Genomic DNA, 72,089 nt, shown 5'->3' with positions numbered 1-72,089 from the left:
CACAGAAGTAAGGGAGGGGAGAACAACACACACAAGACTCAAATCACAGCACAATCACGCGCACAAGTCACAACTTGAGCTCAAAACACAACCCACAGAGTTCACAACTCAAATGGAGCTCAAGTCACTATCTCAAAGAATCAAATGCGCAAAGTTGGAGTCTTGGAGTCTTAGAATGTTTCTTGTAAGCTTGGGTGACTCCTCCATGCACCTAGGGGTCCCTTTTATAGCCCCAAGGCAGCTAGGAGCCGTTGGAGGCCAACAAGGAAGGCTATCCTTGCCTTCTGTCGGGTGGCGCACCGGACAGTCCGGTGCGCCACCGGACAGTCACTATATACGGTCCGGTGCCGATCTCCTTCCTATTCTGGCGCAGACGACTGTTGCATCTCCGGGTCAGATGGCGCACTGGACAGTCCGATGCCCCCTGCCGATCGTTGGCGCGGGCCACGCGTCGCCCGCGGATTGCGCGGCCAACCGTTGCACTGGCGACGTTGGCTCACCGGATAGTCCGGTGCACCACCGGACATTCCGGTGAATTATAGTCGTACGCCGCCAAACTTTCCCGAGAGTGGCCTGTTCACCGGAGGCTGGCCTGGCGCACCGGACACTGTCCGGTGCACCACCGGACAGTCCGGTGTGCCAGACCGAGCTGGACTTAGGCTGCACCAAGCCAAGTCATTTGCAATTCTTTTCTTCTTTTCTTCTCACTGTTTCTAGCATTTAGATAAAACATATTAGTACTTAAAAACTATGTACTAAGTCTAGAAACATACCTTTTCTTTGATTTGCACTTCTCTCTTCATTTAGCACATAAGAACTTATTTAAATGTGTTGGGTACTTAATCACCAAAACATAATAGAAATTGCCCAAGGGCACATTTCCCTTTCAAGCATAAGCTAACCATGATTAACCCAAAAAGGTAAACAAGGATAAGGTAAATACAGACTAGTCAATCCTTAGGTTTCAATAGAGTAACCCGGGACAATGAATTATAAAGTAAAGTAGGACATGATAGGTCTGAGGACACTTGCCTTCACCAGGTTGTTGCTAAGAGGGATCTTCGGCAACACACTCAGAAACCACGAGTTGCTCATTGTCTAAATAAAGCGAGCATAAATTCAATACATTTGGAAGGTAAAAATGAACATCACATCACACATGTACAAACATTGGCACACAACTCAAAAATGTATAATATTAAGTACAAGGGAATGAGATCAAGTTATAAAATGGACTTATCCTAATTGTGGAATTGATTACTCTCTAAGTGTTTGGAACATAGCTCAAAAAGGTTATGTAGTAATTAAACAAGAAAAGATTAATTGTAAGATGAACTACTCTTATTTAGGAATTTGAGTATCCTTTAAGTGTTATCCATAATTACATACTTAATTCTATTTATGTCATTAAGACCTAAAGGTTAAACCAACAATGAATCCATGTAATGCATAACACTAATCTCACAAGCTTAAATATACTTTAACCCCTAGGATTCTCCTTTTACTTATTTCATTAAATAAATAAATTAACATATAAATTAATCCTATATTCTAAGTGTAAAAAATAAAGTATACAGATTACAGTTGGTCATATTTTATTTGAACAGAGAATAATTTTGTGAACATTTTGCAATTTGAATCACTAAATTTGGAGTTCACATGAAAAAGATATGAGATAAACAAGTTTTGAAGTTTGAAATATGAAATTAGGGCTAAATCTGTGATTAAATAAAAGTCCAGGGGGCTATTCTAAAGAAATCAGGGACCTATGCGCTAAAACAGAGGACGGCGGGTTGATTTCCTAAAACTAGGGGGCGCTTAAGCAAAACTCACACGCGAAGGGGTACGGGGTAATCTCAGCCATCGGATCAGAGATCAACGACCCAGATTAGATTGCATGGGCACGCGCGGGGGCACGACTGACAAGCGGGGCCAGGGCGTCAGCGGGTCAGGGCGAACTGACTAGCTGGGCCCAGAGGCAGAGACGCGGGTGAGGGGGAAGAGAGAGGGGCGGTCAGATCCCGATCGGATGGCTAGGATTATATCTACTTGGGTTAAGTCTAAACTATACGATCTCGGATGAACGACAGAGATTTAAAGGCCAGGGGCTGGCTTGGGCGCGGTGGCACCGCTCGGTCCCGCGGCAAGAGTTCGCCGGAGATGAGAAGGCTGGCCACGGTGGGCTCTGGTGGCTTAGGGAAAGGGTCAGACACGTTCAGCGCGACACGACGAACATGACCGTGGGCGCAGAACCAGCACGGGGGCGCCAGAGAACGCAGACCGCGATGGGAAAGGTTCCGCGGTGACGTAGCTAACTCCGGTGAGCAATTGCGCGGGCGCTGGGGCGATACTTGGTGAAATAAAGGCATGGGAAGGGTGCTCACCTCAAGTGCGAACTCCGGAGCGCGTGGAGGACGGCGACGGTGGAACCTCGGGACGACAGCGGCAGGGCTCTAGCTGCGCAAAAACTGCTCCGGTGAGCGTGGACCCGACACAGCAGGGAGGGAGAGGGCACACCGAAGGGTGTCCCGAGCAGCTGACAGTATGGCGAAGCTCACCGTGGCACTGGACGGGGCACGGGCGCGACGGCGGCCACGGAATAGGCATTGGTCGTCGGCGGGCGGTGGCGGAGCTCCCTGCTCGCGTGGGGCAGAGCGAGAGAGAGGGCGAGAGAGTTGGGCAGAGGGCACAAATGAGAGAGGAGAGGTGGGCGAGCAGGGCGCGGGGCTCAAAAGGGGAGTGGGCGCATGGACGTGGCCGGAGAACGCACGGTCGTGGGCGCGTCCACGGCGGGGAGATCGTGGGCGGGAGGTTGAGGATGGATGATAGGTGGGGATAGTGGGACAGAGAGAGGGAGAGTTGATATGACCACGCCATTAAGCAACATGTTACAACCCCCAAGTCATACTACATCAACTCAAGTACAACCAACATCATCACCAACCCAAGTCTTTGATGGACCAATTACACGTAGCCGAGCTAAGAAGCTACAGCAAGAGGTGCACGCGCTACTTTATGAATTTCATTTAAACACTAATGAGAAGTTTATGCTATCTAAGTCGTGTATGTTGATATTACTTAGGTTCACCAAAGAGGAAGGACAAAACATATCAAGGGCGAATCAGCAAGAAGAGCTATATCCGAGTCAGTCCAGCGCAACAGAACTGTCCAAAAGAAACAGTCATATCTTTTGATTCCCAAAAGCTATGAAGGCCCATAAGTACTTTTTGGAAAGCTCTTGAAGTCTAGTTTCCAATGCTTCTAAAGCCGACTTAACCACATCTACCAGAAAGGCAGCCGACCTACTTTAGTGCCGACTGGTCAGAAGGTCAACAGTCAGCTTGATGACCAAGTTTTCGTATTAAACTGCATCATTCTACGAAGTTTCATTAAGCATGCTATATATGGTGAGAAAGCTTATCAAGTTAGCTTTCCAATGCAACCAGTCCCACGTCATTTGAAGATTCCTAGAAGAAGTTATTGTCAAAATACTGAAGACTGCGCAGAAGTCAAACAGCCACACGGAAATCAACTCTGCAGATCTCCCGAAGAGGCTCCTTCACATTAGCTCGTGAAAATACTTTTGTTTTGTGTTTATACCTCGCTAAGGCTGGTTGTTACTAGTATAAATACCCCCCTATGTCTAAGATGTAAGGCAGCTTATGATAATCTAAAACAGAACCCTTTGTTCAGCTGTGTGCTAACAAATATTGAGAGTGATCTCTACCCCTTTGCTCTTGTGAATTCCTTCGCGGGATTGCAGAAGCGGCGGCTTCATCCGCTCCCAATTGGTGCTCCTACTCCCTTCGAGGTCTCCTCGATTGATTGTAGGCTGTGTTGGTTGGTTCTTTGAGAGTGTGGCTGCCGGTTAAAGACGGTGGTTGGCTTCGAGTTTTATTTGTCAGGTTGCACTAGTTATCGCTGCTTGCAGCAAGTTATCTTGGCTTCTTTGAAGCTAGTTATCTGAAGATTGATCCTACGTCGTGAAGATCGGGCATCGTGACGCATCATCTGGTATCAGAGCCTCAGTTGCCACGGTAGGATTCTTTACCCTTAGCTACATATATTTTGTGTTCGTCCTATCCACCAAAAAAAAGCCATAAAATATTTTTGCCATAGCCCTTTGTTTCAATCTGTTGTTCTAGTGAGTTTTGTTAAGTTTCAGTCCTTAGAATCTTTGTTTAGTTGATGGTCACTCTATCCTTTGTGTTTCCTTTGAGCCTCTTAAATATATCTAAAAATATCCACAAAAAGAAAAATCTGAAAACCCTCATCATTTCCTTCGCGTTAACTTTGATCCTATTTAAGTTATAGTTACTGGTTGAGTTCTTTGTTAAGTATTATAAAGTGTGCAATATCATATCAGATCTTTGTGTTTAGTTCTATAAAAAGTATCAAAAAAAGAGAAGAAAGAAAAGTACCAAAGAAAAGTGTTGAACAAGATTGTGAAAGAAAAGTAGAACAATCAGTTTGTTTATATGCACAAGTGCTGAAAATTTTATCAAGTTATTCAACCAGTTTGTTATTGTCATTTGGTGCAAAATTTTGGTTGGATCTGATTGCAACACTTGCATTCCAATCATACTCCTTGTCTGCATCAAATCTGAAATTTCTTACGCGTGTGTTTGATCTATTTACATCACTCGTATCTTGTGGTCAGCACTAGGCAGGGAACTTCTAGTCGGATGGTTATTTAACTTAACAACAACTAGAATTCAGATTGTATCCCTTGTTTATTAATCCCCACCAAGCTCCACATATAAGCCATCGTAATCGGTACTCTGGTCTTGTATTCGCTTAACCACCACTTTCTTGTTACCACCACACATTTTCTTGCAACCCGCAGGGAACTCATAAGAGCTTTGGTTGGTAAGAGTGGTGAGGTTGTGAGATTCTATATAGCTTCATATTCCACCTATATTTGTTGCCTTGTTGCCACTAACTTCGCAGGAAGATGCATCCCAACGTTGAGATTGAAGAATGTGTCACCCTGATACAATTCAATGAGCTCAAACAAAGCATAGAAGCCAAGCAAGATCTGTTGGCACAAGATCTTCAAACACTTATGGCTGAAATCAGAGGTCGTCGTCGACTCCCCGACGGTGTAAGAAACCATGATGAAGATGGGGAAGAAGATGAAGGAAATTATTCTAGAAGAGCAAGTGAACATGGGAGGAGAAATCAAGGTGCTGCATATGGTAGAGGAAGAGGCCGGAATCGAAGAAATAATGACAATGAAGAATCTGAATTTGGGGATGATCAGTCTCAACATCGCTATGGTCGTCGTCATCATAGAGGTGTCAACCAAGAAGAGAGATTTGGGAAACTTAAGTTTACCATGCCAAAATTTGATGGTAGATCTGATCCTGAAGATTATTTCACATGGGAATTGAAGGTGGAGAAAATCTTTCGCCTACATAATTATTCAGAGGAGAAGAAACTTGCAATGGCATCTCTTGAGTTTGAAGGATATGCCCTGATTTGGTGGGAGCAACTTCTTCGTGATCGTGAAGAAGATGGAGAGGACCCTATTATTACTTGGCAAGAGATGAAGCGAGAAATGAGAATTCGTTTTGTGCCGAAGCATTATCGGCGTGATCTTTTTGATAAATTGCAGAATTTGAGGCAAGAAAGTTTCTCTGTTGAGGAGTATTATAAGGAGATGATTAGAGCCAATGTGTATGAAGACGAAGAGCAAACCATTGCACGTTTCATGGCTGGGTTACACCGCAACATTCAGCGTATTGTTGAGTTTCAGCCGTACCAAAGTCTTATTGATTTGGTACATCAAGCCACCAAAGCTGAACGCCAGCTGCAACAAGATGCTAAGAGCAGCAAGCCCTTGTCATATGGTGCACGAACCATGGCTGGAGGAAGCAAATCGATCTCAAGGTTTACTGCTGCATCCTCAGCAACAAAAGGTTCAACTGGAGGCTTGCGATCCAATATTCAAGGCAATTCTAGTGGAAAGAACGGTGCTGCTCCAAACACGAGTTATAAACCAGCAGCCTCCACTTCAACGTCAGTGGGTTCAACAGCCAAGAGTAGTGGTATTCAGTGCTTCAAGTGTGGAGGTCGTGGTCATGTCATAAAGGAGTGTCCAAATAATCGTGTGATCCTTGTGACTGATGATGGAGAATATACATCAGCTAGTGAAGAGGAAGCTGAAGCAGGAAATGAAGATGACATTGATAAATCTGAAGAACATACAGGATGTGAATTTGAGCATGGTACTACTCTTGTGGTTACACAAATCTTGAGTGTTCAACTGAAAGAAGCTGAAATTGGACAGCGACATAATCTTTTTCAAACACGAGCAAAAGTGCAAGACAAAGTAGTAAAGGTGATCATTGATGGAGAGAGCTGTCATAATCTTGCAAGTCGTGAGATGGCTGAAAAGCTTGGTTTGAAGTTGCAGCGACACCCTCATCCATATCATGTCCAATGGCTGAATGATTCGGGAGATATCAAGATTGGTTATAAAGTGAAAGTTCCGCTCAAGATTGGAGAGTATGTTGACAAAGTGGAGTGTGATGTTGCGCCCATGTCTGTGTGTCACATGCTGCTAGGAAGACCTTGGCAATATGACCGATATTCTCAACATTGTGGAAGAACAAATCAATACACGCTAGATCTGAAAGGGAGAAAGTTTGTACTCAAGCCTATGACCCCTCAACAAATCATGGCTGAACACTTACAAAAGAAAACTGAAATTAGTACAACAAGTAGAGGAGAAGAGCAAAAGAAATTGAGTGCCATCCACAATTCGGTGAGTGAGTGCTACAAGCCAAATTCCAAAGATAAAAAGAAGGAAGAGGGAGAACACCTAGTTATGCTAGCCACAAAATCCGAGCCGAGAGAAGTGAGGAACAACCCATATCAAGTGCTCTTTGTACTTGTGAACAAAGATGTTTTGATTTCTCCTAACGACATAACATCTCTTCCTAGTGTTGTGGCTGATCTTTTGCAGGACTATGAAGACGTATTTCCACAAGAAACACCGGCTGGACTACCTCCAATTCGAGGGATTGAGCATCAAATCGATCTTATTCCAGGGGCTGCACTTCCTAACCGTCCACCATATCGAACCAATCCCGAAGAAACTAAGGAAATACAAAGGCAAGTACAAGAACTTCTTGATAAAGGATTTGTTCGTGAAAGCTTAAGCCCTTGTGCTGTTCCTGTGATTTTAGTACCTAAGAAAGATGGATCTTGGAGGATGTGTGTTGATTGTAGAGCTATAAATAATATTACCGTTCGCTATCGCCATCCTATTCCACGACTAGATGATATGCTTGATGAATTAAGTGGTTCCACAATTTTTACTAAAATTGATTTGAGAAGTGGATACCATCAAATAAGAATGAAAACTGGAGATGAATGGAAGACTGCATTTAAAACAAAATTTGGGTTGTATGAATGGTTAGTAATGCCCTTTGGGTTGACTAATGCTCCTAGTACTTTTATGAGATTAATGAACCATGTCTTAAGAACTTTCATTGGAAAATTTGTTGTTGTCTACTTCGATGATATTCTAATTTACAGCAAGTCTTTTGATGAACATGTGAAACACATTCGACAAGTTTTAGATGAGCTTAGAAAGGAGAAATTATTTGCTAATCTTGAGAAGTGCAGTTTTTGCACAGACCATGTTGTGTTTCTTGGCTTTGTTGTTTCAGCAAAAGGAATAGAGGTGGATGAATCCAAGGTGAAAGCCATCAAGGATTGGCCAGCTCCAACGAATGTAAGTCAAGTAAGAAGTTTTCATGGTCTTGCTGGTTTTTATAGAAGATTTGTGCGAGATTTCAGTACCATCGCTTCTCCTTTAAATGAATTGACAAAGAAAGGTGTTGAATTTAAATGGGGAAACTCACAAGAAGATGCTTTTCAAAAATTGAAGAAACGTTTGACTGAAGCACCTGTACTTATTCTTCCTGATTTCACTAAAACTTTTGAAGTAGAATGTGATGCTAGTGGGATTGGGATAGGAGGAGTTCTAATGCAACAAGGAAAACCTATAGCATATTTTAGTGAAAAATTGGGAGGTGCTCAATTAAATTATTCTGTGTATGACAAAGAATTGTATGCTTTGGTCCGAGCGCTTGAAACATGGCAGCACTACTTATGGCCAAAAGAGTTTGTTATTCATTCCGATCATGAAGCTTTGAAGTATTTGAAAGGGCAAGCCAAACTGAACCGTCGCCATGCCAAATGGGTTGAGTTTATCGAAACATTTCCATACATTGTGAAATATAAGAAAGGTAAGGACAATGTGGTCGCTGATGCCTTGTCTCGAAGGAATGTGTTGTTGAATCAACTAGAGGTAAAAGTTTTGGGTCTTGAAAATTTGAAAGAAATGTATAATGATGATCCTGAATTTTCAGAACCATACAATCATTGTAAAGATGGAAAAGGTTGGGAAAAATATCATATACATGATGGATTTTTGTTTAGAGCTAACAAACTTTGTGTACCAAATTCTTCGGTTAGATTGCTTTTATTGCAGGAGTCACATGGAGGCGGTCTAACAGGTCATTTTGGACAAAAGAAGACTTATGAAATGCTCAGTGATCATTTCTATTGGCCCAAGATGAGGAGAGACGTCATCAGATTTGTGGAGCGTTGTGTCACCTGTCACAAAGCTAAGTCAAAATTGAACCCTCATGGTTTATATACTCCTTTACCCGCTCCTAAAATTCCTTGGGAAGACATAAGCATGGATTTTGTTTTAGGACTGCCGATGACTCGAAAAAAGAGAGATTCTATTTTTGTTGTGGTTGATAGATTTTCAAAAATGGCTCATTTTATTCCATGCAACAAGAGCGACGATGCTTCACATGTTGCTAATTTGTTTTTCAGAGAAATCGTGAGACTACATGGAGTGCCCAAGACCATCGTATCTGACCGTGATGTGAAGTTTGTGAGCTATTTTTGGAAGATATTGTGGGCAAAGCTTGGGACTAAACTTTTGTTCTCCACCACATGCCACCCCCAAACTGATGGCCAAACTGAAGTGGTGAATCGTACATTGTCAATGCTGCTGCGAACAATGGTAAAGAAGAACTTGAAGGATTGGGAGGAATGTTTGCCACACGTGGAGTTTGCTTATAACAGGGCAGTACATTCTACAACTAATTTATGCCCCTTCGAAATTGTATATGGGTTCAAACCTATTGCTCCCATAGATTTATTGCCCCTTCCATTGCAGGAAAGAACCAATATGGAAGCTTCCAAGCGTGCTGCATATATAAAAAAGATACATGAGAAGACCAAGGAAGCAATTGAACTCAAAGCAGTGCGCAAGGCTGCAAGTATGAACAAGCATAGGAAGAAAGTGTTATTTGAGCCGGGGGACTTGGTTTGGATTCACTTGCGCAAGGAGCGTTTTCCTGATCAGCGCAAATCCAAATTGATGCCACGAGGGGATGGTCCATTTCGTGTTCTTGCCAAGATCAATGATAATGCATACAAGATAGATCTTCCACCAAGCTATAGCGTGAGCAACACGTTCAATGTTGCTGACCTCTTACCATATACAAGCGAAGACATTTCAGAGTCGAGGACGACTCCTTTTCAAGGGGAGGAGGATGATATGACCACGCCATTAAGCAACATGTTACAACCCCCAAGTCATACTACATCAACTCAAGTACAACCAACATCATCACCAACCCAAGTCTTTGATGGACCAATTACACGTAGCCGAGCTAAGAAGCTACAGCAAGAGGTGCACGCGCTACTTTATGAATTTCATTTAAACACTAATGAGAATTTTATGCTACCTAAGTCGTGTATGTTGATATTACTTAGGTTCACCAAAGAGGAAGGACAAAACATATTAAGGGCGAATCAGCAAGAAGAGCTATATCCGAGTCAGTCCAGCGCAACAGAACTGTCCAAAAGAAACAGTCATATCTTTTGATTCCCAAAAGCTATGAAGGCCCATAAGTACTTTTTGGAAAGCTCTTGAAGTCTAGTTTCCAATGCTTCTAAAGCCGACTTAACCACATCTACCAGAAAGGCAGCCGACCTACTTTAGTGCCGACTGGTCAGAAGGTCAACAGTCAGCTTGATGACCAAGTTTTCGTATTAAACTGCATCATTCTACGAAGTTTCATTAAGCATGCTATATATGGTGAGAAAGCTTATCAAGTTAGCTTTCCAATGCAACCAGTCCCACGTCATTTGAAGATTCCTAGAAGAAGTTATTGTCAAAATACTGAAGACTGCACAGAAGTCAAACAGCCACACGGAAATCAACTCTGCAGATCTCCCGAAGAGGCTCCTTCACATTAGCTCGTGAAAATACTTTTGTGTTGTGTTTATACCTCGCTAAGGCTGGTTACTAGTATAAATACCCCCCTATGTCTAAGATGTAAGGCAGCTTATGATAATCTAAAACAGAACCCTTTTGTTCAGCTGTGTGCTAACAAATATTGAGAGTGATCTCTACCCCTTTGCTCTTGTGAATTCCTTCGCGGGATTGCAGAAGCGGCGGCTTCATCCGCTCCCAATTGGTGCTCCTACTCCCTTCGAGGTCTCCTCGATTGATTGTAGGCTGTGTTGGTTGGTTCTTTGAGAGTGTGGTTGGGCGAATCCTCGATTCAGGCTGCCGGTTAAAGACGGTGGTTGGCTTTGAGTTTTATTTGTCAGGTTGCACTAGTTATCGCTGCTTGCAGCAAGTTATCTTTGCTTCTTTGAAGCTAGTTATCTGAAGATTGATCCTACGTCGTGAAGATCGGGCATCGTGACGCATCAAGAGTGGGCACACGTGAGGGAACCAGCACCAACAGGTCGGCCCCACGGTGCAGCGAGAGAGAGGGGGAGTGAGCGCGCTCGGGTCTGCGCCAACAGGCGGGGCCCGCCTGTCTGGCACAGAGGGCACGCGCGCGGACTGGGCTAAGTGGGCTGGTTTGGGCTGAAATTGGTTTTCCTTTTTCCAGGGATTTTCTAATTGCTTTTCTATTTATTTTCTCTAGGGTTTTCAATTCAAATTCAAATCAAGTTTCGAATTCAAACCAAATCAAATATATGCAATAATTCAAAGAATATTTAGGCTCAATATGATGCAACATTCCATGACTCATAAGTTTTGGGCAAAATAAAATAAATAATCCTTCACTAATACAACTAACTCTAATTAAAAGACAAAAAGAGGGGGAAAGCTACAGAGAGAGAATCTAGAGTAAGATAGAGAAGAGTAACACCTGAATTTGGATGATCATAAGAAAGAAATTTTATACCCCCAAACTCAGGGTGTTACACTTGTCTTCGATGAGAAAATGTTTCGAAGATGCTTTGTATCAAATGAAACTTCGTTGTATGCAAAGATGCTTCGTCTCAAATGATATCTGGTTGCATATGCAAATGCTTCGATGTGAACGAAAAGAAGGGAAGGTGTTTTTCGCCTTCGGCTCAAAAGGCTACCGACATTTGTTTCGTCCACAACAAAGCAGTTCACACATGGAGCAAAAGGTAAAATGGTATTACAAGATATTTACAAATGTTTACAATAATTTGTTCAGTGTCTATTGCAACCTTTTGTCATATGGTACAAAGGATTTCCAAGTGTTTCTACAAATGATTACAAAAGGAGATTCTAAGGTCTTCTTCAGCATTTCAGAACTAGCTTTGGCTCATCGACCCTCGATGCCATCATTCTGCAGAATAACAAAGTACAAGGTAATCAGAAATTTGATAAGAAAAAATCAAGGTAAAAGAACAAAAGGTAAAGTCCCTGTTGTGTTAAGCAGCTTTCGGGCTTTGTCTCCAGTCAATTCACGCCTGCCCTTAGCCCATATTTGGGTAATAAACCTGTCTCCTACGCTTCAGGCTTTGATTGGAACGTCAACTAGATCCGATGACGAAAGATTGAAGTTAGGCCTATTAACAGCTCTCGCGTGATTGCATCCGTCTTTTATGAAGGCGGCAGCTGTACCACGGGAAGCTACCAGCGCACAGAAGTCTCCATGGCCGGTTATGACTTCGTCAAGGACATCAACCTCCTTTTCAATGCATTCGAGTGCCCCAGGTATATCTTCAGCAGAGAGGCTGGTTTCCTCATATGCAGCTCCAACTGAATTGAAAATACTTCTCAACCGAGCGGTGCATTGGCCTGCAAACTCGAAGCATCTCTCCTTCAAAGCCCTTAGCGTCTCACTAAGCTTCGTATTTTTCTCAGTGTCAACCTTAAGTGTTGCTTTCAAAGCTTCGTTTTCCTGGTTGAATCGATTAGAGTTTTCCTTCAAAATTGCCTCAGCATCTACCAGTTCTTTACCCAACTTCTTATTTTGAGCTTGCGCTTCGGCAAGGGACCCTTTGGCTGAACATAGCATTTCGTCTTTTTCCTTCAAAGATTCTTCGAGTTCTTTGACCTTATCTTCTAAACCTTTGATAATAATTTCGTTCTTCCTGCCCTCGTCATCTTGTTGCATTTTAAAGCTTTGCTCATCAACATGCTCTGCAAAAACGAACTCAAAATTAAAATATTTAAGCTAATACGAACACATCAGTGGTAACTTGTAGAAGGGTTCTTACTTTAAAGTTGGAATAAAACAGGTTGTCTATGATGTGTTGTCGCCTATAGCAGCTGATATCCTTCTCAAGCTTCGGGAATTCGACACTCTTCGACAGGGTGCCTATAATTTTTGCACCAGCACGATCGCGGATGCATCCCATGATTTCTTCGTCAACCCCGCCAAAGAGTACCGATCCAGGCTGGTAGCCACACGAGATAGAAAATTCCTTCAACTCTGCCATATCCTCTTCGGAAAGTTGTTGGCCACCCAGGTGCTGAAGGTCGAAGTCTGCTTTTTCCGAAGAGATTTCTTCAACTTTTTCCCTTTGTTTGAAACTTCTGTGGCCACCTCCTTCTCCACAGCCACATCTGATATAATTTTGTCAATTACAGACATGGTGGCTGTGAGATCTTCGCCTTCAGTTACAACGACAGTTTTGGTATCAGTAGATTTGACAGTCTTGTCTGCTGAAGCTAGAGGCGGGGTTTGCTCAATCGCCTGCAGTATGTTCATCATACGTCGCTTTTTTTGCCCCCATCTCTTCCATCGTCAGCCGAAGGGATTTCCTTTTTCTGTAAAAGGTTTGTCAGTTCCAATCCTAGAGGACTTAGCAGCTTGAATGGTGGGGATTCAGTCATTACCTTCAAAATTTCGGACACTTCGGCATCAGAAGGTGAGGGAGGGCTCATAGTTTTCTCCAGCGCATCATGTACCTTCGGTTCGGCAGAAGGAATCCTGTCAAGCTTCCATTTCTTAGGAGCTAGTCCCTTCGGCTTCAACGTTGTTTTCATCTTCTTCAAAGCCTCTTCGTCTTTCTTCACAGATCGAGCAGCTTGCCTGCTCAAAATGCTAACAACTCTTTTTCTTTTTGCTCCCCCGACCCCTTCGTCAAGTTTGTCGTAATCCGGGTACTCGAAGTTCAGGGCATCCATTACCCGATTTAACCTTCGGTTCAGCTGGGTACTGAAGGCAGCAATGATTAACCGATCTTCTTTCTTTGTGTAATTTCCAAGAATTTCATTACACATAGTTTCTATCATTTCTACCCATTCAGTACATGGTTTTTTGAATTGCTTTTCAAACTTGAAGCGGGAGGGGAGTCGAACAAGTTCATATTTCTTTCCTCCCTCCTTCGGCATCCCCAACCGCTAGAGGTTGGAAAGGTTTTATTCGCCAGGTATTCCCGCACTAAGTCCCTAGTGCTAATTTCAGCAGCCACCACTCTGAATTCGACTTCGGCCAGCTAGCATGGGGAGCCGAGTTGCATATTGCACAATGACCTTGTCATCCCGAAGCTCAACCTCAGAGGACTCATAACCATAGTCATAAGTTTTTCCCTCTTCTTCTCATCAGCTTTCACGTAGAACCATTCGCTTGCCCACCCGGTCGACCACTTAGTGCGGTAGCCGATCACCGGGGCCTTGGTGTCCTTTCGGTATGCAAAATTATAACATCCAAAGTTTTTGTGAAAACCATCAGCTCTGGCCTTAGTTTGATAGCGCAACTCATGCACTCGGTAGAAACCTTCGGCATTGGCGCTTTTGCCCTGGCTTCGGAGAGCCCATATGTAGACACTCAGCTTGACAATGGCATTCGATGTCAGTTGCTGAAGGTATATTTCAAACCTTTTCAAAACTTCTCCTATTATATCATATGGAGGAAACCGAAGCCCTACCCTGAAGAAACTTTTAAATACAACAACTTCATCCTCCTTTGGCTCCGGAATCACTTCTTCGCCAGCAAAGCGAATAAGTTTACTCTCATCTTCCCCAAAATAGCCTAGCTTCTTCATCATAACCAGGTCCTCTTCTGATACAGTAGATTTTCCGAATTCAATATGGCTGGGTTTTGATGGGCTTAGAATACTTTTGTCTTCTTCGTTTTCATCATCACTCCTGTCCTCAACTACAGTCTGCTCAACTTCGACAGTTTCACCATCGGCAACAGCTCCTTCCGACACAACTAGACCTGATCGCCTCATCACTTCTGATATTAGCTCTGTTTCTGTCACTTCAGCCTCATCTCCCTCATGGGACACCCTAGCAGTGGATCTTACTCGAGCCATTTAAAGTGTTGTGGTTCCTTAAGACGAAGCTAACTTCGAATGATGAAGAGCGTGTTTGGAAAGCGCAATCCAAAAAGCTTCGGCTTTGGTTAAAATTTTTAACAGCACAACAGTGCGATGGCAATGAATGTTGTGGTAACTCCTCACCAACCTATCTGCTTATATAGTGCTGCAGGGGAAGAAGGCGGACCGCCAGACTGTCTACACTGACTGAGCGGTGGACCGCCCGATGCTCAGAATATTTTAATCTTTTTCGACAACAAGCTCAGAGAAGGTGTTTTTCGGACCTTCGACATTCTGAAGCCTTTGTGTTTTTCACGGATCGAGCTCGTCACAAAAAAACGATCTAGCACCATGAAGGGGCTACTGTTGGGGATCTTCTTCTCCACCGAAGGTCCTCAAGACAAAAACACCTTCTGCAAGATAATACAAAGGCTCGCCGAAGCTATCATCAACTTCGGCTTTGCTTCTCAAGACGAAGACTTTGTGTACAAGCAACGTTGCAAAATGTCGAAGCTCAATAGCTTCGGCTCGGACCAAGCAAATAAATAAAAGACTAAACAGACCTTATTAGCTTTAGTTGCATGTAAATAAGCGTATAAGGGTACAAATGTAATTTTACCCAAGTTGCGTCCCTGTGCCTATAAATAGATGAACAGTAACCCCGTACTGTGGAGGCTAGATTGTATTCACTTTTTGCATCCACACCTTCGAGCAAGCCGAAGGTATCAATGTAATATTAACATTGTCGATATTCATTTCTGTTTTATGGAATATTAGAATAAATCAATTAATGAGATGCAGTTATCATATTTATCCTTTCGCATTCCTACTCGCATATTAAATGATGAAGGTATGTCCTTCTTAACCTTCGTCTGGCGAAGCTTTATGCCCATGAGGAGATAATGCTTAGGATAGATGAAGGTCTGTAATGACTAATGACTGTGTTGTCCTATTCTTGATATATAACATTTGAGAACAAGTGAACAACAGAAAGGTCTCTTTGTCTATTTTCTAGTGGATCAAGAATCAATGAGAGATCACACACTAAGCATCCAGGAACTGCCGAGTGAACTCCTGCTCTACCCAAGTCAATTCCGTAACTACAACATGCACCAGATTAAATTGAGCATATCTTTCAACTCCCAAGGTTGTTTAATGCAAATAAGTAATTGTTCAAGAACCCTCTTCGTCTTTTGTCTGGTGGATCAAGAAATAATGCGATAAAACAACCGAGGCGTCCAGGAACCGCTAAGAGAGTTTCGTTACTCTACCAGAACTCCTTATTTCTATACCTCTATTTAAGCAACTAGCAGCCACCAAAGAACTTGGGTTTTGTTTGATGTAAGTTTAGCCTTTGCGACTTCCTTGTAAACACGTGTATCGGCTAGACCACCCGGTTACTTGAAACAGGACCCCAACTTCATTAGATCCGTTAGTGTCTGCTTGTTATCTTGTTCTCGATTGCTGGCAGGTTCAAGGCTGTTCTTGGCACAGCAGAGCAACAACAACATGAGTCGGTGTAACTATCGCTAAGGCGTAGCACCCTTGTGGTTGTTGTAGTTGGATATCACAACGTCGACCTCCACCCCAAATTGTAGTTATCAGGAGACAGTGTATCTATCGCTCAAGGCACCACACCATCTTGGGTGTGGTAGTCAGGTAACCAACATCATTCTCCAACCATTTTCCAACCATCATCAACTCTCATCAAAAGATCGAGCTCCCTTCTACCCGTTGGGTTTATCAAGTCCTCATATGATGAGCACGCTCCTGTGGCCCCTCACCACCCGTCCTCTCTCATGCTGATGCTGCTACTTTGCGTCCGATGAACCTTAGTAGATGAGGACACGACTGTGGTCGAGGGTTGGGCTCCTGGCTGCAACATGGCATCTCTGCCCTTTTCTCTTGTGTCATAATATTTCGGTAGATGTGCATGGGTTGGCTCGGCGCCAGCGGGAGACCGACGATAACATGGGTCATTAGTCGTCTTCTCCTGACGTCCCTCTTCACCAACCATTTGAAGGCACTGATTAGTGGCACCAACATCATTATGGTGTCCCCTTCATGACCACTGAAGATGATGAAGATGATGGTGTTTGGGGGCAGGGTCAGTCTGCTGCCCATCCTTCTTCGCGCCCAGATCAATCCTTGTCCTCTCATGCTCCTCCGTCTCCTCCTCCTACTACTGATCATGCTCCTTCAGATGATCAAGACTTCGTTGCAGCCTTCACCAAGCAATTCTTCGCACCATCTCCAGGTGGCAATCCTTATAGTGGGCTATGAGGTTTCTCTTGCCTTTTTGCTGCTTGGCGCCAAAAGAGGGAGATGTTTTGGGGAGAAATGAAGTTGGTTCTTGTTGGTTAGTTCTTGTTGGTTATCTTTTTATGTACTTGAACAATCAGTTTGTAATAATTATGTCATGAACAATTTGTGATGTGAGCGTGGGGAGCAGCGCCTAGGCTACAAATATAATTTTTGTTTATTTCTAAACACTAAGGTATGTGGTCTGGTGGTTAGCCCCAAATTTTAGGAGTAGAGAAGTGTGGGTTCAAGTGCTCGTTCTGCACTATTTTTTGCGGGCGCTGGGCGTGGAGAGGGTGAAGCCGTGGTAGCACCAGGTGCCCACATTAGGTTCTTAATATAGTAGTATAAATAGATATAGATATCATGTGTATGTGTGACACTTTCATCTTCTCTCCAAATGTGATGCAAATCGACATATCATGTTAATTCAAAATTTCATTTTATGCGCACATTTAGGGGGAGTCATACAAACACAAATGTTCAAAAAAGATTGCATCAATACTTATTATTTCTGTTGTTTTATTTGTTTTGGCATCAATAACAAAAAATGGAGAGATTGTATGGGCAATCAACCTTTTGAGGGTTTTGGTGATTAATGGTCACAAATAAAAGTGTTCTAATCAGTTTGCTCCTAGTGTATGTCCAGTTTAAAGCATAAGAAGATGCGCAGGAAAGTGAAAGCTAAACGAACAGGGAACCAAGTGATAAAAAGTGAAGTATTTTTTTGTGCCTCTCGGCGAAGATCCTCTGTAATTTAAAGTATATGATTAGTGGTAGAAATCTCAACTCATTTAGATCTTTTGTGAGGTAAGAATGATATGTACCAACTCATTCTCTCAACCTCAAAATCCTTGTTTTGAAAAGTCACAAGTTTACATGTTGCTTTCTCCCTTAGATTATTTCAAAACCCGGGTTTTCCTTGGAAGGCCAATTCAACCGGGATTCCTCAGGATCCTCTTTGTTAAATCTAGGTTCAACTGGGATTTGAATTCAGGTTCAACCGAGATCCACATCGGTTGAACAAGGATTTGCATAGGCGTCCGGTTTCAACGAGATCTGTTTTGGGATGGCTATATAAGCCTCTTACCCTCTCTCTAAACCCTAAGACTCACGAACCCTCAAGCATTGCTGGCGACTCTCCCTTCATTCAAAGTGATTCAACTCAAATCTCACGTCCCAAGTCCTTCTCCCTTCGGTTGATGAGAAGATCCTTCGGTGTGAGATAAGTTCTAAATCTCAAACGCGATTTTGATTCTAATTCTTTGATCCCTCTCTTTTGAGTCGGTGCAATTCTTACTAGCGAATAATTGTTCTTGGAACATCCTTGTATGATTGTGTTTTTCCGCCTTGGAAGTTGTCAGTACCCTAAAACAGGGGTACCCCTTACTACCGTATAAAGACACAGTACCCACGCGGCTATCTTTAGTCGCGTGGTAAAGGAGCTGTGCGTGGGACCAGACCATGGCTCACCCTAGCCTCGGGCGACTACTCTGGGCCAGCAACAGCACCCGACCCCACCATGTGGACGGCTCCGGGGCCGCCATGTGGCCAGAGAAGATGATATACTCCAAGGTATGAACAGTGAGTCCGGACCCCTATGGGAAAGTGCCGGACCCCTGTATATACAAACCGGGCCTCCGGGTAAGGTCTAGGTCCTCCACGGGCGCAAACCGGACCCCTAGGATGAGTTCCGGACCCCTCTGTGTGGGGTCCGGGCCACTCACAGCAGGGTCCCGGGATTCTGGGACAGAGAATACCTAGGCCTTAATCAAGGCCAGGCGGGGTCCGGAGCCGACACGTGTCCGGACCTTACCGTATATGCTTCTGCTCCCCACTCAGGTGGAGCCCCGATGCTGCCACGCGACATGGTGCACGTGACGTAAGCCAACGGGTGGAGCCTGACGTAAGGCCTTTGGGCTGCATGGCCTCTGCATTTATTGCGGACAAGGCGCGCTGCCTGTCCATTCCACTGGCAGGTGATGTGCCGCCTCGACATTTATTGAGTCATGTCCATTTCGCTGGTAGGCGATGTGCCGCCTCCGCATTTAATGAGTCCTGTCCATTCCGCTGGCAGGCGGTGACCAGTCCGTTCCGTAGGCGGCGTGCCTGTCCATTCCACTGGCAGATGGTACGCCCATACTGTCACGTGCACTACGCTCATCATTACTCGTACGCTACCAAGGAAGCAGCAGCCGCGTATCAATACTGTATGGGCTGCGGACATCAGGGCGCCTGGAGATTGCTCAGGCGTTACTTGCATTAATTACTCCTATAATGTATTCCTTTCATTTTGCTCCTGGGCCCACATGTCGGAGCTCAGCATCCTTGTATGTGCCTCCCTTGAGCTATAAAAGGGAAGATACACAACGTTACAAGACGGACTCTCAGACAAGCTCTCAAGTTCACTCAGACTCAATACAACACACAGACAATGGAGTAGTGTATTACGCTCCGACGACCTGAACCACTCTAAATCCTCGTGTTCACTCGTGTTCATCGACTATCTTGCAGACAGGCAAAACACTTAGACCCACTTCTCAACTTAGGATTTAGGGTGGGTACGTTCCGCCACCCGGCCGGAAAATTTCCTCTCCGACAGAAGTCTTCAAACGACTCTAAAAACAAGATAACAATGATATATATCTAAAGTTATAATTTTTTAATGGTACATATCTATTTTTTTTAAACAAGTCTATCTATACTCAGTTGAATGGCGCAGGCCCGAGCCGCAAGGCACGGCCGGACTCGTGTGCTCACATTCTCACTAGTTTCAAATTTTCATCTGTTAAACCCTACCCACCCGGCGAATCCCTTGACAAATCCAACCAGCTTGCCGGAGGAATACACCGGGAGGTACGTCAAACGGCGGGGAGAGGGAGGAGTAGGTCGCTGAGGGAGGGTTAGAGCTGGGCAAGGCCGTCGCTGTCATGGAGGCGCAGGCGACGGCGACGGTGAAGGAGGCGCTTGCGGCGCTGTACCACCACCCGGACGACGCCATCCGCACCGCCGCGGACCGCTGGCTTCAGGAGTTCCAGCACACGCTCGACGCCTGGCAGGTGTGCGCACGCTTCTCCTTTCGATTCGCTCTCTTCCTGTTCGTGTCCTGAGCTGGGTGAGGGTTGGTTTCTGTATTTAGGGAGTGGGACACTGCTAACTTGGGTCGTCTCAGAGTGAGATTTTCATGCAGTCGTGTGAATTCGGCCTGAACTAGGGTGAATTGTATCACATTTGTGAGTGGTTCTGTAATCTCTGAAGCTAGCTCCATAGGAGAAGGTGGGGATTGCGATTAGATTTTTAGGAGTGGGATTTTGTTCTGACTCCTGTTGACTGGATACTATGTCTGCTATAACTGAGGCTGCTGGTAGGATGTCTAACGCAGGATGGTTTTGGTCTCAATCAGCCCGATTGGTTAACCACACCATTTTATCCTGGATCACCGCATGCGTTGACTTTATTTGAGATTATATTTGGTTGCTTGCACGTGGGAGTCACAGCCTGTATGGCTGGATGCAAAATAAGCCATTTTGATGCTATTAACTTGCATCCACCCATACGCTCAAAATTATCGTATCTGGCTGGCCAGAGCGGTGCCAGCCTGCGCATGGACGCGCAGCCATCCAATCAGGCTGAATTTTGTCTCAGTCGGTATGCATTAATTTGGAAAACTCAAAGACTGGATCTTTTAGGTACATTTAACTTTCCAACCCTGTCAGTTTTTTTCTAGATTAGGGTTACTACTTTCTAGTGATTGCTGATGACACAAATCTACAAGTTGAGCTTCATTCAAGTGTCTTTTATAGGACTTCTATGCGAGCTCGATGTGATGCCAGTATGCCACTGACTGGTTCTACTTAGTCATCTCCTGTAATTGGAGGTTGTGGCATGTAACGTGTTGCTGTGGCTACCCAGGCCTTTGAATGGACTGCTGTTAGGAAGTGATGATTTAAGAAGATGATGGGATGATAGAGTTGTGCTTTGGCAATGTGTGCATTTGCCACCTGTGGGAATTCACCAAAGTTGACACTCTCTTTCAGTGTTCTCTAATTTCTTGATCTGTTATAGGCATATATGGTTTGTTTGTGTAAAATATAGAGTTTCTTGTCGACGGCTTGGAATGTATCTGGATTATGGTAGATGAATTTTCTTTGACATTGTATTATATTGCGACCATTTTATTGTCAAGTTGAGCGTATTTGAGTGTTTTTCTCATTCTGCTTATGCAGGTAGCTGACAGTTTGCTTCATGATGAAAGCAGTAATTTGGAAACTCTCATATTCTGTTCTCAGACCCTTAGAAGCAAGGTAAATAGAAAGGGGGCATAGCCACACCTTGCATGAACTATTTAGAAATGTTATAGTTTATTTATTTTTCACAATGATTGTCAGTAACCTTGAATACCATTCCATGTTATTTGTAGGTACAAAGGGACTTTGAAGAGTTACCCTCGGAAGCTTTTCGATCATTACAGGATTCTTTATACGTAAGCACTATATTGTGAAGTTTCTTTTACAGAAAGAAGTTAGCTAGGGCCACCATGTAGTTCTATTGCAGTTTGTGACCTCTAAAGTGGCTTAAAAATATCACATAGTATTTGCAGAAAGTAAAACCCATTTATGTATCATATTATTTTTCGTACAATTACATAATTTGGAAGTCAATTCACTAGTCTAGACTTTCAAAAGAAAGCACTATAAGTGATTACAGACTGAAGCAGTAAGCAGAAAGTCAGAAACCTTTTCTAGTCGCATCCAACCTTGCTAATTTACAGCTATGAGCTTTGAAACTAAAAACTAGCCCCTTGATTCCAAATGTAGGTCGTTGTGACAGTGACACAGTCTCTAATATGACACTTTGGCTTGCGATTTCTGCTAAAATATTTTAGATAGTGAAAACTGTACCCAAAGATTTAGCCTTGAATAGGAGTGCATGAACAACCACTATCCATGGGCGGCATGGGCCTGACCCTTAACTTGTGGTTTCTGTTGGGTTTCAACTCTAGCCTACCCAAACTTGCTTGGTTGTTATTATAGTGAAAAATGTATATTATGAAAATATTTTTCATGATGCATATGGTAACATCATCTGTCTGTTGTGATTGTGAATCAACATAATTTTTCATATGTTGGTCAGTTGGTGGTCCAAGCTGAAAAGTTTGACCAGATAATATAATTGTATGAAATAACTAGGTAGTATTTCTGTTCCCTAACCCTTAAATATCCCCTTCACTCCCAGTAGGCGACACCACCATTAGAGGCATTCATTAAGCCAAAGTTTAGTAAACTTGTATACAAGGACACATTTATTTATTTGGGCAGGGGGCACCTTTTTGTCACTCCAATTGCTCAACTGCCAAACCTGGGAAGCTAAGTGCTGTGCATATATCAAGGTGGACCTAATGTTACCTTGGGGCAATGACTAGTACATGCAAATGACACGTTTATTTATTTTGGGTAGCAAACACCTTAACCTTATCACTTCACGGGATGGTAAACCGCCAAACCTTGGAAGCTGATTGCTGTGCATATATCAAGGCAGACCTAATACTATCTTTGGGTGCTTACAAAGGCCTTTTCCTTGGCTCAAGCTCCTTTGCATATTATAAGATGGTGTCGAAATCATGGGCCCCGCCCAAATGGTGTTTTTTCATTTGGCTTGTTACTCAGAAAAGATGCTGGACAGCGGATAGACTTGCAAAAAGGGGCTTGGATCACCCGGAGAAATCTCTTCTATGTGACCAAGAGGCTGAAACAATGGACCACCTCCTTGTGACATGTGTCTTCGCAAGAGAATTCTGGTATCTTTGGCTGAGACAGTTTGGGTTGCACTCTCTCGCACCACAGATGACTGCTTCCTCCTTCCTAGGCTGGTGGGAAAAGGCAGCAGGAGCAGTAAGCGGGCTTATCAAAAAGGGTCTGAACTCCCTTATCATTTTGGGTGCTTGGGTGATTTGGAATCACATGAATAGATGTGTTTTTAATGGTTGGAATTCAAATATAACTCTAATCCTTAGTTGGGCAAAAGAGGAGATGCATCGGTGGGAAATAGCGGGGGCAAAAGGCATTTATTATCTGGCAGCCCCCTTAGCTGAGTCCTAGGGACTTCCCTGGCAGTGTGTGGGTTTTTCTGTTTTCCTAGATGGATTCCTTCCTTTATGCGTGTTTCTGGCCCCGTAAGGGGTCTTTTTGTATCGTGCCTTCTTTAGACCCTGGTTACTTTTTCTTCTTAATACAATGAGACGCAGTTCTCCTGCACGTTTTCGAGAAAAAAACTAGAACAATGCAGGGTATAATTTGTGTCTCTTTGACTTTGTGTTGTTCTATGAAACAATCTGCTTTTGAAGTTTTATTGCAATGTATACTGTGTTCTCCTATCTGGTCCTTTTGATTTCTTAGCCTTGTTATAGTATCTGGTTGACCTTTTAAGGAGCTTTGCTATTTTTTTATGTAAACTTTCTGCATTTTCAGGTATTGCTAAAAAAGTTCAATAAGGGACCACAAAAAGTTAGAACACAGGTAAAAAATATAGAATTAAACAGGTATTATTTATGCTAACACAATTGTTGTAACACTAACACACTTTTGACCATCTTCAGATTTGTATTGCAATTGCTGCTCTGGCTGTGCATGTACCTGTAGAGGACTGGGGAGCTGGTGGAATTGTGAATTGGCTAAGTGATGAAATGAAAACTCATCCAGAATTTATTCCAGGCTTCCTTGAACTGCTTATAGTTTTGCCGCAGGTACTTATATGTTCTTCGAGCTTTTTATCAAAAACTGACACACCTATGTTATCTGAAACATTGTTTGGTCATCCTTTTTTGTTGACAAAGGTGAGTATGTAAGGCGAATTTATTGTGTGCTCAAGGGTTTCTACCCTTTTCTCTTCTTTAAGGCAAAGATACACAGCTCTCATGAGCTCTATGATCGAGGAAACAATATGAAAAACTCAAATAAAACTGTAAAACAAAATATAATGGACGTTAAGTGTCATGGACTGTGATGGGGTTGGGGAATTGGAAAGGGAACTGTGGGTGCAGGAACGCCGGCCGGGGGCCTCCCACAGCCGGGCAAGAAGGCTTCCTTCTAATTCTTGCTTACCTTGAACCGATACAATAGTGTCCCGCTTATAGAGATGACTGACTTATCTCTTTCCTAACAAACCAACTAACCAAATATTATCTAACCCTTATCTCTTCCCTAACTAATCTGATCTAATCCTTATCTCTCGCCTACCAAACCATAACCACGCGAACAGTACCGATGCCCTCATTAGAGCCTCCCTGACATTAACACTGTGGTCCTCTTCTTGTTCTCTCACACTTTTACATGCACTGGGAATTTGAGAATGACTGAGACTCAGAGAGAATACTTCATTAACGTTTATACCGCTTTCTTTAAAATAGCCCCACTTCTGTCATCTCTTTCCATCTTATCTCCCCTTCTCTCCAAATCCCTATGCTCCTCTTCTTTGCCTCTTGTCCATTCTCCTGTACCCAACTACTTTGATATTTCTATCCACTGCTTGTGACGTGCTCTGCTCTAGGATGAGGCTACCACCACTGTGTAGGTCCAAGGACCATGAGTCATGCAGATCATAGCCATCTGTTCCAAGAGCATGATCTGGTATATTATGTGCCCGATGCGCACAACCCAGCCTGTAACTGCCAGCCTTCTATTTGCCTGCACCTGCACTTGAGCTCTGGCAAATTTCTAGCCACCTTACATGGATGGCCAGACCTCTGCAACAATCCTGGGCATTTATGGTGGACACAATTCTTTCTCATAGATTTATTCATGTGAGTTAATTTACCAAAAATGGCTCCTGCATAACATTCATAATTCCATATATTGTTATGCAGTGTGTTGGTCTATGAAATTGAACTTCGTCCATTGTTGTGTTTACAGGAAACTTCTAGTTATAAAATTGCGGCTCGTCCTGAAAGGCGCAGACAATTTGAAATTGACCTTTGTTCGTCTGCTAATGTTGCTATTGATTTATTAACTGCTTGCATGGCCATTGATCAGCTGAAAGAGCAGGTTTATTTACTCTTCTTCAACATTTCCTTTTATGAAACTAATCCCTTTAGTGTTATGATGCATTAAGAGGTTGCACACTTGAGCTTTGTTCTGCCTTTTGGGTCTTTTTGTTCTGGGTTTTGGGCTTTGTACTTTGGTCTTCTCTTAATTTAATGATGCGCAGCTGCGTGTTCAAGAAAAAAAAGAGGTTGCGCACTTGCGCCTACACGTTCATTTTTTTTCTTCAGAGCTTAGCTATTTATTTTCTACATACTCTGCTACATGCACACGTAATGTGCTCCCAAGGTTTGGTCCTTTATGTGCTACTTTCCTTTCTTCCATAAGTTTGTAGCTGTCCTTCAGTTACTTTGATGGTTGTCAATAGCTTTCCATCAAGGAGTTCGCTACCACCATAAATAACATTGGAGCTAATATCCTAGTTGCTGGACCTTACAGTTTATATATATTCTGTCTTGTACACTGACTCTGGCAGATTGTGTCTAACTGCGCGATAGTATTGTTATGACTGGATTAGTATACCAGATGAAGAGTAGGCGCCAAAACTTTAGATTAGATTAGTTTTGTCAGCCAGGATAAGTTAGTTTCGATAGGCTATTAGACCGTGTCCAACAGTTTACCCATATGGTCACCAAAAACACTGTTTTGCACTGTAGACTATATTGTTTGCAGAGTGGGGTTTGAATATGGGGATGAGGATGAGTAACTTGTTGGATATAGTATTAAGCATGTTAGTTTGGTCAGTCAGAATTAGGAAGGATTAGGTTAGTCAGATAAGAAAGAGATAAGTTAGATTGATTTGTTAGGATATTTTCTTGGGGGTCAAGTAAGCCTCTCTATATAAGGAGAGAAGATGTATCAATCTAAACATGCAAAATTGACAAAAGCTATTGCTTCTTGCTTCTTGTGTTGTCGCCCATCTATCTCACTGAGCTCCTAGTAACCACTGCGCCATCTCGACGTTGAGGGTTTAACCGTCGACCTCTCGTAGTCCACTACGCACTACGCAACGGGTTTAGGCGAAAGGGCCTCTAGCTAGGTTGGTTAGCTGGTCTGAGTAACACTTCTTAGGTCTTGAGTTCGACCCCCAGTGGGAGCGAATTTTAGTCTGTTGTTAAAAAAATCCTCTCGTCTATCCCACGCCAAAGCATCAGTCTAGGGACCGGCCTCGGTTGTGGTCGTTCTTACATGAATTATGATGTCGCTGTGTATGGGTGGGGCAGAGGTCCGGGGCTTTTCTCGACCCGTGTGAGAATGTCTTTTTAATACAATGTCTGGTGCTGTCTTACCCCCGGAAGTCGAGTTTTTTTTTCTAGCAGGTCTAGTTTCATCAAGCATATAATGTACTGTTCATTTGTTTTGTACATGCAAATGTGATATCCATTTTGTACAAACTACCTCAGATGTGAGTTAGCAGACCTTTTATCTTTACATGCAGCAATGCCACATCTTCATCATATCTTTTTTGAGGAAAGACATCCAATTCATGTTTCAATGGTCTTTTTATTGAAACGTAGAAGTAAACTTGCAATTCTGAGATACATTTCAGCAGTGAGACGACAACCTGCATTTATGGTGTACCTTTGATTGTTCCTCTGCAGGTTTTGGAGGGATTTTCTTCTTGGCTTCGTTTCTGTCATGGGTATGGAGTTTCTGTTGTTCTGATAGTGATAGTGTGATACTTCGTTTCTTGAAATTGTAGATGTTGTAGTATGTCTTATTCTATTCTTATGCTACTGCTGATTAACAGTATTGATTTCAGTAAGTATAATTAAAACTCCTCTTTCTGCTAGAATCTCTGCCTCTGAACTCGCATCACATCCTTTGGTCCATCTGGCACTCTCTTCATTGAACTCTGGTCAATTCTTGGAGGCAGCTGTAAATGGTATTGTTCTAAATATGCCTTTAATTTTTATTGTATCCAGGCTGTTTAACTTTTGGTATCTTATACTTTTCACCCTTTTGCCACATTTAACAAAATGAATTCTATACACAATTCCGTGACCAGTTTTCTGGTGTGCTTGCGGTATCATGGTTATACTTGATTCAGTGTCTGTTATAAATAAAACCTGATATGTCTCTAGATTATATATATCTATATCTATACGATATACTCTTACAAAAACAAAACCCCACTAGCATGCAATTATGATAGCCGTTTCTTCATGCAAGGTATTCACGTCAGGAAGCCTCATCCCCACTAACATGCATTCCACTGTCAACATCATCCACTAATCTTCATTTATGAGTCTATCTCTCCATTTAAGCTAAGTTATCTATACCAATGATCCACATAAGCCAAGGCCGTCTGGTTTCCATTCCAAACCATATCTGTTCGTCCAATGCCATTGTGATTCCTGCAGGCCACACCAACGCATGTGGCATTCTTTTAGTTCTTACAACAACAACACAACAACAACAACAAAGCCCTATAGTTCTAAGTAAGTTGGGGTAGGCTAGAGTTGAAGCCCAATAGAAACCACAAGTCAAGGTCAATGTTTCAGGCTCATGGATAACCGTTTAACTGCACTCCTATTCAAGCCGCCCAATAAAACTTGCCTTTTAGCTTCTGTGGTACCCTCTTGTCATATAGAATGCCAGATGTTTGACGCCACTTCATTCACCCTGCTTTGATTTTATGGCCAAAGTCTTCATCAATATCTCCGTCTCTTTGTAGCATTGATCCTAAACACCAAAATGTATTCTTCTTGGGCACTACTTAGCCTTCCAAATTAACAATTTTCTTTTAGTTCATACTACTTATTAATTGATTATTTCATGTACAAAATTCTAGACATAGCAATGCTCATAAGATTATTGTTCTTTAATGGGCGAAAGAGCCTATATCTTAATAGCACTTCTCAGCTTCTGAGTTCAACTCCCCCGGGAGCGAATTTCAGGTTGGGGTTAAAAAAATCCTCTTATCTCACGCCAAGGCACAATTATAAGGTGTCACACGCCAAGGCATAGGTCTAAGACCTAGTCATGATTGTGGTCATTTTTACATGGGCTCTGGTGCCGTTGTGTATATCTCGGGCAGGGTTGGGGGTTTTCTCGACCTGCGCTAGAAGGTATTCTTAATGCAATACCGAGGGGCTGTCTTGCCCCTGGAGGTAAAGTTTTTTTTGTTAATGGTGTACATGCATCTAGTTGACATTGTAAACAGTGACATTTGAGTACGACATTGATTGCAGTCCATTAAATATACATAAAATGGTAATAGAATTACAATAATACGAAAGCATAAATTCAACTTAGAAGGCGACATTGATTCCAGTTCTGCTTCTCTATTGTCTGTGTTTTTGGCCAAAACATGCGGAGCTTTTCTTGCTTTGACCATATTCAGAAACTGTGCCCCTGAAGGATGTTCATGTTCCATTCTAATTTTGTTTGTATACATGGGAAGTCCAGGATACTCTCCACTTCACCCTAGGCCAATTACATAAACACAACCCATTACATTAAGCAATACACAGCAACTCTAACACACTTGGCTCTGATGATTCTGTTACTGTGGTTCACCGATATTCAATTGAAGTGAGGATGATTAGTCATCTGCCTTTTTTGCTTGCTTAATAAAAGGTAGAAACATATTACAGATCTCTAGTGTGTCTGACTTGCATGAGATTAATATTAAAGAGTCACTGTTATTTGCTCAATATTCTTCCAAACAACTTTGGAAGCTTGTCCGTTTTAGCTTGATTTTACAGGATAAACTAAGCTTGGCCAAACCAACTCTGAGCTAGGGATCCAAGTGGGTACCCAGTTTTTATAATTCAGCTAGCTTAGTTCATTTTTTCTCCTAAGTTATCTATGTGGCATGCTGTTCTAGTTTGTTTTCGCAAGTTTTGGGTCGACCCAATGATCCCAAACAAGTGCCCTTGCATCCCTACTGAGAATGACTGTAGTTAGTTACACCTAAGATGACCAGTTCAGTAATTCTCATTCCTTTGGTTTTGTTGGAACCTCACTGATATAGTTAATGTTCTAATTTCCAGTTACATCTGAACTGATACATGCTACTGTATCTCATGGCGCTGGTACTATGGCTGAGCAAGTGCCACTCATTCAAATTCTTGTCCCTCATATTATGGGTCTGAAAGAGCAGCTCAAAGATCCATCTAAGGTATGAGTGACCTCTCTGGCAATATTTTGCATGGACAGTCAGTATATCTGTCAAATTCTTCTTCATCATGTTTTGAGTGTTAATTTTATTTCTTCAATCTTCATGCTCAAACATTTCATTTGGTGGGATTAATGTACTTCGTTGGTGATTCTGGAAAATTCAGAATTTCTGTTAGCGCCATAATTAGGATTTAGGAATGAGCCACTCTAGCTCTCTTTTAGTTATCTTTCATTGGAATGCACAATGAAAAGGTTTAAGCACCGTAGGTTGCAAGTAGTAGACTGATTATTGAGATACAATGTATATGAATATACCGGTAAGAACATGAGTGGCTTATAGAAACTCGGCCGGTAGGGGAAAGACCACCCTCACGATATTAAATTAAGAGGCTTAATTGGAGCCCTGACCGATAAAGGTCACGAAAGCTGCCCCCGTGCAGCATGAGGGTCCGCACCCTATAGCCCAGATCTTTACTCGTGCTTTGAGCTCTCCCAGCTCCTACATGAGGATCCGTCCCCTCATAGGTCAGTCCATCTCGTGTGCACACAACCAGATAGGGATGTAATTGGATCGAATACGAATGGATATTACTTATACATTATTTGTTTTTATATTTTCTCTTCGGATTTAGATCGGATACAGATATTATTGAGTCGTGTCAGATAGCATTTGAATGGATATCGACATCTTAATATCCAACTTTGAGTATACGAATACAGATATAAATTGGACACGGATCAGATCTTAGCCCTCTTAGACGGATCAAATTCGAATACCGACGAATAATATTCGTACCATTTACATCCCTACATCCATGGGAACCAGCAAGTGACCCTTTTTTAATCTCAGCCTGAAATTTGCTCCTACTGGGATTCGAACTTAGGACCTTAGGAGTGCTTCTCAGGTCACCTAACCAACTCATCTAGAGACCCTTTCGCAAGTGGCTTATAGAAACATAACCAACCTCCAATATCCTTTTCTAATAGAACTCAATCTATAGAATCATGTATATTTTTTTCTCGAATACGCAGGAGAGCTGCATATCATTATATTAAAAGTAGAAAGAAATAAGGTCCAAAATAGACTGGAGTACAAGTGACGCCTTACGACGGTCTAAACGTAACAAACATAAACTGATTCATCTATAAAGCTCTAATCCACAACTGAGAGGGAGGCAGCAAGGGAGGACAACCCCTTGGCTCCAGCAGTCTCCCACAGACGGCGCTCGTCCCTAACTTGAATTAAGAAATTAGCAATATTAGAGGAAAGGCCATCAAAGATGCATCTGTTTCTGTGATTCCATAAGACCCAAGCACCTAGCATAATAAGGGAGTTTAGGCCATCTCTGAAGGGACCTTGAATAGCTTCATTTGCTTCATGCCACCGCTCCATGAAATGTATATTCGATGGTTGCGATGCCAAAACATGCAGCCCGAATTGCCTAAGCAGGAGGAACCAACATTCTCTAGAGAAGACACAAGTCACAAGCAGATGGTCTATTGTCTCCCTTTCCTGATCACAAAGAGGACATCTTTCCGGATGATCCAGACCTCGCTTTTCAAGTCTATCTGCCGTCCAACATTTCTTATGAGCCACCAACCACAAGAAGAAACGACATTTGGGCGGAGCCCAAGTTTTCCAAATCCTCTCATAAGGTTCGAACTCCATTGAACCAAGGAAGAGCCCCTCGTAAGCAGCTTTAGCCGAATATTTGCCATTAGCAGCCAACCGAAAATATGCTTGTCCTCTTTATCAAGGCAAAGATCAACTTGGGCTACCATATCCCAAAGGCGCAGAAAGTCTACAAGAGCTCCAACAGATAAACTCCCATGAATATCATTAATCCATAAATTATCTCTGATCGCCTCCTGAACTATCCTTTTGTTAATCAACTTCTTAGGAATGGTCTCTAAAAGACGAGGAGCAATATCCACTACCCGTTGCCCTCCCAGCCATTGATGACTCAGAAGAGGGTAGATGCCCCATTTCCAATCTCAGAATACATGGCTATTTTTAAAAACTCTCGGATTTTCCTCGGGATATGAAGGGGCAGGGATGACCAGGGTCGACATGGCTCAGTTTTTTGCAGCCAAGCCCAACATATTTTTAGAGCCCAACCCAGCTCAGTGATGCTGAAAATACCCAGTCCACCAAGCTCGCGAGGTCTGCACACTCTTCCCCAGGCCACTGCACAATGTCCACCCATGACATTTTTACGACCACGCCAAAGGAACCCTCTTCTAATTTTATCAATGTTCTTCATCGTTGCAGAAGGCAGGTCCACAACCATGGCACTGTAAATCAGCATCCCTGTCAAAATAGATTGCACCAAAACACTTCTTCCTGCTTTAGTCAACAGATCGGCTTTCCATCCAGGAAGTTGATTAGCAATTTGGTCCACAATGGGCTGCACTTGCTCCCTTTTTAATTTATGCAAAGAAAGGGGCAGACCAAGTGTTATGGGCCTTAGCTCATTAGCTATGTCATTATGGCTAGGTTAGCTGCGACCACTGTTCACGTGTGGTTACTGTAGCGCGTGAACAGTGCCGGCCAGATAGGGTTTGTTATGTTGCTTAGCTATTGAGTTAGGGTTACCTCTCTATATAAGGAGGGGCAGGGTGTTAGTAGAAGGGGGAAGAAGAATAGATCTGGTTTAATCTTAGGGCCTCCTACGGGAGGGCTGAGTACCGGGACTATCTTGCGAGTGCATCGCAGTTCACAACAAATTGGTACCGGAGCCACTACGCGCGCATCGCCACCATGGCCGGCGCGCACGACGATCTTGTGACCTACTCCGCCAAGATGGACCTCATCCTCGAGCAACTTGCCGCCATCAATGCCCGTTTGGATTCCCATGACGCTCGTCTGGCCAAGCTAGACCAGGCGTGGGTCAGCCCCTTTGCTTCTACCGCGGGCTGCCTGGGCGCGAGCGAGGGCGGCCTGGGCGCGGGCAGAGGCGGCCGAATCGAGGACGATGGGGTCAATGGGCTGCAACCCAACACACCCAGGGAGGTGGAGGCGGCGTTCTACGTTGAGGTGGCTGTGCCACTGCTGCAGCCTGCCTCCGTGCTCGTGGAGGTCCAGGCGTGGCCCGACTACGGCTGCGCACGGATCTGCTCGCCCAATCTGCAACAATCGGCCGCCATGGTGGCCCAACCTGTAGAGGCGCTGCTGCAGGATAACCCTCCACGCCACAACTACCAATCCTCCGCGCTGTGGCCATCAATCTTCTGCACCACGGACAGCCATCTGCTGCGTCGTCGTAGCTGTGGTCGACGTCAGCCACCTTGGCCACCGCCGCGGCGTGGTCACCTGAGCTACAACACCGGAGGGTGCCATCGACCTTCTCCAGGCGCAGGGAGCCCTCTGCGCCACCGCAGCCGCGTCCGTCATCGGTCGATCTGGCCGCCGACGCGTCCTCCTTCGGTAGATCCGACCAATTTTTTTCTAGGTGAATAAAAGACTAAGTCGAGATGTAAAAGACTTAGTATTGAGTCATTAAGTGCTAGTTTAGTATGGGTCAATTCTTCTTGACTACAGCTCGCGGACGAGCTGTTTTTAAGGAGGGATGGAATGTTATGGGCCTAAAGCCCATTAGCTAGGGCATTATGGTTAGGTTAGACGCGACCGCTGTTCATGCGCGGTTACTGTAGCGCGTGAACAGTGCCGGCCAGATAGGGTTTGTTATGTTGCTTAGCTTTTAAGTTAGGGTTACCTCTCTATATAAGGAGGGGCGCATGGTGTTAGTTGAGATAAGCAAGAAGAATAGATCTGGTTTACTCCTAGGGCCTCCTACGGGAGGGCTGAGTACCAGGACTACCTTGCGAGTGCATCACAGTTCACAACACCAAGATATTTGCAAGGAAAGCTAGAAATCTCACAAGGCCAAAACATAATCCTGTATATATTTATTTCTTTAGGCCTAAACACTGAGTAGTTTATTTCTAGACTAAATTCTAGGGTAGCCGGGAGCCTACCGAAGCTACCCGCTGGTTCCACCCCTGGCTGGGCTAGTCTAAGCTGAGCCCATGGCCATATGCCCATATGTATATAATCCTGTCTAACAAAATGAACCAAAATGTTTTGTGGTTGTTTGAGCTGGTAAAGTTGTTTTTGTTGCGGAATGAAAACCCTAGAGTGGGCTTAGTGTTGCATATATTAGAAAATAGAGTTACATGGGTTGGGCCAAGGCCCATACCACTTAGACAGAATACAATAATCTAACATTTTTACCCATGAATCCATAGTTTCCCCTCTAAAGCAAACTCTTTTAGTGCATCTTTGAATTTTGAAAGTAAAGTATTAACAAGTGCTTATTATATCTATCTTTTTTGTTATATTTTATATGTTTATACCTTGATTGTTTGGCAATTATGTAGAAATGCATGTGTTGTTTTGCTTCTATTTTTATGACTCTTTAGCACATTTTTAGGATGAAGAAGATGTAAAAGCTATTGCTCGTTTATATGCAGACATGGGTGAATCCTATGTTGACTTGATTGCCACAGGTAAATTTCATGGATTATGCTGATCACCATTGAAATCCTTCTCTTGCCAATGATCCATTTATTTACTTTTAATGTTTGAGCTTTACCAGGCTCAGACGATTCAATTCAAATAGTGAACGCATTACTAGAAGTTACTTCTCTTCTCGAATTTGCCATTTCCTCCATGACGTTTAATTTCTGGCATTGCCTTAAGCGTAACCTCATTCGAAGGTAATTGACTAACCTAATTAAACATCATATGCTTTTCCTGAGAAATTATGTTATCAATGCTTCATGTATTTTAGGGACTCTGATGTATCATATGGATTAGATGTGACGGTTGAAATTGAGAAAAACAGAAGATTACAAATATTTCGTCCAAAGTTTGAAACTCTGGTGTCTCTGGTAAGTATTTTTTTTCTCGAACACGCAGGAGAGCCGCATATCATTTCATTAGGAGAAGGCAAAAGGCCAAAAACACCTAGAACAAGAAAGATGACCTAACAACCCCCCCCCCCCCCCCCCCCCCCACACACACACACCTAGAAGAGGCACACCCTTACTAACCGCAAGGTCCGAAAGCAAGGTCAAGCCTTCGGCCCCTGCAAAACACCACATATTGAACTCATCACCAGCCGAAGCAAGCACTCTCGCAACACTAGGCTGAGCACCATTAAAGACACAATCATTGCGGTGCCTCCAGATACACCAAGGAATTAAAACCATCTTTGAGGTCTTTAGGAACAAGCTCGGCCGATCTGCTCCACCAATCTTCAAAACACATTTCATCCAGTCCCGGGGAAAGGGCAGCCAAGCGCCCAAGCCCACATAGCAAGTCGGTCAGCCGTCCAACACCTATTATGTGTAACCAACTAGAGGAAAAAACGGCACTTAGGCGGCGCCCAAGTCCTCCAGATTCTCTTGAAGGCAGCCAAGGAGGTAGAACCACTGAACATCAGTTCATAGGCAGATTTGGCAGAGTAGAGACCATTGCTAGAGAATCTCCAAAGGTGCTTATCTGGAACCCCAGGCTGAAGAGCGAAATTAGTGATAGCATCTGTAAGAGTGAGGAAATCAGCAATGATCTCCCATGTCACCATTTCACAATTCTGTTAGGAACCATACTAAATACATGAGGTGCCAAGTCTTGAATCCTCTGTCCCAATATCCATCTATCATGCCAAAAGAGAGTGGACCGCCCATCCCCCATCTCAGAAGCCATTGCTACTGAGAATAAACACTCCAAAAACTGGTTTGACTGGATAGGCAAATCAGCCCACGGTTTGGATGTGTCTGTCTTTTGCAGTCAGATCCATCTAACACGTAATGCTCTATTCAAACATTGAATATCAGAGATACCAAGGCCCCCCCAATTCTTTGGGACGCGTTACCTTGCCCCAGGCCACCATACAGTGCCCACCATTAGCTTCTTTGCGCACTCTCCAGAGGAATCCGCGACGGATTTTATCAATGGCCTTAATAGCCCACCTAGGCAAATCCAACGCCATCGTATGATAAATAACAGTAGCAGTGAGCACAATTGCACTTGCGTAGCTCTGCCAGCACGGGTCATCAAATCAGCCTTCCAAGCCGGTAAGAGGTCTGCCAGTTTATCGATGAGAGGTTGAAGCTGGGCTTTGGTTAACTTCTTCAGGGAGAGAGGTAAACCCAAGTATTTGATAGGAAAAGCTTCCAATCTTCAGGGTAGAAGTTGCTGGACCACATCTAGATCAGCAGGGGAGCACTGGATAGGATCAACACTACTCTTAGTCATGTTAGTCTTCAATCCCGAAGCCTGCCCAAAAAGATCCAAAATCTGCACAGTAGTATTCAGGTCGCTGTACACTGGTCTAAGAAAGAGCGCCACATCGTCAGCATAAAGTGAGATCTGGTGTTTGATGAAAATAGTAGACAGGGGCTGCAGCAACCCATTATCCTCAGCTTTGACCATAAGCGCATTGAGGACATCCATAACAAAAATGAAAAGCAGCGGTGACAAGGGGTCGCCCTGACGCAAACCCCTCTTATGAGAAATGAAGATCCCAGGCACACCATTGAGCATGATCTGAGTGGAAGTGGTCATAAGAAGACCACTAATCACATCCCTCCACACAGGACCAAAACCCAACCGCTCCACCTCAAGAAGAAAAGGCCAAGAGACCGAGTCGAAGGCCTTGGAGATGTCTAACTTGAGAAGAATTCTAGGTTGTTTTTGAGCATGAAAAAATCTTGCCGTCTGCTGGACGAGCATAAAATTGTCTTGTATGAATCGACCTTTGATGAAAGCACTTTGAGCTTTGGAAATCAGCCCCTCAACCTATTGGCAAGAACCTTAGTAACCAATTTGGGGCGAAGCTGTGGATCAAACTAATTGGCCTGAAGTCCTTGGCAACAAGAGCATCATTATGCTTTGGCAGCAGGACAATGAAGGCTATGTTAAGAAACCTGAAGTTTCTGAAATCTCTCCCAAATTGTTGAAACAGCAGCCATAATGTCATTTTTTTATAATAGGCTAGCAGCACTTATAGAAACGCCCAGTGAAGCCATCGGGCCCAGGGGCCTTGTCTGATGGAAGTTGCTTGATAGTGCTCAATACTTCAACTTCTGTAATCAAGAGCTCAAGAGCCTAAAGATCATGCTGCTGTATGTCTATGGCTTCCAGGTTGATAGCTTGGTTTCTTTGCTCCCCACTTCCAATTAGATTCGAATTAAAATCCAGGAAGACTTCGGCCTTCCCATCATGAGAGGTGATCAGCTGATCCCCATCCTTTATTGCAGCAATGAAATTCTTCCTCTTACGAAACCTTCAGCATGAATGAAAAAACTTGGTGTTAGCATCACCATTCTTGAGCCAAAGAAGCCGAGATCTGGTTCTAGCCACTGTCCTGAGCAGGGAGGCAAGCGCCAAAGAATGTTTTTCAACCTCTGCAGCAGCTAGCATTCAAGATCATTGAGATATCTGCTCTCCCTAGCCGTTTCCAGCTGCAACATCACCTCTCTATCCAACTCAAGCTGCATCTTGAAATTGCCCACTTTCTTGTCACTCCCAACACTGCAGCCCCTTAGCTGTAGCCTTCAACTTGAGGGAGAGGGTTTTGAGAGGGCAAGAGATGTTCTGGACAGAGTTCCATGCACTGGAAACCGCATCATGAAAGCCTTCAAATTTCGGCCAAAAGGGCTCAAAATGAAATCGCCTCTTACCCCAATGATTGTCCTTCAATCCAAGGAGAAGAGGGCAATGATCTGAGTCTTCCGATGCAGAGCACTGAAGCAAGAAATCTGGGAACTTCTGCTCCCAATCTAAGGAACAGAACATCCTGTCCAGCCGCACCAAGACGTCATGAGCCTTTGCCCAGGTGAACTTCCTTCCCTGAAGGTCAATATCTTTTATTCCCAGGTCATGTATGCATTTCCTGAATCTTCCCATCATGGCTCAGTTGAGATTAGAATTATTTTTGTCCTCATCTGTTTAGATTAGGTTGAAGTCCCCACCAACAAGCCATGGTCCAGAACACGCAGATCTAATTAGGTTCAATTCTTGAAGGAACAAGAGCTTCCTATCATTACTTTGAGGTCCATAGACACATGTAAGCCACCACCCATCACCACTAGCCGGGCAAAACTTGACAGAAACACTGAAATTATCCACACGTGAGGCAACAATGGTTCCCAACTTGACCTCCAGGCCGGCAACACCCCACCACTAGGACCAACGGATGAGAGAACCACAAAATTGTTGTCGAAGTCAGAACCCAACAAGGAAAGAATAAAACGGTTGCTGCAACTTGGCATCTTAGTCTCTTGCAAACTGATAATATCAGCATGAACCGACTCCATCAGACTCTTTACAAAATCCTGTCTCGAGGTGGAGTTTAAGCCACGAACATTCCAGAACAGAATTAAAGAGGGATCCATTAGATAAACAGAATGAGAAACACCCACAAACCACCCTATCAGTAAACTAGAGTGGCCACCACACCCACGTTATCTGGAACTGACCATCTGAAAAGTGAGGCAAGAGCTTGAACCTGGGGACAGGAGAGAGGTCGACTGAAGAGCTTAGCATAATCTTCTAGTTCCTGTTGATTGATATGATCTCTGTCCAGATCAAACTGAAGAACTCTCATCACCATTTTCTTAGTCTTGGGGATCTGCTGAATGTGCTCAGCGCCCAATTTGGCCACCCGCCTACTTCTGTGGAGCTCCTGCGGAGGTGGAGCAGGAAGTTTTTTTTTCTTCATAATCTTGGGAGGAGGCAGTAAGCTGCCGATGGTCCTGGACACAAGCCTGAAGAAAAGCTGCTGCTTGCTAGGTGGTTCATCCCCTGGCGCCTCATCTTGGCACCTTAAGTCCTGTCGTCTTCTCCTGCTGTATACTTTCAACGCTGTGCTGTCATGGTTAGGAAGCATTCTGCTGTTCGGGGCTCTGTTACTGCTGGGGTTTACATTGGTACAACAAGGGGGTGAGACTAAGTTGGCTGGTCCCAGCGACCCAACCCCAGAATGCTGAGGCGAGATCAGCCCACCCTGTCCCAGCGACCCAAAAGGCCAAAAGACTCAATAGGGAGGGAAATGGTTCCTGTAGACTCGGGTTGCCCAAATTGGCATTGGGGCGAGACTGACCCATCAGACTCCAGCAGCCTATGTAAGTAGAGGGACTCTAACTCTCATCAAGAGGATGACACTATGAGTTGGGGCAATTTTCTGTTTATTTCCTCAAACACTACACAATGCCATACCCTTAGAGGGGTTGGGGACACATATTTATAGCCCTAGGGGCTGCAGTACACTGCACTACACACTACACACTGCAGCACACAGATGCTGTCCTTTAGATACTAAAGTGCTAAAGTGTGCAGTCAAAAACTGCAACTGCCATCTACTGCTACTGTCCTGCTGCTGCAGCAGTCAAAAGGTGCTGTTGTGCTGCAGCAGTCAAAAGGTGACTGACTGTCTCCAACTGCACTCAACCGCACTGCTGCTGTGCTGCAGCAGTCAAAAGGTGACTGTCTCCAACTGCACTCAACTGCACTGCTGCTGTGCTGCAGCAGTCAAAAGGTGCTGTTGTGCTGCAGTCCTGTACTGCTGTGCTGCTGTCCTTTTCACCACAAAACAGAGACCACATGACTTATTCTATCAGCCTAGCAGTGTGCTGAGGCGAGGCTAATGCGACCTGTCCCAGCGGCCCATCACCCGTGCTGGCCTCCTCGAGCCCAATCGTAGAATGAAATCCCAGCACGCTCAATTCCTTGGGACCCTGCACCGCTCTCCCATTTTGATCGATATCTCCTTGCGCTACCACCTCGGGACCACCCCGCGTGATACACTTGTGCACGCGCGGATTTGGAGCCGACCCTAGAGCCGATTTCTCGGGACTGGGCATTTTTGCCAACAGGTCTTCATAACCGCCATTGAGCACCGGGCCGACACTCATTGGGTGCGGATCCAATGGCTGATCTTTTGTTGCTTTGTCCATAGCGCCCTAGGGGGATTCCCCAGCCTCCCACGTCTCGCCTTTCTCTGCTCGTTGAGATGAATGCTGTGGGCCCAATCGAGAATGGATCGGGCACCGTCTGCCTTCATTGCTTCTTGGACATTGCTGTAGTGAGTCTGGGGGAGGTGGATCGTCGTTGCCATCAGGGGTATTGCCATCGTTCAACGGAGGGGAGGAAACAAGGGATGTTATCGAGGCATCGACAGGAGTGACCGCTAGGCTAAACATGTAGGATAGGCAACACCTCTCCCTACCCACTAGCCTCGGCTCTGTAATGACTAGGTTCATGTCACGTTGAAGGTTCACCGGATCTACACACCATGTTCTCAACATAAAGGACGAGAGATCAGTCTTCAATATTGTCGCTGGGTGCAGCTCAGTAATAACACATGAATAGCGTAACTGCTGATCTACAATATCTCTTGACCATGCATGAGTCGGGATGCCTCTGATCTCAACATCAACCAAGGCTAGGAGCGTTGCCGCAAAAGCATTTGCACAACACGTCGACCTTTTAAAAGCGAGATCGAACTGCGGACCTCTGAAAATCCTTCCGCCATTGAAAACCCTTGAAGCCGTGTCTTCGTCCGGTAGGAATAGAATGAAGTCCTCTAGCCTGGCCAGATGAATGGACATTGCACGCTCCTCGACGTCAAAACTTCGAGCTACCTCTTTGATGACTTCAGCCCCAAGAACCTCAGGCCTGGAACCAGCTGTCATGACAAATAACGCCTTCCACAACGATGCAACCTCTCACGTCATCTCAACCAAGAATTCCAGCACACAAGAAGGGGACTTCATGGGCTTGACAGGCTGATCCTTCTCTGTACTGATCTTCTCCAGTGCCGTCGGAGCATCTAATTCTTCAGTAGAAACTGTAGCTGGGGACTGCTGCCTCATTGCCTGTGCATCTTCGAACACTGCCCGCCTTCTTTTCGCACGATGCCTCTTTCTCCTGTTGCCACGAACGGGTGGAGCAACCTCTTCGAAGTTCGGCGCCAACGGTATGGGTGAAAGGTGATCAGCCCCCGTGGTCGACTGCAACAGAGTGACTCGCTTCCACACCGATTCTCTACGCTTGAACTCTTGCAATGTACCACCACGCGGGCCGGAGCCTTGCATCTTCGATAGCCGCTACCACACCGGAACGCGAATACTTCGACGCTCATGGTGCAGTCCCGTCGCCTTTGTACTCGCCTGAAGTGAACACATAGAAGCACAATGGCCAAACCCCTTGCACCTAAAGCAGCGGGTAGGTCGTCTACATGCAACAACAAAGTGGGAGGGAGAAAGACAATTGTAGCACCTTCCTTGGAGATCTTCAGGGGACCATTGACGAGGACCAAGTGCCGCGTGTCTAGATCTCCTACGCACCACTTCCCGCCACCTGTCTTCAGAACGGGTAGGAAGCGCTGGCGCCTAACTTTGCAGCACCGGGCGCACACAGACTATCTTCTTCACCGCTTGCAACTGGTGGGCACCCCTCAACTGAGAAGAAGCAGCAACACACAACGGAGAAGAGGCTACTCTCCCATCATTGGAGAGCACACCTTTATAAGAGTAAGGCACGACACATGAGCCTCCAGAAAACGAGGGGGTAGGACTGTCGTCACTCCATCTCTGGAACTTAGCCCGCCAAGACTAGGAAGCCAAAACGATGTTTGCTGTGGGCCCTGATGCAGGAAGAGGGGGGTTCGTGGAGGTGTTCGCCGGGTTTGGAGTGAGGTCCGGCGAGGGGTTGAGGTGGTGGACGTTGACGCCAAGGAGGGAAGTGACGGGGCTGGGGTTGGGAGATGATGGTCTAGGGCTAGGGGCTGAGCGTGAAGAGGCCATTCTCTACCGAGTGTCTTTCATTGTCTCTGGTAAGTATTTGAGGACTAAGGATTTCATAACATCTTCCCTATAATCTTGCCATGTAATGAAATCAGCAATGTCCACTGAGTTATTTCATTTCATGTGTCTGATTTCATATCTTATGTTGATTTCTGGATCAGGTCAGTTTTCGAGTTGAATACCCTGAGGACTACCACACCTTTTCCGAGGAAGACCGCAAGGATTTTAGACATGTTAGATATGGTACAATACCTGATTTCTCTTAGTTGGTTTCATTAGTCCATTTTGCCTATCTTGTGCAATACAATTGTAAAACAGAACTAGGGCCATTCGTGTTTCAGCTGTTAGTGATGTGCTACTTGATGCAACTGAAGTTCTTGGGGGTGACTCGACGCTAAAACTACTTTCCACCAAGCTTGCTCAGGTCACTTAAACTATCTCTAGTTTTATTTCTGAGTTCTTGTGCTAAATCTCTCTGTTGTCTTGGCGGTTTCCTTACACGATGTATTTTGTCATTTGTGATTTATTTAGTTTCTTGGTTACTTTGGCATATTGTGCTCATTATTATCACGTGGATTTCTTCCCAGAAGACTCTTCTTTTATCGAAACCGTTGGATTATGTGTTATACTAATGTAATGGGCTTTTTTCTCTCGAAAACGCAGGAAAACTGCGTGTCATTGTATTAAGAAGAAAAATAGAGAGGTCCTAGTGGACCAGTACATCAAAAAGAGGCCTCCTTACGGCACTATATACACACACACACAAGTGGCTGCCCTAATTGGGTTTAGGGTTTCCCTCAAACCTCTTTATCATCGTATCAAGCTAACTTCCTCCCCAATCCTCCCCTAGCCGCTGCCGGCTCCTCCCCAGAGCTCGCTGCTCGCCATTCCGACCATGGCTGGCAACCCTCCCACCCGCTTCTCTTCCCTCCCCCATCCACTCTACCGCACCTAGGCCTCCATGGTTGCAACCGCTTTTCCCACGACCGCGCTCCTACCTCCATCTACGTCCGTCATGGTCACGGGCTCGTCATGCGCGGCGCCTGGCCCTCCTCCGTCTTCCCAAGCATTTGGTCTTTTCCCTCATTCGACCGCCTTCATCATGGTCGCGGTCGCGGGCTGGTCGCGCACCCCGCCCATGTCGACAGCCGGACTGTCATCCATTGGCACCCTTCCCTACGTCCTGACCCCTCCGGCAACCGCACTGGTCAAGGTCGCTGCTCTGTTTTTAACCTGCGCCAGTAGCTGGTGAGGCTGGTGGCATGAGGTGGGGCAGCGGAAGGAGGCACATGGAGAAACCTGCTGCATGAGTAGGAGGCACGCGAATGAATTGAAATTGCACTTACACTACATCCTGTTGGCCACAGAGCAAAGCAATAAGAAGCAGTGAAGCAACCACTTAGAAAAGTAGCAAGCAAGAAGCAGTGAAGACTGAAGAGGCTATGCAGGAGCTTCGTGCATTGCTCTCGCGACCTCGATGTGTTCAAGATGTGTGCCGATGACCCAACCTTCATTGATTGGGTAAATTCGATGTGATAGTTTTGGATAACTTGTGGATTTTACTCTGATTGAGAGAAATACGGGATGCAGGACAAGAGTGCGAAGATTTTTTCTTGAATACGCAGGAGAGGTGTGTATCAATTCATTAAAAGAAAAGAAGAGTAGAGTACAAACGGTGGACAACACACACCTCATAAACCACCCCTGACAAGCTACATAATACAAATTACAATATCACATGACAACGAGTGTGAAGTGGTGCACAACAACGGAGTAACCCCTGCTGCAGACTTATGGTGATGTAGTTGATGGGCTTTGGGGAGAATTATGAACATATCATGGTCCCCATCCTTTTTAACTTATGGTTGCTATATATGGTTGTTATTGTCAATTGCATCACCACCAACATGATCCGCTGCCTTCTCTTCCAGGCGTCTCTCCCTGCCGGCTACTGGGCAGAGGCCCTGCACACCGCCACCCACCTCCTGAACTGCCTCCCATCAAAGGCGGTGAGCCACCCCACCCCCTACTTCGCCCTGTTACGACACAACCCCCTCTTACGACCACCTCCGCGTGTTCGAATGTGCCTGCTACCCTAACACTTCCGCTACTGCTCCCCATAAGTTGTCTCCACGCTCCACTCGTTGCCTCTTCCTTGGCTACTCTCCTGACCACAAGGGGTATCGCTGTCTTGGCCTCACCTCCCATCGCATCATCATCTCCCGTCATGTCGTTTTCAACGAAGATGTGTTTCCCCTTGCTGGCCCCCCTCCCCACCCACCGATCTCGCCTCCTTCCTTGAGTCTGATCCGAGTACCCATCCTTCCCAGGCATCTTGCCTCGCACCGTTGCCAGCACCTCTCGCAGCTTCACCGCAGTCGCGCGCTGCCCCGTCGACCCCGTCCATGCCACATGTGGCCTCGACGCCCACGCTCGCACGTCTGCCTACGCCATGCGCGGCCCAGTCGACCCTGCCTGCGCCACGCGCGGCCCCGTCGACCCTGTTCGCGCCATGCGCGGCTCCGTCGACCCACCTGCGCCACGCACGACCCTGCGGACCACGCCTGCGCCACGCGCGGCCCCGCCAACCCTGCCTGCGCCACGTGCGGCCTCAGCTACTCCGGCCCCGTCGACGAGCGTGAACCGCTTTGCTGACCCCGCCCTCGTCTACCATCGCCGCGGGAGAGCTCCTCCGTCGGCGCCCATGGACCCCGTCCCGATTTGCCGACCCCGACGTCGTTTATCATCGTCGTGGGCCGGCCACGCCTGCGACCCTTGAGCCATCGGTGTACCACCCGATCGCCATTCACCGCGACCCTGGACACATTCACCCGATGGTGACTCGCCGCGCCGCCGGTGTTCTTTGGCTTGTCGATAGTTGATCCTGGCCGCTGACATGACCACTACACCGGACGCCTCCCCGGCCCCCTCCTCCGTTCGCACCGCCCTCGCTGACCCACACTGGCCTCGGGCCATGGAGGAAGAGTACGCGGCCCTGCTGGCCAACCACACCTAGGACCTGGTGCCGCGTCCACCCGGCACCAATATGGTCAATGGCAAGTGACTGTTTTGCCACAAGCTTGCTTCAGATGGCTCTCTCGACCGCTACAAGGCCCGCTGGGTCCTTCAGGGCTTCACCTAATGCCCCGGAGTGGACTATGATGAGACCTTTAGCCCCGTCGTCAAGTTCGCCACCGTCCGCGCCGTCCTCTCCCTCGTCCTCTACCGGAACTGGGTGATCCATTAGCTCGACGTCAAGAACGCCTTCGTTCATGGCACTCTGACGGAGACTGTCTACTGTAGCCAGCCCACCGGCTTCATCGACGCCGCTAACCCGGACCTGGTCTGCCAGCTGAACCGCTCACTCTACGACCTCAAGCAGGCGCCGCGGGCTTGGCACAGCCGCTTCGCCACCTACTTGGCCTCCATCGGCTTCGTCGAGGCCAAGTCGGACACATCACTCTTCATCTACCGGCGGGGCGAGGACATCGTCTACCTCCTCTACATCGACGACATTGTGCTCACGGCATCCACCGCCGCTCTTCTACAACGCACGATCATCGTCCTCCAGCGGGAGTTTGCGATGAAGGACCTGGGGCCTCTCCAGCACTTCCTCGGCATCACTGCTGAACGCCGGCCCTAGGGTCTCTTCCTGCACCAGCGTCAGTACGCCATCGACATTCTGGAGCGGGCTGGCATGTTTGACTATAAGCCCTGCTCCACGCCTGTTAATACTCAGGCGAAGCTCTCTGAGGACAACGGGCTCCCGGTCGCCGACGCGACGTCTTACCGGAGCCTGACAGGCGCGCTCCAGTACCTCACCTTCTCCCGGCCCGACATCGCCTACGCCGTTTAGCAGTTGTGCCTTCATATGCACACACCACGGGAGCCCCACCTCACCACCCTCAAGTGGATTCTGCGGTACCTCTGGGGCTCCCTCGACTACGACCTTCTCCTCCGACCATCCTCGACGTCGGAACTTGTGGTCTACGTCGACAGTGACTGGGCCGGCTGCCCCGACACGCATCGGTTCACCTCCGGCTATGCCGTGTTCCTGGGCGCCAACCTTGTCTCTTGGGCCGCCAAGTGGCAGTCCATTGTCTCTCGCTCCAGCGCCGAGGCTGAGTACCGCGTTGTGGCCAACAGCGTGGCAGAGGCATCCTGGATGCGCCAGCTCCTCCACGAGCTCTACAACCCCCTCCAGCGCGCCACCCTAGTTTACTGTGACAACGTCAGCGCCGTTTACCTCTCCACTAATCCCGTGCAACATCAGCGCACGAAGCATGTGGAGATCGACCTGCACTTCATCCAGGAGTGTGTCGCAGTAGGCAACGTTCGGGTTCTCAGCGTCCCCATAACGCTGCAGTTCGCCAACATCTTCACCAAGGGGCTGCCATCCAGTGTATTCCTAGACTTTCGGTCCAGTCTCAACATCTGTACATGATAGAGTTGTGACTGCGGGGGGTGTTAGATACCCGTCCCTTGTAATGGGCCTAGCCCAGTTATTCGGTCTATTAATACACTGCCCAACCCTATTCCCCTGGTCTCCCATTCCAACTCTCAAGAATCGAGGTGTGCATTCTTTTTGGGACGGAGGGAGTAGATATTAACAACATAACGATGATTGCTTAACCTCAGGCTTCAGTTTTCTTTCGAACTGACTGACTACTGCCTCCCGGAGTTGCACCAGGAAAGTTTCTTTAGTTCTCAATAATAACAGTTTTGGCTTCTGTATTTTAGGCATATGGGAGCTGCAACAATGAGCAGAACTCCAAGTGGCAACCTGTAGAGGCTACCCTGTTTTGTATACAAGCAATTGCTAGATCAGTCTCAATTGAGGAGCGAGAAATTTTACCACAGGTATTGATAGCATATTGATTGTCCTATAATGTTTCACATTAACTAGATTATCTACAAGATTTTCTAACTTATTATTTGGTGTTGATCATGTGCTGTTATTGTTTTCTAAAGATTATGTCACTGCTTCCCTGCCTTCCTCAACATGAGCAGTTGCTACAAACAGGTATGCTTCACCGCGCGAATAGCTCAGAAGTCCTTGATCTTTGCATGGTGTTTAATGCTGTACCTGCTCAGTAGGCAGTATCTGGTTAGCTGTATCAAGATGTTAATGTTTATGACACTTAGAGCTGCTTATTCCCATTGACAGATTTTTATTGTTACCGAGTTACATGGTTATATTCATTTTGATCCTACTAGCTGTGTGCTTTTGCCTTTTGAATAACAACCATGCAATAAATGGTTTACCTGGCCTGTTTATCACAATGTTCTGAACTATACTTACAGTTTGTTTGACCATTGGAGCATTTTCAAAATGGATTGATGCTGCACCAGCTGAATTATCTATTCTACCACCTCTAGTTGATATTCTCAATAAGGGTATGAGTACATCAGAGGATACAGCTGCGGCTGCTTCTATGGCCTTTAAGTACATATGTGAAGGTATGCACCTGCATCTACTTAGCAGTGTATTATCTTTTGCATCTGTTTCGGAACCGTCTTATTTTGTTTTAATATGTCTAGCTTGATACTGTTGGGCTATTGCCTGTGACTTCTAAAATTTGGGATGGGCTAGGCTAATGTATTAGAGGCCATTCATGATTTGGCACCCCATTTCCTCATTGGTGTGTGATGTGTCTGGTGGCAAATCCTAAAGTGCCAGTGCTGTTGAATAATGTGGGGTGTTAGGTTTTAATGTTTCATGCACCAACTAGATGAACCCAAAAGCTTAAGCCATTGGGAAGAGGTGGGCAATTCACTTTATACCCCATTTGGATGTCGATATTGGAGCACAAAATTGCAAATTGGAATACACTTTCCTAAATTATGTTGTTTGGTTGCACATGAAATTGAGATTTGGAATCAGAGACCCAATTCTCTGGAATTGGACTATAACTAGAAACTCTCTCTCCCTGTATTGCGTGGAATTAGACCACACAATTGCAAACTCCAATTTAGCGGCATCCAAACAATAGAATTTGAATCTCCTCACTTAAATTTGAAACTTGGAAGTTATTACCCCAAAAAACCTAACCTTTCAATCTTTGGTATCCTTCAAATCTTCAGTATCATTCGAGTCTTCGATACGCTTCGAATCCTTATGGGGAAGTCTATAAATTATATTCCATGCCCTCCAATATCCACATCCAAACGGAGCATTATACTTCAACACTCCAACTCACTTGTAGCCACAGATAAGGCGCAAACGTGGAAATAAAGGAGTGGACTAAATGATGCCTCTACTAGGACTCAAACACGAGACCTCTAACTTTGATACCATGTTAGGTTTCATGCAACAACTAGATGAACTCAAAAGCTTAAGTTGTTGGGAAGAGGTGGGCAATCCACTTATATTTCAACACGGGGAACTTATCCTTGCTTTGAATTTTGCCCAAATTTATGTTTTGATGTCATAAATTATTTACTGCTTATTTAATTTATCCTTTTTTTGGTGATAAGATTGTAGGACGAAGTTCTCAGGGTCCCTGGATGGCCTCTTCCAGATATACCATATTGCAATCAGTGGAGTTGGTGGTTATAAAGTTTCTTCAGAGGACTCGTTGCATTTGGTTGAAGCCCTAAGGTTCTATGATTCCTCTCATCCAGCTTGGCTATTTTTGTTAGTAAAACTTTTTGGTTGTCTCAAGTACTCACCTTGCACGCTGTTGCATTTTGATACACTTCAATCAGTGTGATTATCACAACGCTTCCACCAGAATCTGCTAGTAGAGCCCTGGAGTTAATCTGCCAGCCAGTAATCAATCCCTTGCAAGTAGGTAGCAATTTTTATAGTCAATTGGGCCTGACTATTGTATCCATTCTAATTTTTTTTACTTCGATAAAAAGGAATTTATCCAGCAGGGTGATCAAGTTCTTCAACGAGTCCCTGCTCGGCATTTAACTGTACATATAGACCGACTATCAAGCATTTTCAGGTGGTGGCCTTTCTATTTCTAAATTTCTTCCATTGAAAAATGTTTGTTTACTAAATCCTCCAAACTGTTCCAGTAATGTGAAACAACCAGAAGTTGTTGCTGAAGCTGTATATAGATATTGGCCGACACTCAAGAGTATCTTTGATCAGTAAGTATGATACCATGGAGTTGTTGACAGAAGTTCCTAGTACTGTCGTATAATGAATATTCTCCTCGACTTCTATTTTATCAAAATACTCTTATGCACAGACGAGCATGGGATACCCGTACCATGGAGTCAATATGCCGATCTTGCAAATTTGCTGTAAGTTTGTTACTTGTTTAGCATATTGATTTTTTGATATATTTTCTGCTCAAATCTTATGAAAGTGCCATCAGGAATGCATTATGGAACTATTATCTTGTACTCCCTTCGTCCACAAATGTTGGTCGTTCTCACTTTTCGAGGAGTCAAACATTTTTAACTTTGACCATATTTATATAAAAAATATTAATATTTATAGTACATAATTAGTAACATTAGATAGATTTTTGAATATATTTTTGTATTAAAATTATTCGAAGACACAAATGTTGCTAATATATTCTATAAATCTAATCAAACTTAAGAAAGTTTGACCGACACGAATAACATAGCGAAACATTTGTGGACGGAGGGAGTATCAGACATGGATTCTGAATCTCTTGTTCATAATGTTTAATTAAAAGTTGGAACAGAAAACTACCTGATGTTTTATGAGTAGTGTTGATCATGGGCTACAGCATAGCCTTGTAGGTTTCAGTTTATCATGCCTGATGCACCAGGGTTCTTAGCATAAAAGTGTGTAGGTACTTTTTTAAGTTTTAGCTTATCATGCCAGGGCTTTGTAGACTGTTGTTTCAGTACTTTACTACTTCATAAAATGTACAGATTATCATCTAGTATTAAAGCTGGAGTTGGAGATTGCAAACAAGCTCTTATTTTGCTCTTTTAGCTTGTAGTAAGGGGATTGAAGCAGATTACAAACATCTTTTGTGGTCACTTCAATACCATTGGATATTTATTGTCCGCTGACTAATGCTATGCCTTGTCTGGGTGAAGGTAAGGACATGTGGAAGGTTCATGGGAATGACGATTGGTGCAATGCTTGAAGAAATCCAAACTCTCTACCAACAACACAAACAGTCTTGCTTCCTTTACTTGTCCAGTGAAGTTATCAAGGTTGATTTATATTTTCAAAGAGTCGAGTAATCAATTTAAACTGTATATTCCCCTCTGACAATTCCTTTTCTTTGTAGATTTTTGGATCTGATCCATCTTGTGCGGGCTATCTTACTAGCTTGATACAAATACTTTTCAGCCATACAGTGCAGCTTCTCAGAACGATTCAAGTAATTATTCTTTCTCTTGATTCGTAGGTGACAACTACATGCTGGCAACACAAAAGCTGACCAAATTGCACTGTATTTTCAGGATTTTACAGCCAGACCAGATATAGCTGATGATTGCTATTTGTTAGCATCAAGATGTATTCGTTACTGTCCTGATCTGTTTATACCTACAGAAACGTTTCAAAGATTGGTTGACTGCGCAATGGCTGGTATAACTATACATCACAGGTAATGGCCTGAAGATTGGCTGACTGCGCAATGGCTGGTATATATAAACATTTGAACAAGGCTCTGAGTTGCTTGAGTTGGTTCCAATTCGAAAAGTTCTCTATACATACAATACAACAATGCCCTTATTGATATATATCAAAATCATTTGAGAGTTGATCCTAATCTGACCATCTAGCAGTCTTGCCCAAACACTTTTATCTATGAAAAAAACATTCTTATTCCCTGTGTTTTATTTTCACAGTTTGAAGTCTAATGTCGTCACCTAACTTTTATGTAACAGGGAAGCCTGTAAATCGATCTTGTCTTTTCTATCTGATGTCATTGATCTTCCAAACTCATCTGGCGGGGGACAGTACCGTGAAGTTATTAACACAATCATACTTCAGCGTGGTACAACCCTTACTAGAATAATGATTGCTGCCTTAACAGGGGCGCTACCATCTGGTCGTCTGGAGGAGGTGGGTTGTAAGATCGTATTTTTCGATTTAAAAAAACTGAAACATGCATGAGAATTGTATCATTGCATTAAAAACAACAACAACGAAGCCTTTTTGTCATTGCATTAAAAGAAGACTAATTTTACAGTGGTACTTCCATTATTGTTTGTTACATTTGTGTCCATCGAACAATTGTTGACCTGCCTTATCTAGCACTACTCTACTCTCTATCGACAGCTAGAAGGAACATGTCTTACATAATATTTTCTTTTGCTCTACTAGCAGCTGGAAAGACATAAATCTACATTCTTTTGTGTTGTCAGATATTTTACTAAAAAGAAAAACAGATGCAAAGATGCAAATATAGCTCACTTTTTATATTTATTTTTTGTCAAAATATATGTTTCTTATTTGGTCACAAAGTTATTGGAATACCCTTCTAACTACATAGAAACATATTGGATTGGAACGTTAGTTACTTACTGATATACTACCCCTGTTCAAAAAATGTAGGTCGTTTTAGTTCTGCACTAAGTCAAACTTATCTTTGATAGAGTTTATAGAAAAATGCAGCTGTTTAATATCACTAAATCCATCAACTTGATGTTAATGTATTTTCCATAAACTTGATCAAAGTAAAGAGAATTTTGACCTAGGCACTAACACGGCCTAAATTTTGGAATGAAGTCTCATTAGGCTATCTTCAGTAAGGACATGCATATGGATGTGCAGAACACTGTTTTACATGGTATACTATTTATATAGTGAAGTTTGAAATAGAAAATTAGATAGGTGGTGGGATAGGGGCTGCTGGAGATAGCCATAGGACTATATCTGGTCACTAATTGTCCATCATTTTAACAGTATATAATATAGAAAAAATGACTGTAAAGGTGGAACTGAATGTCCCACTATTAATTATGGTGATTGTTGCATTTGTGCTGCCTTAGGTGTAACTAAGCCGCATCACTTTTAATTTTCCTTATATCACATTTTTTTTTCATCCCTGCATACCTACATTTTGTTGTACTTTGTTGGTCGCTTCCAGCTATCATTAGTAGTTTAGTACTGCAGGAAAAAGTCTTAACCTTTTTGACTGGGCTCCCTCTGACTTCGGCTCCTATGCTGCAATACTCAAGCAGCCGGAGATCTTTTGGGCTCCTAGTTTATTTCTTGAGGAGAGAGAAAAACAGCTCCTGGTTGTGCCAAACAGGATCTTTATCGAGGCTATAAAATGGCTAACTCCTCTGGCACGCAAACAGCCATTTGTGTAGAAAATCAACACAAGAAAAGGGCAGACACGGAGGGCCCCACATGAGTGAGGTCTGGGAACGAGATGAACTGAGGCTAGCCTTCCTCCTCAAATGCGGAGAGCCTGCTTCAAACCCGTGCCAATTGTAGATGCGGCGAGCCAAGTCTTCACTGGGCAGGTAGACGATAAGGTGCTTGGTGGAGCTCGTCGGAGGGCGAGCACATCAGTCTGAATGTCAAACTTCAAAGAGTGCATCTCCGCGGTGCAGCACAAACCCTCCTGATCGTGATATTAGAACTCCTCTGTCCCTGGCTGGGCTTCAACAGTACCTGCTGCTATTGGACGCCGTGAGTGAGGTTGAATTATCCCAAGTTCCTGACCAGCATAGGTGGAGACATGCGGCCTCAGGGGTTTTCTCCTCCCAATCTTGTTACCAGATTCTTTTCACCGGTTCAGCCACTTTTGAGCCATGGAAAAGGCTTTGAAAGTCCTGGGCTCCTCCAAAATGTAAATTCTTTCTTTGGTTGGCTATGATGAATAAGTGTTAGACCGCTGACAGGCTTGAAAAGAGAGGGCTGCCACATCCAGATACCTGTCCTTTATGTGATCAGCAGCAAGATACCTGCACCTTTTAAACACATGTATCTTTACCCGTCAGTTCTGGAACAATATTTTATCCCCTTTTGGCTTGGGTCACTTCATTCCTTCCATTGACGAGCCCTCCTTGGCGGATTGGTGGAAACGTCTGGACAATAGCGTGCATAGAGACAAGAGAAAGGGGCTAAATAGTGCCATCATTCTAGGGGCATGGTTTTTGTGGCTTCATCGTAGCAAGGCAGTTTTCAATGGGGAATCTCCTTTAGAAGGCTGCAGAGATGCTTCTTAGATGAGCTGATGTGTTGGGTTTTAGGTGGGGCAAAAAATATTGGATCCCTAGGTTTAGCTAGGGCCCTGATTGTGGCAGCTTTTGCTGCTTTGTAATCCTCATTATTCTTCTCTTTATCTATAGCTGCACGTTCGATAAAAAAAACCGTGCCAATTCTAATTTTGATAGTTTATTGTATTACTGAAAAAACACGTGGATTTGTACCTTTTTGCAGGTTTCATATGTTCTGCTGTCACTTAGCAGAGCCTTTGGTGAGGATATGCTGAACTGGGCAAGGGAAAGCATTAATCTTATACCACCACAAGCCTTAACGGATGCTGAACGTTTGCGATTCTTCAACATCATATCTGATGCTACTTCCGGGTCTAGTCTTCATAACATAACAGATAGATTCGGAGAAATCTCAGATATCTGTAGACGAAACAAAACAGTGCAAGACCTAGTTCAAAGTGCCTTGCGGCCTCAGGATTTGACCGTCACGGTGGTTCGACAACAGATGTGATAACTGGATGTCTCTGCAAGGCAAGTTTAGAAAGCCAGTGAGTCAGTGTTGATTGAAGACTCACGTCATCTTGGGAATTTTTTCTTAGTTCATACAGGTTTGAGTTGCGGCGGCATACAGTTCAGATTTGTTCAGAGCATAGATAGGCCAGTTAGCATTGTAATTCTTTCGTGTTTCCCCTTTGTACATGTGCCACAAATTGTGTATTTGGGGAGGGAGATAAGTTGTGTTGTATTATCTCAAAAAACAGTGTTATACTTGGTATAACTGGCAGATCATGAGGTATGGTGATCTACCGTGGGCCTGATTTTGCGTTGGCCGTTCAGCTTCTTTTTGTAAAGTAGGGTGGCCATCGATTTTATTATGTAAGCTTATACCGGTTGTTAAAGAAAATTCTAGTCTGTGTTCCCTTATGGTCACCAAATGTAATGGCCCTAAAGGTAATTCAAGTTTGATGATTAGAACTTGTGCAATTTTAAGCTCACCTTGAATCGTGGGCAGAAGTTTGCATCTATTCGTTAATTAGTGTGTCCACGACAAGATTCCGTCCCATGCTTGCAGAGTGTAAATGTTAAGTAGGCCTGTGCAAAATAAACCGAATTTGGAGAACTGAATCGAAGAATTAATTGGAACTGGAATCGAATTAATTGTTAGTAATTTTGGTTTCATGTTTTAGAAATTTGAAATAACTGAAGTAATTTTGGTTTTAGACCTTAGCAAACAAAATTAACTGAAAAACGATAGAAGCCCAATAGACTAAGAGAGTGTTTGGTTACACTCGGCTAAAGTTTAGTCTATGTCTTTGAATAATGATTACGGCTATTAAATAGTCTTATTATAAAACTATGAGTTTAGTTGTTGGGGACCATAATTAGGGGTACCCTCAAGACTTCTAAAACTCGGCTGGTAACCACCATCAGCACAAGCTGCAAAAGGCCTGATGGGCGCAATACAGGTCAAAGCTCCGTCACTCAAGGGACACGATCTCGCCTCGCCTGAGCCCAGCCTCGGGCAGGAACAGTAGACCCAGGCGGATTCATGCCTCGCCCGAAGGCCTTCTCAAGCAACGGGCGCACCTTCGACTCGCCCGAGGCCCGGCTCGGGCAGGCTTCGCAGTGAAGCAACCTTGGCCAGATCGCCTCGCCAACCGACCGTATCGCAGGAGCATTCAATGCAAGGATCGCCTGACACCTTATCCTGACGCGCGTTCCTCAGTCGGCAGGGCCGAAGTGACCGCAGTCACTTCGCCCCTCCACTGACTGACCTGACAGGAAAACAGCGCAGCCTGCCCTGCTCCGACTGCTGTGCCACCCGCCAGGGTGAGGCTGACAACAGCCCAGTCTAGCCTCAGGCGCCATAGGAAGCTCCGCCTCGCCCGACCCCGGGGCTCGGCCCCCGCCTCGACCTCGGAAGACGGTCTCCGCCACGCCCGACCCTAGAGCTCGGACTCAACCTCGACCTCGGAAGACGGTCTCTGCCTCGCCCGACCCCAGGGCTCGGACTCAGCCTCGACCTCGGAAGACGGTCTCCGCCTCGTCCGACCCCAGGGCTCGGACTCAACCTCGACCTCGGAAGACGGTCTCCGCCTCGCCCTACCCCAGGGCTCGGACTCAGCCTCGACCTCGGAGGAGTCACCGCCTCGCCCGACCTTGGGCTCGGACCGAACACGTTATAGAGGGGCACATCATTACCCTACCCCTAGCTAGCTCAGGCTACGGGGAACAAGACCGGCGTCCCATCTGGCTCGCCCCGGTAAACAAGTAATGATGGCACCCCGCGTGCTCCCATGACGACGGCGGTTCTCAGCCCCCTACGGAAGCAACGAGACGTCAGCAAGGACCCGACAGCCCCGACAGCTGTGCTTCTACAGGGCTCAAGCGCTCCTCCGACGGCCACGACATCACATGAACAGGGCACTAACACCTCTCCGACAGCCACGTCGGCATGTACATATAGGGGTGAAAACGGGTAGGGTACCCGAAACGGGTACCGGATACGGATACTGATTCGGGACCATTTTTCGGATACGGATACGGATATTTTTATATTCGGGACGGATACGGGTAATACCCGGATAGTACAGCTTCGGATTCGGGTCGGATACGGAACGAGTACTACCCGGTAAATACCCGGATATTCGGGTCGGATACGGGTACCCGGAATTCGGGTACCCGTTTTTTCTTTTTCTGCATAATAATATAGTTATAAAATCATAACTTTTACATATGAAATCGGATGAAGATAAAGTTTATATGAAAATTGTAGAGCTCGAAGAGATCTATAACTTTGTAGTACAACACATATTTGTTTAAACATATCTTTAGGCCAAAATCATTGAAATAGTGTCTAAATTTATATCAAAATAATAGACTTTAACATTTTTATGTGGGGACTTAAGATTATCTCCATGTGGGAACTTAGAATTATCTTTTTATAAACTATTTATTAATATTGGTAACTTATTCGCAATTTCCGGTCGACACTACAATATTTTTATGAATTTAATTGTATTTTGATGATTTTCTACAACAAGAAATTAATAATACACCAAATAGCCTAAAAATTTCATGAATTTTTACGGGGACACAACATATATCCACATATAGTTCTAAAAAACCTTTGGATTATAAAATCCACAAGATGTTAGTGTTTCTTCCATTCCACTCCCACTTATTGCGTGAGTTACACGTGAAATCATTTTATGTATCGACGTTTCAACATAATTAATATTTCACTTATCATTTTCATGTGGCGACTTGAGGTTTTATTTGAATAGAATGTTTATTTGTTTTGGTAAGCTTTTTGCAATTTTGGGTCAAAACCAGTGTATTTATGAATTTTAATTACATTTTGATGATTTTATGTAGAAAGAAATAAATAATGTACAAATAGCCTCAGAAATCTATGAAGTTATACGAAGGTACAACATATGGCCACATATAGTCATAAAAAATAATGGGACCATAAAATCCACAGGATGTAAACGTTTTTTCTATTTTATTTCCACTTATTGCGAGAGTTACACGTGAAATCACTCTAAGTATCCAAGTTTCAACATAATTAATACTTCACTTTACCATTTTTATGTGGGAACTTGAGATTATCTTCTATTAAATGTTTATTAGTATTAATTTACTTGCAATTTCGTGGTCGAAAAGAATATTTTATGATAACCAATTAATGCATTATCCGACAAGTATCCGATATCCGATCAAATAATATCCGTATCCGCCACTTATCCGCCCGGATAAATATCTGGTCCTTGTATCCGTATCCGTCCCGTTTCTAACTATCCGTATCCGATCCCGAATCCGTTTTAAATACATTAGGGTAGGATACAGGATGAGCTACTATCCGTCCGTATCCGCCCGTTTTCACCCCTATGTACATAGGGCTCTGGCTCCTCTCTGCCGGACACGTTAGCACGTTGCTACACCCCCCATTGTACACCTGGACCCTCTCCTTACATCTATAAAAGGAAGGTCCAGGGCCCTCGTACGAGAAGGTGGCCGCGCGGGAGGACGGGCTGACGAACATGCTCTCTCTCTCCCCCTCGCGGACGCTTGTAACCCCCTACTGCAAGCGCATCCACCCTGGGCGCAGGATAACACGAGCCGTGGTTCCCTTTTTTCCCCCTTGTGTTCCATCTCGCACCGATCCATCTGGGCTGGGACACGCAGCGATAATTTACTCGTCGGTCCAGGGACCCCCGGGGTCGAAACGCCGACATTATTCTATGTCTTTGAATAATGATTACGGCTATTAAATAGTCTTATTATAAAACTATGATATCGAATGTTTGAATAATAATTATGGTTATTAAATAGTTTTATTATAAAATTAATTACATATATGAAGACTAAAAGACAGACAGATTTATTAAACCTAATTAATCTTATATTTAATATTTATAATTGATATTCAAACATTTGATATGTCACAAACTAAACTTTTGTAAGGGGAATGAAACACCCATAATAGAATTTTAGTCTTGGTTCAATATAGCCTTCTCAAATTCTAATTATATAAGCACACAACTCCAATTTAATCTATCTGTAACTTCAATCCTCCATCCAGACATCTACGCACTTTTGCTGAACTCTAGAATTGTGTTGTTTCACTTTTTTTGATAAACTTTGATCAGTTCGATTAGAACCGAAACCGAATCGAAAGAAATGAAACTGAAATTCTCGGTTCTGTTTGTCTTCTATTCATATTTGGGTTCTAATTTTCGGGCACCGATTTTTCAAAAAACAAACAGAGGGACCGAACTGAACTAAACGTTGAGACCTAATGTTAAGAGTACAAGACCATCATGCCATTCTACTTGTGGACATGATAGCAACAAGTTGCTGGCCATCACCATACGTTGAAATAAGAGACAATTTCTTACTTAACATAGAGTTTCTGGTTTATTTCTTGATCTTCAAAATATAATTCTTTATATGACACCGTCGTTAGTTCTAAACTCTAACGATGTTAACCTTTATGTGAAAAATATAATTTTGCCTCTAGTGAATAATTATTTATATATGAATACTTGTAATGATTATCAAAAATATTGACACATAAATAATTACTAGTCGGTTGCCCGTGCGTTGCTGTCGGGTACCGTAGTTAGGGGTACCCCCAATGCTCCTTAACCTGGCTGGAAAACATCCTCAGAACAAACTGTAAAGACTGATAGGCACGACTCAAGTCAAGGTCTCGTCTACCAAGGGACGCGATCTCATTCGAGCCCAGCCTCGGGCAAGAACAGTAGTCCTGGACGAATTCACGCCTCGCCCGAGGGCCTTCTCAGGCAGTGGGCACACTCTTGGCTCGCCCGAAGCCAAGCTCGGGCAAACTTTGTCGTGCAGCGACCTCGGCCAAATCGCCTCATCAACCAACCGTATAGCATGCGCATTTAATGCGGGGATCGCCTGACACATTATCCTGACACGCGCGCCTCAGTCGGCAAGGTCGAAGTCACCTCAGTCACTTCGCCCCTTTACTGATCGTTCTGACAGGAAAACAACACTGTTCGCCCCGCTTCGGCTACTGTGCCAACCACCAGGATAAGACTAACAACAGTAAGTCACGTCCTCTCCCGAGTTCAGCCTCGAGCGCAACAGGGAGCTCCGCCTCGCCCGACCCCAGGCCTCGGCCTCAGAAGAAGGTCTCCGCCTCGCCCGACCACGGGCCTCGGCCTCAGCCTCGGCCTCGGAAGGAGTCACAACCTCGCCCGACCTCAGCCTCGGCCTCGGGAGAAGTCTTCGCCTCATCCGACCTCGGGCTCGGACCGACCGCGCCACAGGGGATACATCATTACCCTACCCCTAGCTAGGTGCCTCAGGCTACGAAGGAACAAGACCGGTGTCCCATCTAGATTACTCCGGTAATAGGTAATGATGGTTCCCCGCGTGTGTCCATGACGTCGGCAAAGAAACGTCAGCAGGACCCCGGGCCGCACCGTCAGCTACGCTTCTATAGGGCTCAAGCACTTCTCCGACGGCCACGTTAGCACATATACAGGGCTCAGGCACTTCTCCGCCGGCCACGTTAGCGCATAGCTACACCCCCATTGTACAGCTGGATCATCTCCTTGTATCTATAAAAGAGGATGTCCAGGGCCTTCCTAGAGGCACGCACGCGCACGAGCAGAGGCAGGCAGAGTGAGAGAAACGCAGAGGAGGCTAACTCAGACAGCTCACCTCAGGGCCAGACTCTCTCTCTCGCTCTTGCGACGCTTGTAACCCCTACTACGAGAACCCCGGTGCAAGATAACATAAGCCTCATCCTCCCTCTCGTGTTCCATCTTGCATCGACCCATCTGGGCAGGGACACACAACATCAAATTCACTGGTCGGTTGAGGGTCCTCGCAGGTCCGAAACGCCGACAGTTGCGACGACTCACAATAATACCCATGTAAACTATGCACCAAAAAGCTCTCAAGATTTTTTATTGATTGTGTGCGCTCTCCGTGTAATATTTTTTTTGATTTGACTAACTGATGTTGTTGTTTACTCCATCCAATATGTCTTGGTACAACACACGTCGAAAACGATACTCCATCCAATATGTCTTGATGTCTTGGTACAATATGTCTTGGAGGAGGCTATGACCGTGGGCAGGGGCAGTAAGTTGAGGAGGAAGAGCAGGGTGAAGGCCGGGAAGACGAACGAGACGTTCGACGACAGCGAAAACGATGGTGCACACATGCTGTGAAACGTCCTTGTGGACGTGCAATAGCCACTGCACGGGTCAGTGTCAGGGCTCGTGTCGGACGAATACGGGGAGAGACGCTTGCTCCCACGCCCTCTGCCGAGAATGGGGTGGCGCAGAGGCAGAGGCATGAGGGTGAGTGAAAAGAAGCAGGATGGCGAACGAGGTGGCGACAACTAAGGCGAGGACCATCATTATCGTGCGGAGGTATAAATTGCCAAATGTGTTGTGTATGGCGGGCCGGCCCGAGGCACGACCCATTTAATAGTGCATGGGCCAGCCCGGCACAAGCGTCGTGCCATGCTTGGGCCGTAGCCTCGACCCATAGTGCTGGCCCGGTCCGGCACGATTATTTTTTTATTTTACAAAAAAATGTATATACATATGTACAATTTATACTCAATATTAAAAACAACTGAGCATGATGTTCTAATTAGGGATGGCAACGGGTACATACCCGTTGGGTAGTGCCATCCCATACACGTACCCATCAAAAAAATTCTACCCGTCGGGTTACCCATATATGGTCGCGGGTATAAAATCTTACCCATACTCGTACCCGCACGGGTAATTTTACTTGTTGGGTAACTCGTACCCGCTAGAAAAGTCTTAAATTCCAATATATCAATCACTCAAAATATTAAATAAGCATAAACAATTTCAACTTCACATATAAAAAAAATCATATGATTACATAACTTGGTAGCTAGACATATATATGATAGCTAGAGAAGGATTTTATTTTAGCTAAGATGGGCCCTATTAGATGGTTATAATGGTATTGATGCGGATATATTTTACCCATGGCTAGATGGGTATGGGTAGTACTAATCAGTACCCGTCTACCCAACGAGTAGAGGTTCTTGCCCATTAACATACCCGCGGGTAAAGAATTCTTCATCAGTGGATGACTCCCCATTCCCGTTGTCACACCCGGTTTTGGAAGGCAAACCGAATGCGAACTATGTACGTGCCAGGATCAGAACTCACGTACACAGCGATTACATAAATGAACATCGTCGCACAATGCTCGAATAATAACATAAAAGAGTATTAAATTATTACATCACAGAGTCGTAGACATCCACATAGTCATTGTCTTAACAAGTAAATCAAAGTACTAGCGGAACGCAGTAAAGATAAGGCCTTCACAGGCAGCTGACTGGGGGTTGCCGCCAACCCACACCTAGAATTCATCGTAGTCTTGGAACTCCTGGAAGTCTCCTTCCACGGCTTCGCCTTCTCCTGAGCAGTGGTTACAATGCGGGCAACCTGGTGTTTGTGGTAAAGCAAGGATGAGTACACATCAACGTACTCAGCAAATGTCCCGTTTGGCTGAAGTGGACTAGCTTTATGTGGGGTTAGGCTCAAGCAGTTGCTTTTAGTTGGTCAAGTATTTATCATTAGTAGAAGCCAGATTTTAGCATTAACCAACCCGTGAACTATTTCCTCATTGAGGAACAACACCATCATAGTCGAACCAAAACCATAACATAATCCTTGTATCTCGAACCAGCTGTATCTCTAATCAAAGAGGATCCCAAGGCTGCTCTTAACCGTGAGCACGGCTGATATACCAGTTTCACTACCCCCTGCAGAGGTTGCACACTTTACCCATGAGTCATGATTCCCTTTCTACCCGGGGAGAGCTAATCCCCATTGACCACTACCTAGGTGGTCCGGCAGGGCATCACTACGTAGCTTTTACAAAGATTCCCTAGAGATCATAGCTGCCCGTTAGGTTTCTCCAGTTTGATAAACACAGTACCCCTCCCCGCAGGAGAGTGACTAACAAAGAGCAAAACGAAAGAACCTCGGCACTCAGCCTCGACAGAGCAAGCACTGTGCCTGGACCCCATTGACGGCACGACGGCTAAGCAACTACACCTCTAGTTCATCTAATTAATCAGCTAAGGGCATCCCATTTCACCCTCATGGTTGCACTGTTATCCCGGGTGGTCTCTCAACGAACCAGTCCTTACGGAGAGGTACTCAGGAAACAGCCTGAGCCCCCTAGAGTATCACAAGATCATCAACATCATCAGGATAACAGTATCATAAATAGTCACATCATGTTCATTGATTAGGTTAAGGCAATAGCAGAGTGCTAACCATAACAGCCCATAAGGTCATCAAGGATAAAGTAAAATGTAAAGCTAGTCAATCCTTAGGTTTCAAGTAAGTAGTGTGGGGTAGTAAGTTATAAATGAATAGGACATAATGGGACAGAGGACACTTGCCTTCACCAAACTGCTGATCAGGGACTTCCTCTGCAACCTCCTCGGGAAACACAGACTGCTCGTTGTCTACGTAAAGTAATCATTCACACTATGCACTTGGGAAAATAACAAACAAAAAGCAACATACCAAACATATGCAGTAGAGAGAGATCACAAGTTCATAGTAGAAAAGGGATAGGCACTCTAGTGTTCCCTAGGTCTGGGGTAGAGGACTATACAAAGTGGTTCATTATCCACTAATCAGGTTTAAGTCAGGGGTGGGATTAAATCATTACATGGTTTTAAGTTCCTAAACCTAAGTGTTTAAGTCCATAAACTTAAGTACTCTAACTTTTATTAAAGTCTACCAACTTCTAATTATCTCAAATAGGGTTCCAATAACCTTAATCCTATCCTAATGATTAATCATTAATTGGTACATGGAAACAGCAGGGAAACATTGTTTAAATAGATAGACAAAAACATCATGAGCATTTTGCAATTTGAAACACCTAATTTGGAGTTCATATGACAAAGTTATGAATTTTACAAGTTTAGGGGTTAAAAATATAACCTAAATACCTATTTTGAATTAAATAAAAGGTCCGAGGACCTAACTGAGAGAAACCAGGGACGGCGGGTTCAAATTCCAGAAAACCGGGGGTCTCTTTAAGAAAACGCGCGGGCGAAGGGGTATCGGGCTACTACGGCCGTCAGATCTAAAGCGAACGACCAGGATTAGATCCTGCGGGCGGGCGCGCGAGCGCGCGGCGGCCTGGGCGACTGACAGGCGGGACCGGGCGGGCAGCGCGGGGCGCGGGCAGGCTGACAGGCGGGGCCGGCGGGCAGAGCGCGCGCGGGCGGGCTGACAGGCGGGGCCGGCTGGCAGAGCGCGCGCGGGCGGGCTGACAGGCGGGGCCGGCGGGCAGAGCGCGCGCGCGGGCTGACAGGCGGGGCCGGCGGGCAGAGCGCGCGCGCGGGCGGGCTGACAGGCGGGGCCCAAACGGCAGGGAGACGGGGTGCGGGGAAAGTGGGCCTGGGCCGCTGGATCTCCGGCGGACGGCCAGGATTGGGTTTGGCCTGATTAAAACGGGGCCGCCCGATCTGGGACGGACGGTGGGGATCGGGTGGCCGGCCTGGGCTTATCCTACGGCTAGCTGGGGCGGCGGCGCTCGTCCCCGCGGCGGAGGACTCGCCGGAGACGAAGGGCGCGGGCGTTTGGCGGGGCTCCGAGGCGACCTGAGCGGCCGGGAAGGTTGGGGAGGGCACGGGGAGTCCTCTGGTGGGGTCTGGGTCGGGGCAGGGGCACCGGAGGGGGGCGGTTCACGGCGGAGCGGCTTGGCGGCGGGATTACTCTACTCCGGCGAGGAATTACACGCGGCAGAGAGCAAAACAAAGGTCGATAGGGGCGGGAGAGGTTCCTTACCTCAAGGCGGGCTCCGGGGACTCCTCGGCGGCGGGAATGGCGCGACGGTGGCCCGGGGCGGCGGTGGTGGACCTCCGCGGCTGCACGGGGAACGGCGGGTGAGCGCGGGCAGAGAGAAATAGGGAGGGGGAGAGGGAATTGGGGCGCGTCCCGGGTTGCGGACGCCGGGGCGAAGCTCACCGTGGCAACGGACACGGCGGAGCTCCAACGGCGGCCGAGAAACGAGCTCGGGACGGCGGGGATTTGTGGCGGCGGCGCTCTGGCGTGCGCGCAGCGAGGGAGAGGTGGAAGAGGGGTCCGCTAGAGCGCAAATGGGGGAGGGGGCGAGGGCGAGTGGGGCTCGGGGCTCAAGTGGCCAGGGGCGGGTCAGTTGCGAGCTCCACGCGCGACGTGGGCGCGGAGAAGGCGGGCGCGCACAGCTCGGCGGCGGTTATGCGGGGACGACGGGGCTGACAGCCCGGGCCCGCAAGCAGAGAGAGAGGGGAGAGCGGAGGCGGGCGCGCGAGAGGCGGCCGCGCTGACGGGCGGGACCGGCAGGGCAGAGAGAGAGCGGGGGGGGGGGGGGGGGGGGGAGAGAGGCGCGCGCGCGGGATGGGCTTAGTGGGCCGAAAGGCCGAGGGGGCGGCGGGGTTGGGCTTCTTTCCTTTTCTTTTTATTCTGAAATTTGTTTTCTCTTTTCTTTTTATTTTCTCTATTTGATTCAAATCCAAATGAGCCACAAATTCAAATTAGACTTTCCAAGAATTATGCACCAAGCAAAACTGAAATCTAGGGTTCAACATGATGCAACCATTCATACTCCCTTAGGGTTTAACATATTAAACTATATTACAAATAAAATAAGCCCTTTTCTCCTATAAAAATGAGAAAGAAAAGAATGAGGAAGGATGAGAAAAGGGAAGTAACACCTGAATTTTGTGAATATGAGCAAAAGAAATTTTATACCCCCAAATTCAGGGTGTTACAAACCTATCCCCCTTAAAAGAATCTCGCCCCGAGATTCAAGAAGAGGCTAGCACGAAAATGAGATTGGTTTATTGGTTGTTCACGGCTTTCTTGAGTTGACTTTGACTCTACGAGCTTAACTTGTGGACCGGTTGCTTTGACCTTTAGATGCTTGAGACCGATCGATGCAATTCTTGAGGATCCCTTGGACCTGTGGGTAGGACCCACACATGCTTCCGTTGCTTCACTTTGATCTTGTTTGTTGATGTTGATCACATTGTCTTCATTGGGGTTAGCTGCTAACCCCCTTAACAAGAGCGTTGTTATGCACTTGGTGAAGATGCCAACGACTCTGATCTTGACTGATTAAGAGAGGTTGTAGGATGCTAACTGGACTGGTGCAAGAGGGAAGGGTATAGATAGAAAAGGTAAGCATAGATGGATTAAAGAGAGAAAAGGGAGAGCACCCAGCTACCTTACTTTACGGCAATCAACTAGTAAATTGATGTCATTGCGGACCAAGGGCCACAACACATCAACACTCATCACAAAGAAGCAAATCAGTCATAACACAAAGACAAACATCACAAGCATACCACAACAAACATATCATTGCTACACGTGAATGTTAACTAGATGGTGGTCTTTCCTGAAAAGGGAGTAACTAATCTCTAAGGTTGTCGAAGGAGGAGGAGAAGAACAAGACGTGCAGGATAGGGGCATGAGCACAAGAAAGAATGGAGTTAAAGCAAGCATTGTAAGCGATCAACAAAAGGATACGACCAAGGGCATAATGGGTAGAACAACACTCTCGAGTTGAGATAGAAAAGGGGAGATTTCCAAAAGTAGACCTAAGATAAGTATCAAGTCAAGATCTAGTGATTACAAGGGTAAGGGGGATATCAAACAAAAGCTACGACTGGCAACGCGGCAAAGGAAAAGGGAACGACCAAGAGCGGGTGGGTAAGACAACACTCTTGAACTGGAACGAGAGGGGGGGCTTTAAAATGCAGGGGTGGGATAAGCATCAAGGTAAAGATCGAGGGACGCCAATGGTGAGGGTGATAACGGTCAAACACACAACAAAGGATGTATTTTAGGAAAAACTAGCAGGGTGTCAAAGAAGGGGGAGCAGTCAATGATGAAATAGATGAGGCATTATCCTCTTACAGGGATGGAAAAGAGGAGGTTTCAAAGGGTATGTTCAAGGTAAGCATGAAGGTGAGGGCATAGATATCACGAGGGTTTAAAGGTGATAACGGACAAGGGTGTAGGAGAGGAGGTAAATGGGCATAAGAACCAAGAATATAAGTACCACCAAGTATGGAGTTAAGACAGGACCTGTAGGTGGAAAAGGAGAGGGTACGTCCAAGGGCCAGATAGGTAAGTTGTCGCTCTCAAATTGAGGTGGAAGAGAGGGGATTTTTAAAGAGTAGGAATAAAGATGAGTATCGAGGCAAGACCGATGGATGACAAGGTGAGGGTGATAGTAGACAAAAAATACAACAAGGGATGGAATTAACGCAAAACTTGTAAGGCGACAAGAAGTGAAAAGAAATCAAGGAAGAGATAGGTAACTCGCAACTCTCAAACTTTCTCAAAATAAAGGAGAGGCTTTTAAAGGATAAGTTCAAGGTAAGCATTTAGGTAGAAGACATAAATATCGCAAGGGTCAAAGGCGATAACAGACAAGAGTATAGGGGAAAAGGTGAAGGCATAGAAGAGCCAGTGGTATAAGTACAATAAAGAATGGAGGTATGTCAAGGCTTACACGTGGTAAAGAATAGGATGTTGCCAAGGATAAGATAAGTAAAACACCGTTCTCAAATTGGGATAGGAGATTGGAGATTTTAGATAACAGAAATAATGTAATCACCAAGGTATGGCCGAGAGATGGGAAAGGTAAAGGCAACACTAAACAGAAGCACAACAAAGGATGGAGTTGAAAACTCGCAAGCGACAAGGAAGAGGATACGACCAAGAGAAAATAGGTAAAATACAACTCTAAAATTGAGATGGAAGAGAGAAGGTTTTAGAGGACTAAATGATATAAGCTTTAGGGTAAGATATAGATGTAACAAGGGTAAGGATGGGAATCGTGAAAAACACAACCAAGGATAGAGTTAAGGCAAGACTCATGAAGTGGTGAAGTGGATAAGACAATCAAGGGTGACATAGGTAAGGTTCCAACAGAATGGTTGAAGTAAGAATTCATTATCAAGAGACGTTATAAAGAAACAACGAGATTACCACAGGTGTGCAAAATGAAATGATCACTCATGGATCATTAATAAACAAGGGTGGTCAAGAACATGTAAGTTGAAATGTCTTAAACAAATACGGGGGTATGAAGATAAGCATACATAAAAATAAGAGTATGCAAGATTCCAATGGTACGAGCATGCCAATACCAAGAGACAAGAAATTCCCGATAGATAGCGACTTAACAACAGAATAAGAAAGGATCTTAGAAGACAAGAAGGTCATGGATACATAAACTGAACTGTTTAAATAGGCAACAGAGGTACAAGGGTAAGTACTTAAGATTAAGGGATAAGGGTATTAAAAATGCAAGGATACGAGCATGTCAATAACAAAAATGGAATGGAGATGGTCAAATGGTAGCAATTTAATAATGGACGAGGAAAGAGTCCCAAAAGACTAAAGGCTATTGGCAGGGGGCATCTATAAAGATGTCGCAAGCACAAGAGTGAGATCAGATCTAATAGATTGAGAGAAGTATAGACCATACTAGAATAAAATACTTTTGGCAAGGGGGCATATAGGAGCACAACATAGAATTAGTCGAGGTGACTAATATTTTGAATCAGAATCAAGGATGAGGTGAAGTAATAATCAATAAGTCCTTAAAACGGCCAATGCTACTCTAGGTCAGCGGTCCTACAGTCAGCACGGCTTTGATACCACTTATGTCACACCCGGTTTTGGAAGGCAAACCGAATGCGAACTATGTACGTGCCAGGATCAGAACTCACGTACACAGCGATTACATAAATGAACATCGTCGCACAATGCTCGAATAATAACATAAAAGAGTATTAAATTATTACATCACAGAGTCGTAGACATCCACATAGTCATTGTCTTAACAAGTAAATCAAAGTACTAGCGGAACGCAGTAAAGATAAGGCCTTCACAGGCAGCTGACTGGGGGTTGCCGCCAACCCACACCTAGAATTCATCGTAGTCTTGGAACTCCTGGAAGTCTCCTTCCACGGCTTCGCCTTCTCCTGAGCAGTGGTTACAATGCGGGCAACCTGGTGTTTGTGGTAAAGCAAGGATGAGTACACATCAACGTACTCAGCAAATGTCCCGTTTGGCTGAAGTGGACTAGCTTTATGTGGGGTTAGGCTCAAGCAGTTGCTTTTAGTTGGTCAAGTATTTATCATTAGTAGAAGCCAGATTTTAGCATTAACCAACCCGTGAACTATTTCCTCATTGAGGAACAACACCATCATAGTCGAACCAAAACCATAACATAATCCTTGTATCTCGAACCAGCTGTATCTCTAATCAAAGAGGATCCCAAGGCTGCTCTTAACCGTGAGCACGGCTGATATACCAGTTTCACTACCCCCTGCAGAGGTTGCACACTTTACCCATGAGTCATGATTCCCTTTCTACCCGGGGAGAGCTAATCCCCATTGACCACTACCTAGGTGGTCCGGCAGGGCATCACTACATAGCTTTTACAAAGATTCCCTAGAGATCATAGCTGCCCGTTAGGTTTCTCCAGTTTGATAAACACAGTACCCCTCCCCGCAGGAGAGTGACTAACAAAGAGCAAAACGAAAGAACCTCGGCACTCAGCCTCGACAGAGCAAGCACTGTGCCTGGACCCCATTGACGGCACGACGGCTAAGCAACTACACCTCTAGTTCATCTAATTAATCAGCTAAGGGCATCCCATTTCACCCTCATGGTTGCACTGTTATCCCGGGTGGTCTCTCAACGAACCAGTCCTTACGGAGAGGTACTCAGGAAACAGCCTGAGCCCCCTAGAGTATCACAAGATCATCAACATCATCAGGATAACAGTATCATAAATAGTCACATCATGTTCATTGATTAGGTTAAGGCAATAGCAGAGTGCTAACCATAACAGCCCATAAGGTCATCAAGGATAAAGTAAAATGTAAAGCTAGTCAATCCTTAGGTTTCAAGTAAGTAGTGTGGGGTAGTAAGTTATAAATGAATAGGACATAATGGGACAGAGGACACTTGCCTTCACCAAACTGCTGATCAGGGACTTCCTCTGCAACCTCCTCGGGAAACACAGACTGCTCGTTGTCTACGTAAAGTAATCATTCACACTATGCACTTGGGAAAATAACAAACAAAAAGCAACATACCAAACATATGCAGTAGAGAGAGATCACAAGTTCATAGTAGAAAAGGGATAGGCACTCTAGTGTTCCCTAGGTCTGGGGTAGAGGACTATACAAAGTGGTTCATTATCCACTAATCAGGTTTAAGTCAGGGGTGGGATTAAATCATTACATGGTTTTAAGTTCCTAAACCTAAGTGTTTAAGTCCATAAACTTAAGTACTCTAACTTTTATTAAAGTCTACCAACTTCTAATTATCTCAAATAGGGTTCCAATAACCTTAATCCTATCCTAATGATTAATCATTAATTGGTACATGGAAACAGCAGGGAAACATTGTTTAAATAGATAGACAAAAACATCATGAGCATTTTGCAATTTGAAACACCTAATTTGGAGTTCATATGACAAAGTTATGAATTTTACAAGTTTAGGGGTTAAAAATATAACCTAAATACCTATTTTGAATTAAATAAAAGGTCCGAGGACCTAACTGAGAGAAACCAGGGACGGCGGGTTCAAATTCCAGAAAACCGGGGGTCTCTTTAAGAAAACGCGCGGGCGAAGGGGTATCGGGCTACTACGGCCGTCAGATCTAAAGCGAACGACCAGGATTAGATCCTGCGGGCGGGCGCGCGAGCGCGCGGCGGCCTGGGCGACTGACAGGCGGGACCGGGCGGGCAGCGCGGGGCGCGGGCAGGCTGACAGGCGGGGCCGGCGGGCAGAGCGCGCGCGGGCGGGCTGACAGGCGGGGCCGGCTGGCAGAGCGCGCGCGGGCGGGCTGACAGGCGGGGCCGGCGGGCAGAGCGCGCGCGCGGGCTGACAGGCGGGGCCGGCGGGCAGAGCGCGCGCGCGGGCGGGCTGACAGGCGGGGCCCAAACGGCAGGGAGACGGGGTGCGGGGAAAGTGGGCCTGGGCCGCTGGATCTCCGGCGGACGGCCAGGATTGGGTTTGGCCTGATTAAAACGGGGCCGCCCGATCTGGGACGGACGGTGGGGATCGGGTGGCCGGCCTGGGCTTATCCTACGGCTAGCTGGGGCGGCGGCGCTCGTCCCCGCGGCGGAGGACTCGCCGGAGACGAAGGGCGCGGGCGTTTGGCGGGGCTCCGAGGCGACCTGAGCGGCCGGGAAGGTTGGGGAGGGCACGGGGAGTCCTCTGGTGGGGTCTGGGTCGGGGCAGGGGCACCGGAGGGGGGCGGTTCACGGCGGAGCGGCTTGGCGGCGGGATTACTCTACTCCGGCGAGGAATTACACGCGGCAGAGAGCAAAACAAAGGTCGATAGGGGCGGGAGAGGTTCCTTACCTCAAGGCGGGCTCCGGGGACTCCTCGGCGGCGGGAATGGCGCGACGGTGGCCCGGGGCGGCGGTGGCGGACCTCCGCGGCTGCACGGGGAACGGCGGGTGAGCGCGGGCAGAGAGAAATAGGGAGGGGGAGAGGGAATTGGGGCGCGTCCCGGGTTGCGGACGCCGGGGCGAAGCTCACCGTGGCAACGGACACGGCGGAGCTCCAACGGCGGCCGAGAAACGAGCTCGGGACGGCGGGGATTTGTGGCGGCGGCGCTCTGGCGTGCGCGCAGCGAGGGAGAGGTGGAAGAGGGGTCCGCTAGAGCGCAAATGGGGGAGGGGGCGAGGGCGAGTGGGGCTCGGGGCTCAAGTGGCCAGGGGCGGGTCAGTTGCGAGCTCCACGCGTGACGTGGGCGCGGAGAAGGCGGGCGCGCACAGCTCGGCGGCGGTTACGCGGGGACGACGGGGCTGACAGCCCGGGCCCGCAAGCAGAGAGAGAGGGGAGAGCGGAGGCGGGCGCGCGAGAGGCGGCCGCGCTGACGGGCGGGACCGGCAGGGCAGAGAGAGAGCGGGGGGGGGGGGGGGGGGGGGGGGAGAGGCGCGCGCGCGGGATGGGCTTAGTGGGCCGAAAGGCCGAGGGGGCGGCGGGGTTGGGCTTCTTTCCTTTTCTTTTTATTCTGAAATTTGTTTTCTCTTTTCTTTTTATTTTCTCTATTTGATTCAAATCCAAATGAGCCACAAATTCAAATTAGACTTTCCAAGAATTATGCACCAAGCAAAACTGAAATCTAGGGTTCAACATGATGCAACCATTCATACTCCCTTAGGGTTTAACATATTAAACTATATTACAAATAAAATAAGCCCTTTTCTCCTATAAAAATGAGAAAGAAAAGAATGAGGAAGGATGAGAAAAGGGAAGTAACACCTGAATTTTGTGAATATGAGCAAAAGAAATTTTATACCCCCAAATTCAGGGTGTTACAAACCTATCCCCCTTAAAAGAATCTCGCCCCGAGATTCAAGAAGAGGCTAGCACGAAAATGAGATTGGTTTATTGGTTGTTCACGGCTTTCTTGAGTTGACTTTGACTCTACGAGCTTAACTTGTGGACCGGTTGCTTTGACCTTTAGATGCTTGAGACCGATCGATGCAATTCTTGAGGATCCCTTGGACCTGTGGGTAGGACCCACACATGCTTCCGTTGCTTCACTTTGATCTTGTTTGTTGATGTTGATCACATTGTCTTCATTGGGGTTAGCTGCTAACCCCCTTAACAAGAGCGTTGTTATGCACTTGGTGAAGATGCCAACGACTCTGATCTTGACTGATTAAGAGAGGTTGTAGGATGCTAACTGGACTGGTGCAAGAGGGAAGGGTATAGATAGAAAAGGTAAGCATAGATGGATTAAAGAGAGAAAAGGGAGAGCACCCAGCTACCTTACTTTACGGCAATCAACTAGTAAATTGATGTCATTGCGGACCAAGGGCCACAACACATCAACACTCATCACAAAGAAGCAAATCAGTCATAACACAAAGACAAACATCACAAGCATACCACAACAAACATATCATTGCTACACGTGAATGTTAACTAGATGGTGGTCTTTCCTGAAAAGGGAGTAACTAATCTCTAAGGTTGTCGAAGGAGGAGGAGAAGAACAAGACGTGCAGGATAGGGGCATGAGCACAAGAAAGAATGGAGTTAAAGCAAGCATTGTAAGCGATCAACAAAAGGATACGACCAAGGGCATAATGGGTAGAACAACACTCTCGAGTTGAGATAGAAAAGGGGAGATTTCCAAAAGTAGACCTAAGATAAGTATCAAGTCAAGATCTAGTGATTACAAGGGTAAGGGGGATATCAAACAAAAGCTACGACTGGCAACGCGGCAAAGGAAAAGGGAACGACCAAGAGCGGGTGGGTAAGACAACACTCTTGAACTGGAACGAGAGGGGGGGCTTTAAAATGCAGGGGTGGGATAAGCATCAAGGTAAAGATCGAGGGACGCCAATGGTGAGGGTGATAACGGTCAAACACACAACAAAGGATGTATTTTAGGAAAAACTAGCAGGGTGTCAAAGAAGGGGGAGCAGTCAATGATGAAATAGATGAGGCATTATCCTCTTACAGGGATGGAAAAGAGGAGGTTTCAAAGGGTATGTTCAAGGTAAGCATGAAGGTGAGGGCATAGATATCACGAGGGTTTAAAGGTGATAACGGACAAGGGTGTAGGAGAGGAGGTAAATGGGCATAAGAACCAAGAATATAAGTACCACCAAGTATGGAGTTAAGACAGGACCTGTAGGTGGAAAAGGAGAGGGTACGTCCAAGGGCCAGATAGGTAAGTTGTCGCTCTCAAATTGAGGTGGAAGAGAGGGGATTTTTAAAGAGTAGGAATAAAGATGAGTATCGAGGCAAGACCGATGGATGACAAGGTGAGGGTGATAGTAGACAAAAAATACAACAAGGGATGGAATTAACGCAAAACTTGTAAGGCGACAAGAAGTGAAAAGAAATCAAGGAAGAGATAGGTAACTCGCAACTCTCAAACTTTCTCAAAATAAAGGAGAGGCTTTTAAAGGATAAGTTCAAGGTAAGCATTTAGGTAGAAGACATAAATATCGCAAGGGTCAAAGGCGATAACAGACAAGAGTATAGGGGAAAAGGTGAAGGCATAGAAGAGCCAGTGGTATAAGTACAATAAAGAATGGAGGTATGTCAAGGCTTACACGTGGTAAAGAATAGGATGTTGCCAAGGATAAGATAAGTAAAACACCGTTCTCAAATTGGGATAGGAGATTGGAGATTTTAGATAACAGAAATAATGTAATCACCAAGGTATGGCCGAGAGATGGGAAAGGTAAAGGCAACACTAAACAGAAGCACAACAAAGGATGGAGTTGAAAACTCGCAAGCGACAAGGAAGAGGATACGACCAAGAGAAAATAGGTAAAATACAACTCTAAAATTGAGATGGAAGAGAGAAGGTTTTAGAGGACTAAATGATATAAGCTTTAGGGTAAGATATAGATGTAACAAGGGTAAGGATGGGAATCGTGAAAAACACAACCAAGGATAGAGTTAAGGCAAGACTCATGAAGTGGTGAAGTGGATAAGACAATCAAGGGTGACATAGGTAAGGTTCCAACAGAATGGTTGAA

At 45.4% G+C, this 72,089-nt stretch overlaps 1 protein-coding gene across 4 annotated transcripts; it reads left to right on the top strand.

Annotated features, from left to right (window-relative positions):
* Positions 1 to 19,557: 19,557 nt before the first annotated feature.
* LOC103626170 (transportin MOS14) lies at positions 19,558 to 52,978 on the top strand. 4 transcript variants are annotated; one of them, XM_008646564.3, is made up of 27 exons: positions 19,558 to 19,946; positions 21,114 to 21,191; positions 21,308 to 21,370; positions 23,355 to 23,402; positions 23,483 to 23,629; positions 24,795 to 24,926; positions 26,525 to 26,565; positions 26,717 to 26,808; positions 28,922 to 29,049; positions 33,482 to 33,557; positions 33,647 to 33,767; positions 33,842 to 33,941; positions 41,024 to 41,105; positions 41,204 to 41,286; positions 45,603 to 45,722; positions 45,834 to 45,885; positions 46,167 to 46,322; positions 47,340 to 47,463; positions 47,571 to 47,652; positions 47,727 to 47,815; positions 47,889 to 47,963; positions 48,065 to 48,119; positions 48,897 to 49,016; positions 49,094 to 49,186; positions 49,269 to 49,414; positions 49,698 to 49,875; positions 52,207 to 52,978. In XM_008646564.3, the coding sequence occupies exons 1-27, from the start codon at positions 19,818 to 19,820 to the stop codon at positions 52,492 to 52,494; spliced, it is 2,898 nt and encodes a 965-aa protein (XP_008644786.1). In that variant the 5' UTR covers positions 19,558 to 19,817; the 3' UTR covers positions 52,495 to 52,978. The 4 variants fall into 4 exon arrangements, with proteins under 4 accessions (XP_008644786.1, XP_008644787.1, XP_020393878.1 ...); XM_020538289.3 differs by lacking the exon at positions 24,795 to 24,926 and having other exon boundaries at positions 19,604 to 19,946; positions 52,207 to 52,976; XM_008646565.4 differs by lacking the exons at positions 41,024 to 41,105; positions 41,204 to 41,286 and having other exon boundaries at positions 19,589 to 19,946; positions 52,207 to 52,976.
* The last annotated feature ends 19,111 nt before the right edge of the window (positions 52,979 to 72,089 follow it).

This window comes from Zea mays, chromosome 5 (assembly GCF_902167145.1).
Source record: "Zea mays cultivar B73 chromosome 5, Zm-B73-REFERENCE-NAM-5.0, whole genome shotgun sequence".
NCBI classification, from domain to species: Eukaryota; Viridiplantae; Streptophyta; class Magnoliopsida; order Poales; family Poaceae; genus Zea; species Zea mays.
Note: the sequence above shows the minus strand (reverse complement) of the source record. Positions and strands in the feature narration are given on the sequence as shown.

What these genes read in the sequence shown, in the direction of transcription:
- LOC103626170 (XM_008646564.3), top strand. Translation starts at nt 19,818, where the DNA reads ATGGAGGCGCAGGCGACGGCGACGGTGAAGGAGGCGCTTGCGGCGCTG. An exon ending in CATTACAGGATTCTTTATAC is followed by an intron (nt 21,371 to 23,354) that starts GTAAGCACTATA and finishes CTGCATTTTCAG; the next exon opens with GTATTGCTAAAAAAGTTCAA. An exon ending in AGCGAGAAATTTTACCACAG is followed by an intron (nt 45,723 to 45,833) that starts GTATTGATAGCA and finishes TGTTTTCTAAAG; the next exon opens with ATTATGTCACTGCTTCCCTG.